The 63,158-nt window shown below is 35.6% G+C and overlaps 1 long non-coding RNA gene and 1 other non-coding gene across 2 annotated transcripts; one reads left to right on the forward strand and one right to left on the reverse strand.

Annotated features, from left to right (window-relative positions):
- Positions 1 to 33,850: 33,850 nt before the first annotated feature.
- TRNAY-GUA (transfer RNA tyrosine (anticodon GUA)) lies at positions 33,851 to 33,923 on the reverse strand. Its single transcript has one exon. It is a non-coding gene; the product is annotated as a tRNA-Tyr (tRNA).
- A 17,811-nt stretch (positions 33,924 to 51,734) lies between these two features.
- On the forward strand, positions 51,735 to 56,117 carry LOC138700540 (uncharacterized). Its single transcript, XR_011332380.1, has 3 exons — positions 51,735 to 52,189; positions 54,315 to 54,444; positions 55,596 to 56,117. It is a non-coding gene; the product is annotated as an uncharacterized lncRNA (long non-coding RNA).
- The last annotated feature ends 7,041 nt before the right edge of the window (positions 56,118 to 63,158 follow it).

The raw sequence follows: 63,158 nt of genomic DNA on the forward strand, positions 1-63,158 counted from the left end.
TACTACTAGGCCTACTATTACCACAAAAATTAAGCCTACTACTACCACTAATACTAGGCCTACTATTACCACTACTACTAGGCCTATTATTACCACTACCACTAGGTCTATTATTACCACTACTACTAGGCCTATTATTACCACTACTACTAGGTCTACTATTACCACTACTACTAGGCCTACTATTGCCACTACTACTAGGCCTAATACTACTACCACCACTACTACAACACCTACTATTACCACTACTACTAGGCCTACTATTACCACTACTAATAGGCCTACTATTACCACTACTAATAGGCCTACTATTACTATTACTACTACGCCTACTATTACCACTACTACTAGGCCTATTATTACCACCACTACTAGGTCCATTATTACTGCTACTGCTAGACCTATTATTATCACTACTACTAGGTCTACTATTACCACTACTACTAGGCCTACTATTAACACTACTACTACGCCTACTAATACTACCACAATTAGCTCTTCTATTACCATTACTACTAGGCCTATTATCAGTACTACTAGGCCTACTATTACAACTACTACTAGGCCTACTAATAGTACCAAAACTAGCCCTATTACCATTACTACTAGGCCTATTATCACTACTACAAGACCTATTATTACCACTACTACTAGGTCTATTATTACCACTACTACTAGGCCTATTATTACCACTACTACTAGGCCTACTATTACCACTACTACTACTAGACCTACTATTACCACTACTACTAGGCCTACTATTACCACTACTCCTAGGCCTACTATTACCGCTACTAATTGTATTAAAAAGTCTGTACTGACCTCTAACTTGGTAATCATCAACTACACAATGAATAGATTGTTTTATGGTAACATTTATTCTCATTATATTTTAAATCAGTTTCCAGAATTTTTATGATCTCATATTTCACCACTAAATATTTTCTAAGCACCATATACCTTCCTCTTCCTTTGCATGAAAGGACTAAAATATAGATCATTTTAAATATTACAGTAAATATCCATTATTATGTCCTTAAAACAATAAAGTAATATTGAAAATTAATGTTGACATTGCCATTATTCAATATTTCACATACTTATCCAGAGCGTACAGTATATGGCGAATTAATTTATTTTTTAGAATATCGCCAAAGATGAATCATTAAAATACTGTAATAAATATAGCGCTCCTCTGCCATTCATGTTTATTTCATCACGACTCATCCTTTGTAAAAGATGTTTAAAACAGTGTCTATCACCAGGCTACATCAATGTATTGTGGTACTGTTTTCGAATTTCGCGACGCAAACACTCCCTTTAATGGCGGATGCTAGTCGATTCAATTTGTGACATTTTTCTTGCCTGCCACTCACGGGTATGTGTCTCTAGTAAGTATTACAAACTCTTTGCTTTCTTACCTTTAACGTTGCGAATTATTTCTTGTTGCAGGAAAGCACCAGTAACTTCTCAATTAACTCTATCTGTTCAAATTTCTTCCTTAAGCAGCCATGTTCGTCCATTCCATAATTTATACAAGATTTAAACAGAATAGGAATGCCAACATCCAACAATTGATCAACTGAACAAATGAGGTTAATAGGTCATACCCTAGATGATATATACTAACAGATAGCTCTTTTATATAGGCTCCTAGATCATATATAAAACAGATCGACCAACCTTATATTAAATTTAGACGCAACTGGAAAATAACGGACGCTATGCGTCGCTAGTGTCGAGGAATGAGCTTGCAATAACCAACACTAGATGGCAGAGTACCTGAAAAGTACATAGAGTAATACGACTGTGGGATGACTTTTTTACGTCATGCCACCTCCAAATTTCTTTCTCATTGTAATGTGAGGTTATGTTACTTTGATGTGTTGCTAAATTGTAGCATACAGAAGCTTGTTTTACCCAAATTCATCAACACACATAGATGACATTTTGGTACATGGCTGATATAATGTTGTTTGCGTTCAATATATAATCTGTCATCATTTGATGTACGATATCTAATTGTTTTTAATTTTCAGTATACAATACCCCACTAGCAACAATTATCACAAAATACTAAAAAGAGCAGATTTGTCTGCGTGTGTTGAATGCACATCATGATGCTCACGAAAAGGCACTAATTTATTTTGTGTTCACAAGATTACAATTTTTGAATATGAAGGAAAAGCAGGTATCCCTCTTCTGAAATTTATCCGAAAGGGGAAGAATTGCAACACCCTCCCCCCAAACATGTTTCCTCTTTGCTAGGCCTACATGTTTTCATTTTACAGATGTATTATATCATGCGATATGGAAGCAGATAAATAATAACTGTACGTTTCTCGTCCACATTAAATTCAACGTGTACATAACGTAGGCCTGATGTATTGCTTCATGTAGGCTACACAGCTGGCAGTGTTCTTTTTACGAATAAGCGGTCGTACTAATCATTTTCTTTTCATCTGAACTATTGCTAGATTATGCGTTTGTGTTTTTATTTGCTCTGTATGTTGTTAAATAACTACGCAACATCGTCTTTGGTTAACAAATTGTTCTAATATTCGTTTCATATCAGTCTTACGGTATTGAATTATGTCCATAACGTGGGCGAGATATTATCAGGCTGGAAAATTCGCTCTGAATGCATTTTTTTACACAATTTTCTAATTTTCGGCAGATTTACGATACCCTGTGCGGTTTCTCTGCCAGTGCAGAGTTAATTGCAATATACGGTAATTCTGTTTTTTTCCTGACACTTTATTATCCGTTCTCATAAACGTACTGATTTAGAATCTTCACCCTACTGTAGGTATTTTTCCCTCTACAAATCATCGTTAGTCAAATGAAATAGTCTATAATAGTTGTTTGTAACGCATTAGTAGACAACCTCAATCCCTCCTGACCGCCTTCCTTACAAATTTCTTTCTCACTTTAATCAAATTTCATTTATACTGGTCCTTAAATTACTTAAACTAGTGCTGAGGTAGTTACGGTGATTTCTGAAGTGAAAATCGTTCAATTTATAAGGATGAAATCAAAAATAATTTTTGTAACCTTTCCTTGTCCTTAATTGGAAATTTGAGTAACTTCATATTACGAAAATATTTCTTACTTATTCTGCAGTTAACATATTGACACTTGAAGTTCTTTATATATATATATATATATATATATATATATATATATATATATATATATATATATATATATATAGTTCATCTATAAGAGTAAAACTAGCGCAGAGGTAGTTTCCTTCATACTCAGCTTCTTCACCTTGCATACATGAGCCTGTAACAGGTTAGGTTTGGTCAGTGCTGTCATGGTAATTTTTTTTTTGGCCATGCAACCCACCCCTTTTTTTCTCCCTTGAAATATATTTTACTCTCCTCTCTCTATCTCTCCAATTGTCATTTAATTATTTTTTTTAATAATAAAGAAGAAGTCAAATTGCTTTGCTTTACAATTTAATTGTACAAGTTTGATTTAAGGAATACACCATGTAGCACCACCATTGATGCACACTTGTCTCGATGAATCTTGGAGAGTATATTTGCAGCACTTCTTGTTTTTCAACCATTATTTTATTTCATTCTGGATTCCAGTGCTGAAGAGGTGGATAAATTTTGTTTATGAACATCAAACAAAATACCGGTAGGTACAGTAGGAACAGCAAGAGATGATCTAAGATCTGTATAGATCTCCACGTATAAACCTTAGGCACCCATATGCCGTATGGCTCCTTACAGACAAAATTTTCATTTCCCCATACGAATAATTAAAAAAAAATTGTAGGTTCCATACGATATATGGTCTCGCGTGGCCTCCATGACAGCACTGGGGTCAGTTAGTTTAGGCACTTTTATCACCTTGCATCCTAGATCATATATACTATATGATCTAGGCTTGCATATACAATCAACTGCATCTCTACAAAAAAATTCCTTATAAATTGAACGGTTTTCACTTCAGAAATCACAGGAACCACTTCAGTGCTACCTTCACCCAGGTAAGTAGTTAGCAGTTAATCATTTCAAAGCTCTTGTTATATTATGAAATAGCATCACACAATGCTGCCAAAATAAATGTTCGCAGTGTTAAAATTACAGAGTGTAAATTTCGCTTAGGACAGTTTTACTCTGGAAAATTAAAGGAAACAAACAGTATATCAAACCAGCAGCTGAGACACAAAGCACCTGAAATTCGAAAGTGGTTAAAAATTTTTATATTTAGTTCTTTCTTATTTACCAGCAACAGAAGTACCGGTATCAGATTTTTTGCAGAGCTAATATCAGAGGCCCCTCCTATTAGAGAATGTTTTGAATATTATTATATTCTGGAAAACTACATTGGCACATCAACCTCCCCTCCCCCCGTCTGAATTCAAGGCTGAAGCACGAACATTTCGAAATGTACAAACTATAGATGCGGCAGAATGTTACCACAATGGTCTTCAGCAAGAATTTTGTAAGACATATCCAAATATCTTCATGGTCATATATGTATTAAAGTGAAACATATACTACATGTGAAGTACCTACTCAAAATGCGAGAAATAGAAATGAGAAGTACAATAAAAAAAAAAGTGGAATGGACAAACACTAAGAAACTATTGATCTTGAATCAGTATGAACAATAGAACACTTTTTTATTGTACCAGTGGTGTAGAATATGAAATTAAGTTGTATCAATAAGTTAATCGAGTTTAGCATTAATTGATTTAAGTATTTATTGTCCCCCTGTTGGAAAGATGGAATTACTTTGCAAATCAAAATTTTCAGGTATAACTCCCTGTAAAGTTGATTTGAATAATTTCGAGGGAAAAATTGTTCCGGAGCCGGGTATCGAACCCGGGACCTTTGGTTTAACGTACCAACGCTCTACCACTGAGCTACTCGGGAACTCTAACCGACACCGATCCAATTACTTTGGAATTACTTTGTTTGAAGATTGATGAAATTTTATTGTACCTTAACTCAAATTTGTAAGGTACAATAAAACTCAAAATAATACCTGCAGGCCATTTTAAAATAAATCTGTTGGATGTACCTAAATTATTTCTTAATTTATTAGGACCATAAAGGTATTGTTAGAAGCGATAGATTGAATCATTTTTATCTTAATCTTAATGTAGGATGATTATTTCGGGAATTGTTATGCTCTAAATTGTGAGGATATTTTAATACTTCTTTAAAATATAAATTTGGAATATGTTTCCAGTTAGTAAAGAGTAATTCAGAGAGACAGAGGTCTCAAGCATATTTATTGACACATGCCAGAATTATTAAATATGAAAAAAAGAGTTCTTGCACTAACATACTGTTTATAAAGTAACCAAATCTTAAGAAATACAACATATGTACTGGTATTGTATATAAAGGCATAGGAGTGAATATAAATCTGTTTTAAGGAATTTCTATTTAATATTTCTGCTATAGGAACATTACAAAATAAATACAACGCAGCATGGAAGCTAATTCAACTCTTTATCGAGTATTGTTGATGAGATGTGTTATGAAGGTAGACCGAATCATTCAATATAAATGTATAAATAGGATGAATAATAATAGATTAATTTCAATGTATTTAGTATCAAAACTGAAAGCGGTAACTAGTCTATGAATGATGTCTTAACAAGTATAAATAAAATGGACTCTTGACAAGAGACACACATTTGGCTTCAGTAATAACTAGGACTTCAAGGAATTTATGGTAGCTCACCTGTCAGGCAAAACTCTGAATAGTCAGCATTGTCAAACTATAGAAGCGCGATTAAAAAGCATTTTTTCCCTACCCATTATATATGATTGTTTTTTTTCAAGTCCCGGTAATAACATTATTAAATTAATTATCCCACATATTTGGGTGGTGCCTTTCTTTGTTTCTGACATAATTTATGAGAGTTTCTCTTTTACACTTCAATAGAAAAATACAACTTTCAGTGGACAATGAACGTGTAACTCTAATGGAACTCTTAAGAACCACAGCATTAATGTTTTCTTCTTTTCTTTCATGCCCTTTAGTTTTTGTTGCAGATAACATCATACTATTGGATAATTATACATGCACCTTTCTAATAAAATTGGCATATATTTCACTGGTCTCAGAAGTAAAATTAAATGTATAATAGCTTCTCGGTGCAAAATATTTACTGAAAATTATTGCTGGATTTGAATAGAAATGCCACTTCTCAGGCAAGGTTATTCGTGGATGACTGTATGATATATAGAAAAAATTAGTGATAAATCTCATATCACTGCCTTGAAAACTAGCTTGACGTTATTGAAAACTGGACTACAACAAATAAAATTAAAATCAATGTGAGCAAAAGTAAATCAATACGTATCCTTCTGTAAAACACAAAATTAAATTCGTCTCATATACCAATTAAATGGATCACCAGTGCCACAAGTAAAGACTTAGGTACTGTATATATTTTAGTAACAAACTGGTTGAAATAAGTCACTAATATTACAAGGATAGCCTGGAAAGCACTAACTTACATTACTTTATGCGTATTCTTAAGAAAGCTAAACAAAAGTCAAAAGAATTTATGTACATAAACCATGTTCGGTCCACTGCTGTGGAGTAATGGTAGGCTCATCTGACCATGAAATGAGTGGGCCCGGTTTCAAATCCTGATTGGGACAAGTTACCAGGTTGAGGTTTTTTCCGAGGTTTTCCCCAATTGTAAGGCGAATGTCATGTAATCTATGGCGAATCCTCAACCTCATCTCGCCAAATATCATTTCACTATCACCAATCCCATCGAGGCTAAATAACCTAGTAGTTGATACAACATTGTTAAATAATCAATTTAAAAAAAGACGTCAGATAAGCAGAGGAAGTTACAAAAGCTTGTGGTGGCGAATTTAAAGTTTCCGTGATGTTCAAGAAAGGTAAGTACTACAAATGGGAGGAAAAGTAGATAGCCTATATTGGTGTATTCATCACATGATATTACACAGGAGATATCACCACATATGGTTGTAAATAACCAAGGACATTTTAAAAATGAATGTGTATTTTAGTGTAATCAAGTGCTGCTTTGTATAATAAGAACTGTAGGCACTGTGTATAAATCTCGATATGCATCTGAAGAAAATAGTAATCAACTTGGCAGAAATGTTCGTGTGTCACAATATAATTCGTACTATTTTATTTGTTAATGGCACTGTTATTTTTATTAAAGTACGTCAGCAGTTACATGTACTACACAAGTGTCTTAATTCTTTGGAAAATAACTATTTATGTCATTCGGCACAATAATGAGAACATTTTCCATTTTGGTAATAAATTAAGTGGCAAGAAAGTGTTCATATGTCACACCATATAATATTTCATATTTTTTACATTATTAATTATTCCTTCTCATTAAGATTTTCTGTTTATATTTTGGAATGCTTACGTTAAAAGACAGTGATGTCTCTTTCATAAACTCCTAAGTATTTAATTAAATATCCTGTGAAGATCATAGTTACTTCGAAAATGTTATGTGTGTCACTATGGAATGACCCATCAGTATTGTTAGTATTGTTACAAATTACAAAACCTGAAACTGTTAGAATGGGATCAGGAGTAGTGACAAAAAATGTAATGTTGTAGGCCTACATCAACATGACTATTTTAATCCAGTGTCTAATAAGGTGTGAAGGCCTTTTGAGGTAAACAGTATTGAAAATATGAGGGAAGGGGTATTTCTTGGTAATGGATTAGGCCTGTATATTTTATAATATTATTAACTATATATTGTTAAAGTACCTAGTAAATATCGTAATATGTATATTATAGAATACTGTAAACGAGACATCACAGGCTGCAAACTAGATTATTCTTGTTTTTGTATAATTATACGCACATGTATGAAATGAACAAGACTACTATTGCTTAGGTTAGGATAGTATTATTTATATATTGTAATCAGGCTATATGCACAAATTTTCCAATATACTACTATCATAACTAAATAGGTAATGTTAACATTAATTTTCATATGTTTTTGTGGTTCAAGTTAAAATAATTCAAAGTAAAGCATAACGAAACTCCGACAACATTATAATTATGAACGTCAAATTCTCTTATTTTATTTATTTTTCAGTGTTTGGTCCCCTATTTCCCATTGTTCTTTGGATTTATCATTAGTAAAATATCAATTAACGGATAAATTATGTTATACACTCAGTTGATAATATAAATAATATTCACGACAAATATATAAAAACAGAAGAGATAACGAATCATAATTTAGCCGACCGATAACTTTATAACATGGTCTACATATTCTATATTCTATATAGGTACATTGGCTTTGCGCCGAGAGACTGTATTGTATTCTATTCAATACAAGGCGTACTTTATCTTATCTCTTCGCTTCGCCCACGTGAGAACTATATTTAGCTCTCTCGTTCCGAACTTGCCAAGGTCATATAGGCCAATAATATTTATCCATGGTCATCAGTTGTCGACAATACATACCGTTGCTTACGAGATTATCTCGTAAGCAAGAAATTATCGATTTAGACCTACCAGACCGGTTCAGAGTTCGTGTCTCGTGATGGTGTTGGTCATTGTGCCATCTGTTAACGATTATTGAACTACATCAAGCCGGCCTCCAACTGCTAACTCGAAAGTCTATATAAAGGAGTTATCTGTTAGTATACATGATCTAGGATAGACTTTAGGGTTTGCAGTCGAGGCCGGCTTGATGTAGTTCAATAATAATAAGAAAGAATTGCGCACAAACGTGCAATTTAGTTTGGTATGAGTTATTTCTCTTTACTATATTCCACCAGTGACTTCGTTCTATTCACACATTTACAAAAATGATATTTTGGACACACTTCGTTGCACAGTTTGCACACGCATTCGGGGGAAGATTCGTGGTACTCTGATCTTCTGCACAGTTTGTGGTGAAAACCGTGTACTGCTAGCCTTGTTATGGCGCTTCGTAATTTGTTGTTCGGCCCTGTCCACTTTCGGTGGCCGGGTAGCTCAGTTGGTAGAGCAGCTGGCTACGGACTGGAAGGTCCGGGGTTCGATCCCAGGTGGTGACAGGATTTTTTCTCGTTGCCAAACTTTCAGAACGGCCCCGAGGTTCACTCAGCCTCCTATAAAATTGAGTACCGGGTCTTTCCCGGGGGTAAAGGCGGTCAGAGCGTGGTGCCGACCACACCACCTCATTCTAGTGCCGAGGTCATGGAAAGCATGGGGCTCTACCTCCATGCCCCCCAAGTGTCTTCATGGCATGTTACGGGGATACCTTTACCTTTTTTTACCCCTGTCCACTTTCTATTTCCGCCTTCTTCTCTTGCATGACCGTGCGTAGTCGAAGTTCTGCTGCGGTAGATGGCAGCATGAGTCTGCTTCGTAGTTCCTCTATCAGGAATGGTTCTCGTGCGAGTTCGTACGCCATTCTAGAGGGTGCATATTTGGAGATTCCCAGTGTTGCTTTTAAGAACCTTGCTTTGGCGTTCTCCATGGTCTTGAGGTCATTGTAGTTTAGCCGGGTCCATGTGATGTCCAGTCCATATGACAGTATAGGGAGTATCTTGGCATAGAAAAGCTGCATGGCTGTTGAGAGTGCTAGTTGGATAATGGATGTAGTTCAATAATCGTCAACAGATGGCACAATGACCAACACCATCACGAGACACGAACTCTAAATCGATTATTTCTTGCTTACGAGATAATCTCGGTATGTACTGTCGACAACTGATGACCATGGATAAATATTATTGGCCTATATGACCTTGGCAACTTGGCAAGTTCGGAACGAGGCAGCTATTTATAGTTGTCATGTGGGCGAAGCGAAGAGATAAGATAAAGTACGCCTTTGTATTGAATATAATTCAGAATCTCTGCCAGTCTGCCAGGCAGAGCCAATGTACCGGTAAACAGAATATGTAAACCACGTTGTAATGGTACCGTATCGGGCGGCAATAATATGATTCGTTATCTCTTCTGTTTTTATATATTTGTCGTGAATATTATTTATATTATCAACTGAGTGTATAACATAATTTATCCGTTAATTGATATTTTATTAATGATAAATCCAAAGAACAATGGAAAATAAGGGACTAAACACTGAAAAATAAATAAAATAAGAGAATTTGACGTTCATGACTATAATGTTGTCGGAGTTTTGTTATACTTTACTGTGAATTATTTTAACTTGTACCACAAAAGCGTATGAAAATTAATGTTAACATTACCTATTTAGTTTTGATAGTAGTATATTGGAAAATTTGTGCATATAGCCTGATTACAATATATAAATAATACTATCCTAACCTAAGAAATAGTAGTCTTGTTTATTTCATACATGTTCGTATAATTATACAAACACAAGAATAATCTAGTTTGCAGCCTGTGATGTCTCGTTTACAGTATTATATAATATACATATTACGATATTTACTAGGTACTTTAACAATATATAGTTAATAATATTATAAAATATACAGGCCTAATCCATTACCAAGGAATACCCCTTCCCTCACATTTTCAATACTGTTTACCTCAAAAGGCCTTCACACCTTATTAGACACTGGATTAAAATAGTCATGTTGATGTAGGCCTACAACATTACATTTTTTGTCACTACTCCTGATCCCATTCTAACAGTTTCAGGTTTTGTAATTTGTAACAATACTAACAATACTGATGGGTCATTCCATAGTGACACACATAACATTTTGGAAGTAACTATGATCGTTTTTATTTTTATTTTAGTAGGTTATTTTACGACGCTTTCTCAACATCTTAGGTTATTTAGCGTCTGAATGATATGGTGATAATGCCGGTGAAATGAGTCCGGAGCCCAGCACCGAAAGTTACCCAGCATTTGCTCATGTTGGGATGAGGGAAAACCCCGGAAAAAACCTCAACCAGATAACTTGTCCCTACCGGGAATCGAACCCGGGCCACCTAGTTTCGCGGCCAGACGCGCTAGCCGTTACTCCACAGGTGTGGACACTATGATCGTCACAGGATATTTAATTAAATACTTAGGAGTTTATGAAAGAGACATCACTGTCTTTTAACGTAAGCATTCCAAAATATAAACAGAAAATCTTAATGAGAAGGAATAATTAATAATGTAAAAAATATGAAATACTATATGGTGTGACATATGAACACTTTCTTGCCACTTAATTTATTACCAAAATGGAAAATGTTCTCATTATTGTGCCGAATGACATAAATAGTTATTTTCCAAAGAATTAAGACACTTGTGTAGTACATGTAACTGCTGACGTACTTTAATAAAAATAACAGTGCCATTAACAAATAAAATAGTACGAATTATATTGTGACACACGAACATTTCTGCCAAGTTGATTACTATTTTCTTCAGATGCATATCGAGATTTATACACAGTGCCTACAGTTCTTATTATACAAAGCAGCACTTGATTACACTAAAATACACATTCATTTTTAAAATGTCCTTGGTTATTTACAACCATATGTGGTGATATCTCTTGTGTAATATCATGTGATGAATACACAATATAGGCTATCTACTTTTCCTCCCATTTGTAGTACTTTCCTTTCTTGAACATCACGGAAACTTTAAATTCGCCACCACAAGCTTTTGTAACTTCCTCTGCTTATCTGACGTCTTTTTTAAATTGATTATTTAACGATGTTGTATCAACTACTAGGTTATTTAGCCTCGATGGTATTGGTGATAGTGAAATGATATTTGGCGACATGAGGTTGAGGATTCGCCATAGATTACATTACATTCGCCTTACAATTGGGGAAAACCTCGGAAAAAACCTCAACCTGGTAACTTGTCCCAATCAGGATTTGAACCCGGGCCCACTCATTTCATGGTCAGATGTGCCTACCATTACTCCACAGCAGTGGACCGAACATGGGTTATGTACAGTTACCCTTAAAAGGAATGAGACGACTCTTGGTCGTCGGAAGTTAAAGTTCTACAGCGCGGTTCACTCGATATCGACGTAACAATAAATACCATGACATATACAACAAGAATTGTTACAAGGACCACAACAAGGACAAGGACCAGAATAAGAATCACGAAGAAGATAGCGATTTAAGGCCACGATTTCACAACATAGCTCGAGTTACAAAATATCATTGCTTCTCTGTACCGAATGGCAAATGCCTGCTAAGGGATCTACATTCTGGACTGCTGCTGTCACTGTCTTGTCTCGGTAGCTCATATAGTAGCATGTCGGTTCTACTATATAACCGAAACGTCTCGTGTTCGATCCCGGGTAAAACTTTTTTTTATTGAGGTGTAATTAATTTCTTCACAGTTCCTCGATTGACTAATTTGTCGAAAAATATGGAATAATTTATGCCCAAATTCTGGGTCTTACAAGTGGGCTGAACCTCGTCAAAAAAAATCTTACTTGGAAGTTAAAAGTATTCTTCCTGAAACAATAATCATAAGAAACAAAACGAGACCTGTTAACTTAAAATCTTGTCCACATGCCATCAGCTTCTATTACAGCTCTAAGTCAATCCGGCATGGATGTCACGAGATTGTGGAAAAGGTTCTGATCCTCGGCGAGATCTTCCCAGGTGTCAACAACTTGATTCCACAATTCGTCTCGATTTCGAGGGCGTCGGTGGGCATAGGTGGCTACTCTGTAGTGACATAAACATAGATTATCTCTCGGAACTTTTCCGTAAAAGTAAATTAAATTCACTCCTTGAAACTGACAACCTTAGTTGTAGCGTAATTTTCCTACCAGCATACAAGCTGAAGTAGCACAGCCATTGATAAAAGTTTTGTACACAGAATTAGACCGAATTTCTATTCGACAGAATCTATAATCAATGACTTTTCTGAACATGATAAACAAATCCTAAGTGTTTCCAATGTCACTGAGCAATTTCAAGTATCTAGTGATTATTTACATTTATGTCTACAATATGAATCTTGGAAAAACGTATATGATACTGGTACTACTGGTATTAAGGGTAAATGTATTGTATCTTTCACTTAATTTCAGAATCACTTCAGTGGATGTTCTCCACTGAATGTTGTGAAAAAAATCAAAATTAAAAAAATGTAGATAACGCAGGGACTTAAAAATCTAATGTATTAAAAAGAAGAATGTCTATGTAATGAGCTGAAATGTAATCATCCTCATGTTCTTAAATACTACAAGAAGTACAGTGTAATTTATCAAAAATAATGAAAGAGGGAAATAGAATACATTTGAATAGAAAAGTACAAAATTCAGATAATGCAATTAAAGCTATTCGGAATATTATTAAAGTTAAACTTGTAGATATTCTAAGAAAGAAAATATTTTTTCATTAAAACAAGTGATTATAAAGTAGAGGATTCCAAATCTATTGCAAATTCTTTTGACGTCTTATAGTATATGGTACAGAAATATTATTGACAACTTAAACATTAAAGATTTTCCAAAAGATACTGCAATTGGTTACTTAACAGTTGCATTTAATAATTAGTATTAATATATGTAATTAGTCAATAACTGCAACATTGCTTTTTCATTCAATCAAAACATGAATAAAATTGAATGCACATTAAATTAAACACTATTGGAAACACGTAGATAAAATAGTTAAAATCAACTGAAGGGGTGAGAGTGAAATAATCCAAAGCCACACTTTTGACAAAAAGTGTTTTGTGCGAGTGCATTTCTTACACATATGGGAAAGCTACTAATAAAATATTGTAATGATTACTCAGCAAATGACATAGCCTAGGACTCTAAACCCTTGTAAAAGTTTGTCTGTGTGGCTTAGGAATATTTTTAAATTTCATTTTAATTGTTAGTTTTTAATATATATGCATTTACATTGTATATGTGTGTATGTAAATGCATTCACTAGATTAAAGTTTATAATATTATAACTTGTAATTTTGTATTGTCTGTGATCAGTTTTAATTTCAGGACATTGTAAAACTCTATTTTAACGTTACTTAACTATTTCAACATTATTTAGACAAAAAAAATCGTTGACGTAGACTAAGAATCGAACTCGCTCTCTTCTACACAACAGGCAGAAGTCTTAGCGTCTGAGCTATTGAAACGACACGAAAGCTTTCCTTTCTTTGCGGAGTGTCGATCTAGTCATGAAGGTCCATTGTCGATTTTACTACACGATTTACGTATATATTTATATTTTATTTACGTAATATTATCATATGTTTTGCAGTATTTGAAGTGAATTTCGGAACGATGGTAGTAACAAACCAAATAGCCTGCATTTAAGTAACTCAATATTCGTTATCTTGTGTATCAGTGCTCTGGTCTCTGATCATGCGCAGTGTGTTACATCTGAGACTTGGGGAATATTCAATCGCCTCATCCTTTTCCAGGGAAACTGTACATTAATTCTTTTGACTTTCGGTAAGCTTTCTTAAGAATACGCATAAAGAAATGTAGTGCTTTCCAGGCTATCCTGGTAATATTAGTGACTTATTTCAACCAGTTTGTTTCGAAAATATATACAGTACCTAAGTGTTTACTTGTGGCACTGGTGATCCATTTAATTGGTATGTGAGACGAATTTAATTTTGTGTTGTACAGAAGGATATGTATTGATTTACTTTTGCTCACATTGATTTTAATTTTATTTGTTGTAGTCCAGTTTTCAATAACGTCAAGCTAGTTTTGCAAGGTGGTGATATAAGATTTATCACTAATTTTTTTCTATATATCATACAGTCATCCACGAATAACCTTGCCTGAGAAGTGGCATTTCTATTCAAATCCAGCAATAATTTTCAGTAAATATTTTTCACCGAGAAGCTATTATACATTTAATTTTACTTCTGAGACCAGTGAAATATATGCCAATTTTATTAGAAAGGTACATGTATAATTATCCAATAGCATGATGTTATCTGCAACAAAAACTAAAGGGCAAGAAAGAAAAGAAGAAAACATTAATGCTGTGGTTCTTAGAGTTCCATTAGAGTTACACGTTCATTGTCCACTGAAAGTTGTATTTCTCTATTGAAGTGTAAAAGAGAAACTCTCATAAATTATGTCAGAAACAAAGAAAGGCACCACCCAAATATGTGGGATAATTAATTTAATAATGTTATTACCGGGACTTGAAAAAAGCAATCATATATAATGGGTAGGGAAAAAATACTTTTTAATCGCGCTACTATAGTTTGACAATGCTGACTATTCAGAGTTTTGCCTGACAGGTGAGCTACCATAAATTCCTTGAAGTCCTAGTTATTACTGAAGCCAAATGTGTGTCTCTTGTCAAGAGTCCATTTTACTTATACTTGTTAAGACATCATTCATAGACTAGTTACCGCTTTCAGTTTTGATACTAAATACATTGAAATTAATCTATTATTATTCATCCTATTTATACATTTATATTGAATGATTCGGTCTACCTTCATAACACATCTCATCAACAATACTCGATAAAGAGTTGAATTAGCTTCCATGCTGCGTTGTATTTATTTTGTAATGTTCCTATAGCAGAAATATTAAATAGAAATTCCTTAAAACAGATTTATATTCACTCCTATGCCTTTATATACAATACCAGTACATATATTGTATTTCTTAAGATTTGGTTACTTTATAAACAGTATGTTAGTGCAAGAACTCTTTTTTTCATATTTAATAATTCTGGCATGTGTCAATAAATATGCTTGAGAACTCTGTCTCTCTGAATTACTCTTTACTAACTGGAAACATATTCCAAATTTATATTTTAAAAAAGTATTAAAATATCCTCACAATTTAGAGCATAACAATTCCCGAAATAATCATCCTACATTAAGATTAAGATAAAAATGATTCAATCAATCGCTTGTAAAAATACCTTTATGGTCCTAATAAATTAAGAAATAATTTACATCCAACAGATTTATTTTAAAATGGCCTGCAGTTATTATTTTGAATTTTATTGTGCCTTAATAAATTGAGTTAATGTACAATAAAATTTCATCAAGTTTCAAACAAAGTAATTCCATCTTTCCAACAGGGGGACAATAAATACTTAAAGTAATGTTAAACTCGAAAAACTTATTGATGCAACTTAATTTCATATTCTATACAACTGGCACCAAAAAAAAAGTGTCCTATTGTTCATACTGATTCAAGATGAATAGTTTCTTAGTGTTTGTCCATTCCAATTTTTTATTGTCCTTTCCATTTCTATTTCTCTCATTTTTAGTAGGCACTTCACATGTAGTATATGTTTTACTTTAATACATATAATGACCATGAAGATATTTGGATATGTCTTACAAAATTCTTGCTGAAGACCACTGTGGTAACATTCTGCCGCATCTGTAGTTTGTACATTTTGAAATTTTCGTGCTTCAGCTCAGAATTCAGGCGGGAGAGTGGAGGTTGATGTGCGAATGTAGTTTTCCAGAATATAATAATATTCAAAACATTCTCTAATAGGAGGGGCCTCTGATATTAGCTCTGCAAAAAATCTGATACTGGTACTTCTGTTGGTGGCGAATAAGAAAGAACGAAATATAAAAATTTTTAACCACTTTCGAATTTTAGGTGCTTTGTGTCTCAGCTGCTGGTTTGATATACTGTTTGTTTCCTTTAATTTTCCAGAGCAAAAACTGTCCTAAGCGAAATTTACACTCTGTAATTTTAACACTGGGAACATTTATTTTGGCAGCATTGTGTGATGCTATTTCATAATATAACAAGAGCTTTGAAATGATTAACTGCTAACTACTACCTGGGTGAAAGTAGCACTGAAGCGGTTCCTGTGATTTCTGAAGTGAAAACCGTTCAATTTATAAGGATTTTTTTTGTAGAGATGCAGTTGATTGTATATGCAAGGTGTAAAAGTGCCTAAACTAACTGACCCCAGTGCTGTCATGGAGGCCACACGAGGCCATATATCGAATGGAACCTACAAATTTTTTTAATTAATCGTATGGGGAAATGAAAATTTTGTCTGTAAGGAGCCATACGGCATATGGGTGCCTAAGGTTTATACGTGGAGATCTATACAGATCTTAGATCATCTCTTGCTGTTCCTACTGTACCTACCGGTATTTTGTTTGATGGTCATAAACAAAAAATTATCCACCTATTTTCAGCACTGGAATCCACAATTATATAAAATAATGGTTGAAAAACGAGAAGTGCTGCAAATATACACTCCAGGATTGATCGAGACAAGTGTGCATCAATGGTGGTGCTACATGGTGTATTCTTTAAATCAAACTTGTACAATTAAATTGTAAAGCAAAACAATTTTACTTCTTCTTTAATATTAAAAAAATAATAATTAAATGACAATTGGAGAGATAGAGAGAGGAGAGTAAAATATATTTCAAGGGAGAAAACAAGGGGTGGGGTGCATGGCCAAGAAAAAAATTACCATGACAGCACTGACCAAATCTAACCAGTTACAGACGTTGTATGCAAGGTGAAGAAGCTGAGTATGAAGGAAACTACCTCAGCGCTAATCAATATTTTCAGGTATAACTCCCTGCAAAAATTTGATTTGAATAATTACTAGGGAAAAATTGTTGCGGGGCCGGGCATCGAACCTGGGACCTTTGGTTTAACGTACCAATGCTCTACCAATTGAGCTACCCGGGAACTCTACACGGCACCGATATATTTCAAGGGAGAAAACAAGGGGTGGGTTGCATGGCATGGTGCAGCGCTAGTTTAATTCTTATAGATGAACTATATATATATAAAGAACTTCAAGTGTCAACATTGTCTCAAAGGTTTCTGTGTAACAAACTTCATTTAGAAATGTCCATCTGCGATTATGTTAACTGCAGAAGAAGGAAGAAATATTGTCGTAATATGAAGTTACTCAAATTTTCAATGAAGGACAAGGAAAGGCTACAAAAATTATTTTTGATTTCACCCTTATAAATTGAACGATTTTCACTTCAGAAATCACCGTAACTACCTCAGCACTAGTTTAAGTAATTTAAGGACCAGTATAAATGAAATTTGATTAAAGTGAGAAAGAAATTTGTAAGGGAGGCGATCAGGAGGGATTGAGGTTGTCTACAAATTCGTTACAAACAACTATTATAGACTATTTAATTTGACTAACGATGATTTGTAGAGAGCAAAATACCTACAGTAGGGTAAAGAATCTAAATCAGTACGTTTATGAGAACGGATATAAAAGTGTCAGGAAAATAACAGAATTACCGTATATTGCAATTAACTCTGCATTGGCAGAGAAACCGCACAGGGTATCGTAAATCTGCCGAAAATTTGAAAATTGTGTAAAAAAAAATGCATTCAGAGCGAATTTTCCAGCCTGGCATCATCTCGCCCACGTTATGGACATAATTGAATACCGTAAGACTGATATGAAACGAATACTAGAACAATTTGTTAACCAAAGACGATGTTCAGTATTTATTTAACAACATACAGAGCAAATAAAAACACAAACGCATATTCTAGCAATAGTGCAGATGAAAAGAAAATGATTAGTACGACCGCTTATTCGTAAAAAGAACACTGCCAGCTGTGTAGCCTACATGAAGCAATATATCAGGCCTACGTTATGAACACGTTGAATTTAATGTGGACGAGAAACGTACAGTTATTATTTATCTGCTTCCATATCGCATCATAAAATACACCTGTAAAATGAAAATATGTAGGCCTAACAAAGAGGAAACATGTTTGGGGGGAGGGAGTTGTAATTCTTCCCCTATCGGATAAATTTCAGGAGAGGAATACCTGCTTTTCCTTCATATTAAAAAATTGTAATCTTGTGTTCACAAAATAAATTAGTGCCTTTTCGTGAGCATCATGATGTGCATTCAACAAACGCAGACAAATCTGCTCTTTTTAGTATTTTGTGATAATTGTTGCTAGTGAGGTATTGTATACTGAAAATTAAAAACAATTAGATATCGTACATCAAATGATGACAGATTATATATTGAACGCAAACAACATTATATCAGCCATGTACCAAAATGTCATCTATGTGTGTTGATGAATTTGGGTAAAACAAGCTTCTGTATGCTACAATTTAGCAACACATCAAAGTAACATAACCTCACATTACAATGAGAAAGAAATTTGGAGGTGGCATGACGTAAAAAAGTCATCCCACAGTCGTATTACTCTATGTACTTTTCAGGTACTCTGCCATCTAGTGTTGGTTATTGCAAGAACATTTCTCGACACTAGCGACGCATAGCGTCCATTATTTTCCAGTTGCGTCCAAATTTAATATAAGTTTGGCTGATCTGTTTTATATATGATCTAGGGTCATACACAGTACACTTATATGGCTACTTCGTCCTCGAATGAAAATGCAAATTAGCTATATAGTAATAGTAATAATAATCCGAATATTATAAAACTGACACATTCTGTAAATAATGGATATTAATAGTATCTGTTTAAAACTGTCATATTGGCAAAACTTATAACCAAAGAACTTTCGAAACCAAAGAGTTTTGTACTGGTAATTTTACAAACTCTGTGATCGAAATACAGCCAGCGCTGTCCTGACCACATGCGGCAAACTATGGAACATCTATGAGCATCCAACATCTATCATTTGAGTTAAACCCCCCTGGACGCGACGGTCGGTTTGCCAACATTATAAGGAAACACATAAGAGTTAGTGGGGATGCTAACTTGTAGGCGCTTCTCTTTAAACTTTATTAAGTTACTTCATAATGAACGCATTTCCTACCCATAGGTCTACACATCGTATAAAACTTTAACTATACAAGGATTGCGAACTCTAGTGCCGTTAAACATTACGAAGGTGATGTTTGTCCTAACCGTTGTATCTGAAGCATATCATTTTTCTTACTGTACCACTGATTCCTTTTGTAGAAATGCTGATAAATGCTGAATATAAAATGAAACGAAGGAATCTACAAGGGAAATGAAATTGTTCAATGTCAAGTCAAAAACAAGATCATTTATGTGACATGTGCAGTATGCCTGTTCAGAATCTGCTTACGTTAGAATATATTTTCTGTGCTTCTTGAGTTTAACTAATTCAGCGAAAATTCCCACTTGTCGAAATAATTTTTGTTACCTTATAGGAGACACCACCTCATTCTAGTGCCGAGGTCATGGAAAGCATGGGGCTCTACCTCTATGCCCCCCAAGTGCCTTCATGGCATGTTACGGGGATACCTTTACCTTTACCTTTTACCTTATAGGAGACCACTAGCGTAGCTCCGGGGCAAAGAGCGGGTCTCATGTTTGGAAGGCTGCGCTTGGACGGGGATCCAAATCCCACTTAGGCTGATTATTTGATGGGATTTTCTGAGGTTTTCTCCAACTGTAAAGCAAATTCAAGTACTCCAATTATTGTACATCCTCAGACTCATGTCACTTTCTTGACGCTTGATAGCCGTACGTACAGCATCATTAAAATAATCGAGTAAAAATGAATCTCACAGAATAGATGTGTTCGTTCAGAAGTATTCACATCTTGTGATCGATGCATAAGAAGTTACTTTAATGCAACTGCTTAAATTAAAAAAAAATGGTAATGCTGAAATTAGTAATTAAATGCGATATTTTAACAAAACTAGATATTATATAATATTATATTCTGTTCAAACATTTTATGTACATAGTTATTTCTCCATTATTTTGGAGATACAGTTTAATAAGTCTAATAATACATTAATCATATAAATTAAGTTAAATATGACATTCTAAACACACAATAATAATTTCAAATTTATTACTATGTTCAATGCTTTCCGGCACTAATCCAATACACTAAATTTGTGCATTCTTAGCAACATTTTAGGTTTTCCATTGTTTTTATTTGGCACTTCATTGTTTTTTTCTGATTTTTACAGTTGATTTAATACGGGTAATCTGATCATGTTCTTTCGGTGTCTGTAAGAGATTAAATACAACGGGCAGACATTTAATAATTATTGTAAACGTGTTTCTATTTGCACATATGTGTTCTCGTAACTTATAGCGTGCACATTTTCATATCTCTGGAAGTCTTGCATTTTTATCTCTTCATTTCTGCTTGCTTGGTAACTGCTGTACTCGCAAACGGGGTTCTGGTGACGAAGGTGGTGACAAAATCACAATGTTAGTACGGACGTAGTAATATTACTAACATCAGGTAGTTCTTCATAAGCTATGAAGTATACACCTTACTCTTCTTGATACGACCTTGTCAAGTTTGCGACGGAGGCGTATACAGTACCTGGCCACATTATTATAATCACTCACATTTTTACTATATTTTACATATTACTTCCTCATTTGAACTCTGGTTTCCTTTCTTAAGCAGAATTCATATTACATATTTAATTTTTAAACAATATTAAGTGTAATTACAATTATAACAATGTTAATTCAAGAAATATTGATAAATAACCAACCACACCTCATTTTTACAGAAATTTCAGTATTTCGTACGACCTCCTTTGGCTTTAATTACAGCTTCAATTCTCTTTGGCATGCTTACAATACACTTCTGTATTATTTCCTGGATCCTCTCATTGTGATTCCAAACATGTATCAGCCTTTCAATATGTCGAACTCTGGTAGTAATAAATTCTTTTGCCATCTCTCTTTTTACGAGGCTCCAGACGTTCTCAATGGGGTTCAAGTCCGGTGAGTTTCCTGGCCATGGCAAAAGTGGAATGTTTTTGGAAGCCAGAAATGTTTTGACTCTCCTAGCAGTGTGGCAAGGTGCACCATCGTGCATAAAAATATTTTTCTCCCCATTTGGGAACCACTCGTTCAGCTGAAGGATAAACCTGTTTTCCAATACCTGGACATATTGATCTTGTTTCATTGTTCCCTGAACAATGTAGAGTCGTCCTGAACCTTTGCTTGATATCACAGACCATATCATGACTGATATTGGGTGTTTAACTGGTTTAACCAGGCATCCAGGAGCAAAATTTTCTCCCTTTCGTCGACGAACAAAAATAGCTCTGTCCATCAAACACTGAAAGGTTGATTCATCGGAGAAGCAAACCTGAAAATTGTCAAAGAAACTGATAAAAAAAACTCTAAATTTTGTCTTTAAGTATTAAATACAGCATTTAATTTAGAGTTTTTATCAGTTTCTTGACAATTTTCAGGTTTGCTTCTCCGATGAATCAACCTTTCAGTGTTTGATGGACAAAGCTATTTTTGTTCGTCGACAAAAGGGAGAAAATTTTGCTCCTCGATGCCTGGTTAAACGAATTAAACACCCAGTATCAGTCATGATATGGTCTGTGATATCAAGCAAAGGTTCAGGACACTCTACATTGTTCAGGGAACAATGAAACAAGATCAATATATCCAGGTATTGGAAAACAGGCTTATCCTTCAGCTGAACGAATGGTTCCCAAATGGGGAGAAATATATTTTTATTCAAGATGGTGCGCCTTGCCATACTGCTAGGAGAGTCAAAACGTTTCTAGCTTCCAAAAACATTCCACTTTTGCCATGGCCAGGAAACTCACCGGACTTGAACCCCATTGAGAACGTCTGGAAACTCGTGAAAAGAGAGATGGCAAAAGAATTTATTACTACCAGAGTTCGACTTATTGAAAGGCTGATACATGTTTGGAATCACAATGAGAGGTTCCAGGAAATAATACAGAAGTGTATTGTAAGCATGCCAAAGAGAATTGAAGCTGTAATTAAAGCCAAAGGAGGTCGTACGAAATACTGAAATTTCTGTAAAAATGAGGTGTGGTTGGCTATTTATCAATATTTCTTGAATTAACATTGTTATAATTGAAATTATACTTAATATTGTTTAAAAATTAAATATGTAATGTGAATTCTGCTTAAGAAAGGAAACCAGAGTTCAAATGAGGAAGTAATATGTAAAATATAGTAAAAATGTGAGTGATTATAATAATGTGGCCAAGTACTGTATTCTGTTGTGAACCCTTTTCCTTGATGTTTTAACCATAATGTCTCACATATGGAATCAGTTTGCATAATATAACAACAACACAGCGTTTCATGTTTTGTTCTGATCTGACAGGAATTCATACAGATTTACACAGATTTGTCCACCTGGTTGGCGAGTTGGTATAGCGCTGGCCTTCTATGCCCAAGGTTGCGGGTTCGATCCCGGGCCAGATCTATAGCATTTAAGTGTGCTTAAATGCGACAGGCTCATGTCAATAGATTTACTAGCATGTAAAAGAACTCCTGCGGGACAAAATTCCAGCACATCCGGCGACGCTGATATAACCTCTGCTGTTGCGAGCGTCGTTAAATAAAACAACATTGTACACAGATTTAAACCAACGCTCTTATTGCGAAATGTAGATTTGGTCACATTTTTACGAACCTATTCTACTTCTTCAGGTGTGGTTCTAAAAGTATTTTGTTGGTTTGTGTCTACTGTCGATTTCATTATAGTTAATTCTGTGAGAGGTGGTTGAGTTTTAAAGCAAGAAAGCAGAGAATTGTCATTGTTAAACACGTAGGGATGAATAATTGGTGCAACAGGACAAATAACATTATTTTCTGTTGTATGAAAATGAAGATCCTGGTAGTAAAGTACCGGTATATTTGATTCCATAGAATTCGCTTTTGCGATGTAGAAATCACAATTTTCGTTTTCAGTGCTCTTTGGTTCTATAAGTATTGAATTCACTAGTATAGAATCAGGTTTATTCGGAGAATGTTTAACGAATGGGCTATCTTTGATTGATATTTCGTCACACGTAAGAGAATCTGTAACGAGTTCATAATTAACCTGAGAATGCAATAGCCCTTTCATCTCCGATCACATATTTTCATTTCCATTCGCTTTAACTGCAGAAGTTAGTGTACCGCATGTAACTGTTGCATTTTTAAGCTGTGTCCATGCAAGTTAGACATTTGGGATGTATAACAATAAGGCACATGAGCATTCCAATTCTTGGCGTGTCTTTATGAAAAGCCAAATTGAATACATTTGTGTCTTTTTCAATGAAGTTCTTGTAGTATTGTTTTCCGAAATAATTGAATTCCTACGATTTTTGGCGAAAGTTTTTATAGAACTCGGTTTGCTTATATGTTGAAATTGGCTTGTAATATCTGAAGATAAAATATGGCGACGTTTTTCATCATAAAATTGTAAAGTATTCTGACTAGGTTTCTGCGATGTCAAATTTTTTGATAATATAGATTTTAACATTGAATCATATAATATGTCTTTGTGGGAGGGACTCTTGGCAAAAGTCAAACGAGAGGTACAGTGTGTAGGATGTCATACATAAATTTTGTATGAGGCTTATGTTCCCAATGCGGTCTCATATTCATGCAAGGAAAAGCATAATTTTTCGTATTCTCAGTCTTTTGTGTGTTTTGATCAAAATTACCTAACCCATTCTGTAACTGTGTCAACATAGAATATGATATGATTAATTAATATTACTTACTTACTTGCTTTTAAGGAACCCGGAGGTTCATTGCCGCCCTCACATAACCCCGCCATTGCTCCCTATCCTGAGCAAGATTAATCCAGTCTCTATCATCATATCCCACCTCCTTCAAATCCAATTTAATATTATCTTCCCATCTACGTCTCGGCTTCCCCAAAGGTCTTTTTCCTTCCGGCCTCCTAACTAACACTCTATACGCATTTCTGGATTCGCCCATACGTGCTACTTGCCCATCTCAAACCTCTGGATTTAACGTTCCTAATTATGTCAGGTGAAGAATACAATTCGTGCAGTTCTGTGTTATGTAACTTTCTCCATTCTCCTGTAACTTCATCCCTCTTAGCCCCAAATATTTTCCGAAGCACCTTATTCTCAAACACCCTTAACCTATGTTCCTCTCTCAAAGTGGGAGTCCAAGTTTCACAACCATAAAGAACAACCGGTAATATAACTGTTTTATAAATTCTAACTTTCACATTTTTTTGACAGCAGACTGGATGATAAAAGCTTCTCAGCCGAATAATAACAAGCATTTCCCATATTTATTCTGTGTTTAATTTCCTCTCGAGGGTCATTTATATTTGTTACTGTTGCTCCCAGGTATTTCAATTTTTCCACGTCTTCAAAAGATAAATTTCCAATTTTTATATTTCCATTTCGTACAATATTCTGGCCACGAGACATAATCATATACTTTGTCTTTTCGGGATTTACTTCTAAACCTATCTCTTTACTTGCTTCAAGTAAAATTCTCGTGTTTTCCCTAATCGATTTTGGATTTTTCTACTAACATATTCACGTCATACGCATAGACAAGCGGCTGATGTAACCCGTTCAATTCCAAACCCTCTCTGTTATCCTGGACTTTCCTAATGGCATACTCTATAGCAAAGTAAAAAGCAAAGGTGATAGTGCATCTCCTTGCTTTAGCCCACAGTGACTTGGAAACGCATCTGACAGAATCTGACCTATACGGACTCTGCTATACGTTTCACTGAGACACATTTTAATTAATCGAACTAGTTTCTTGGGAATAACAAATTCAATAAGAATATCATATAAAACTTCTCTCTTTACCGAGTCATATGTCTTTTTTAAATCTATGAATAACTGATGCAATGTACCTTTATACTCCCATTATTTTTCTCTATTACCTGTCGAATACAAAATATCTGCTCAATAGTTGATCTATTACGCCTAAAACCACACTGATGATCCCCAATAATTTCATCTACATACGGAGTTAATCTTCTCAAAAGGATATTGGACAAAATTTTGTACGACGTCAACAAAAGTGATATTCCTCGAAATGATTTATTGATATTAGTTCACAAAGAGTACACACTTAGTAAATTAAAAATGATCTCTATACAAAATTAGTTAGACATAATAAATATGCAATTTCCTAAACTAATTAATTTATCGCAAATCTCCGTAATTTATTGTTCAAACTTGCATTTACGTCTGTTTTTAGTGCGTGTTTAAACCAATCGTGATAACCATTAAAACTTTAAAACTTATTTATCTGCTCCTTTTCGCAATTTTCTACCATAAACATTTTAAATCATTTTTTTACTTTAAACATCTAGAATTATTCTATAACTTTATATTTATGTTTAGTTATAGGTTCACTTATGCATGTTAACTAATTATTCCGTGTCATCATACTGCATCCAGGTTAGCAGTTGTTGACACTGACACATAGCCAGCACACTGCAATAGCTGAATCAGTCTTTTTCAGTGAGTACAGTAGGTCAGTCTAATTTCCTGCTACCTGCATGTCAGCAAGTTATTTGCTTATTTTCACATCTTGCAGCAATATCAATTACAGTTACAACATTCTATTCCATGCTCACATTTTCGTTTAATTCTATTATACTTTTATTAAATTTATTTTATGTGTAATCTCACTGAAATTTAAAATAATGAATATACAAATCAGTTTGATGTTGTCTTTATAAACAAAGAATTTTACTACTAAATACATCTTTCTTGTTCAGATTAATGTTGTTAGGTCAAGATAGAATATGAGATTTTATCGTCCACATACTGTAGCTTTTTTTGTTATGTGTAGAACTACGTAGACAAATGCTTTCGTTCTCTATTGTCATATTCCGTATGTCCGGACTTTGTCTTGTAAGTTCACATCTCATCTGATCAGAAATTTGACTTGTATTTTCATGAAAGTGTCATATGAATTCACAGTGACTGGATGATAGTCTATTAATATCGTTATCGTTGATCACTTTTTAATTAATGAAGTCAGAAGTTTGTGAAAGAAAACGTTGTCGTTTTGATGTACATGGAATTTCGAGTTCATCAGTTTCTTCTGCAGTGGCTGATATGTTGAAAGTTCCTCGTAATCTCCTTCTTTTTCCAAATATTCCTGTTCGATAGCGAATTCTAGACGTCTTGTAAAGGGGACTGGTATAGCGACATGACACAGTATTGTGCGATGTTTTTGGTTTGTTCCTACTATACAGTGGCGAAAATAGGGAAACAGTTTGATGTGTTGTTCGATACTTCAGATCTATTTAGAGAGCAGCTAACATTCATGACTCGCGAGTTGTAATATACGAGGATCACTTCAAAAATAATGCACATTTTTTAAATTCAATTTTTATTCTACGCCATTGTAACTTATGGAGGCCATAGATATATCTTTCCCGCATATTTCAAATTTAATTTACGTCGTTTCCATAAGTGGCACCATGATAGCATTCCTTCAAGGTGGTTGGTGTTGTTTTTATTGACAAAGCTGGCTTTGAGCCAGAGGCCGTTTTAGGATATTTTACGCGCAGGACGCCCTCTCCAGCCATTGTACATAAATAACAATAAAAATATATTTACACATACCGGTATGAGACTATTTCTGGCACAAGTGCCAGTAAGTGTGTGAGTGCAGTGATTGATTCCTTTTATCTTGGTGTAGGCCTAATTTGTTAATTTGCCATATTTGTAGGGAACTAGTTAGTAGGAATATAATATACATATACATAAGGAATGGTGAACGGGAGAAGATTTCGATGCAAAAGATATCAGCTGATAGACAACGTTAAGATATTATATGGGGAGATTAAGAGGAAAGCAAGAAATTGGGAAGAATGAAAAATGCTGGGTTTGCAGTTAGAGACCTGCTCTTGGGCAGAACACTACATACATACATACATACATACATACATACATACATACATACATACATACATACATACATACATACATACATACATACATATTTTTTGTTGAGATTTTTAAGTTTCCCCTTCCGGTGGCAGAAGCGTCGGAATGGTTATGGAGACTTTCATGTGTAGAGTTATTTTTATTGATCTGCCTCTCTGTGCTATCGTGTGTCTTCTCAGACAGTATTCAAATTTCCAACATGTGTTTGCGGTTTTGTTTGTGTGTTTTAGTTTGGTGGTTGGGGCTGGTGGTAATTGTAGAGAAGTGTCTCCAGTGTTGTTCTGTTGTTTGTGTTCGGCGGATTTGTGAAGATGTGTTGTGTATATACGCGATTTACTGCCTAATGTGTGTACTTCCTATTTATGTTGTTTAGATGTGTGAAGAGTGGCTTCGTTTTTGTCGTAGTATAAACTGTGTTGTTTCTGGTGCGTCTGTGCAAGTCGAAGATTTGGAGGAGAATTCTTCTTTCTCGGGCTTCGAATTTTGAAGGGGTCGTTGGAGGGGATTGTGTGAGGAAAATGGAGAGATGTATGCATAGGGAACGAACCAATGCTTTGTATAGGTTGAGGAGTGTTTCGGTTATACAGCCAGGTCGATTGATGCCACTTAGGTAGGTTATTGCTCTGGTGGCTGCGTTATATTTCATCCAGATTTCTTTAGCTACTTCGGTCCAGGAGAGTTTGGAGGTGAAGGGTATTCCTAGATATATGATATTTCGCTGGAGTGGAAGTTGAGTGTTGGCTATTGTGATTGGGTTGTTCTGGAGGACCCGAGTTTGGAGTTTTGGGCGGAAGACGCATATCTGTGTTTTGTCTGTGTTGACTGTGATCCGCCACGTATTGGTCCAATTTAAATACTGCCTGAGTGTTGCGTTTAGCAACTTCCTAGCGGAGGGGAGTCGGAGGTGTGTAGCCCAATATGAGACGTCGTCTGCATATTGTGCCAGTCCTACTAGCGGATTATTGGGGAGGGGAATCTCAGCCACATAGATGTTATACAGAATGGGAGATATGACACTGCCTTGGGGGACTCCAGCTTCTATTCGGAAGGTCCGAGAAAGTTCGTTCCTTCCGAGTCTTATCTGTCGTGTTCGGTTGGATATGAAGCTGGAGAGCCAGCATGTGATTTCGTGTGGCAGGTTAAGGATGTGAGTTTGTATTTTAGGGCGTCTATCCAAACAGTGTCAAAGGCTCTCTTAGCGTCTAAGGCAATAAGGACGCTGTAATGTCTACGTGTATAAGCCTCTTCAATGGGAGTAAGTACTCTTATCAGCTGGTCGTGTAGCTGCGCTCCCGGTCGGATTCCGACTTGAGTGGTCGGAATTAAATTGTGGTTGCGCATATAGGCGTGTAGTCGTAACAGTAGAACTTTATCCATTAATTTGGCTAAGTTGTTGTCAAACTGACATTTAACAGAAGGAACGTGCTGTTATCGAGTTCGTGTTCTGTGAGAAAGACACAGTGGGAAACATTCACAAGAGGTTAAAAAAGGTGTATAGATATGCTGCTGGTCGATCATAGTACGATTCATCGATTGGCAAGCAGATTATCTAGTGAAATAGAACACATAATTATTCGGGATATTCCTCGCAGCGGCAGACCCTGCACTGCATGAAGACCTGACAATGTGCAGCGCGTTAATGACATGGTTGTGGCTGACAAACGCGTAACAATGAAAGAATTATCACTCCAAATTGGAATAGGAGAAGCAAGCGTGTGCAGAATTTTGAAACAGTTGGGGTTAAAAAAGGTTTTTGCCATGTGGGTTCCGAGGATGTTGAAAGAAGCACATAAAGAAACCCGAAAACAGTGTGTAGCGAATTTTTTAGTGGAGATGACTTTCTTGCAAGAGAATGGTGGAGATGACTTTCTTGCAAGAGAATGGTGGAGATGACTTTCTTGCAAGAATTGTGACAGGAGATGAAACATAGCTCCACCATTTTGAGTCGGAGACAAAGAAGCAGACAATGGAGTGGCATCATGCAAATTCATAAAGAGGAAGAAATTCAAAACTGCGCTTTCGGCAGGAAAAGTTAGGCTGCTGTGTGGACATCATATCACATGGAACCACCATTAATTCTGACGCGTATGTGGCAACTCTCAAGAAACTTCAAGCTCGACTGAGTCTGGTAGAGTTTTCGGGTAGCTCACAAGGAAGTATCACACCCTGCATGTCGAAACTTCCCTCGAAACTTTGGTGACATAACCGATGTGCTACGAGACGACCACGTGCAAAATATTAGCTGTCTGTTTTCATTGCAAAGCCCCGAAATAAACCCCGGAATTATGCATTTAAGCATTAGGGAAGTAGATACTAGTCGCTACAGGTTGGAATGGACAGCACTTCCTGTGTGCAAGCCAGTGGAGCTGTGGCAACCAACAGCGAACAGAAGCACATGAGTCAAGGTCAGTAACACAACGGGGTTAATGTTGAATGAATCCAGTATGATGTTGAGGATTGTGTAAGAAAGGAGTACTGTTGCAATTAGTTCCACGGAGCAAGACGTAAATTCGACTAATGTACTTGAGTTCACCACGAGTTATTTCCGTAACAATATTGTTTCGTCTTCGGGAAACATAAACGCGAAAGAAAAGGAAATGGCCCAGTTCAGTATTGAACTGACTGAAAGTAGTTGTAAAGGAGTGGACCGGTATGAAGGGGACAACTCTCGATATATGTGAAGGAAGTGATTATGATTCAAGTAATAGCAATACCGATCGCAAGATTCTTGCTCCTGCCACAGGTAATGTTGCAGGCCCGAGTTCGATATTCGAGTCAGACAGAAATCCCCAGAAGCCAGTGATACGAACAATCAGCCCCCTGCAAATCGTCCAGTTCAAGCTATGTCGTAAGTCCTGAAAAAAATGTAAATGTGGGTGTCAGCATTGACTACAAATGGAAAGCTGTGAAATTCTGGCTGAATGAATGTGGTAAAAAGCGTCATTCAATATCATACGTTCGCAGGAACTTCTGTCGAATTACATCAGAGCGACAACTACTGTATATTTATGGAAGAAACAGGTGAAACATATAACGACACATCCCATAGAACATAAAAAACTTATGTATGAGAAACTATTTGCTTGTTTTGAACATGCTAGAAGATCGTCGAAATGGTCCAGATTCCTCTTGGTACTATGGGAAAAACCCAACCGCTTTATTAGTTCTTCTTCCGGCGGTGGAAAGTCCTTTACCGCCGCTTATCAGAAAAAAATAGCGAAGCGCGAAGATATTCACGCCGAAGTTTTTCATAGTGACACCATAATTAAATTGCAATCCTTTATCTATTTTCAATTTTCATCTCCACGATTCCGGGATATAATAAGGTATTCTTGGTTTGCAAGCAGGTACACCACAGAAGGACCTCCTGAATTTGTAGTACCCGTCAAATATTGTCTTGAAACGATGAGAAAAACAATGTGAAGAATAGTGTCACAATGAAGTGATTTTTCATTGTGCATAGTGCCGAAAAGAATTGAGTTTTCAACATTCAATTAATACGAGTCACTTCTATCTCTTGTTTATGCTTCATTGACACCATGGGATGCGAGAGGGTTTACTCCATTTCACACGCGCACTCCACTCCGCTCGCCACTGAGACAGGATGTCCAACTGCGTTGCGTTATCGTCTGACCACAGAAGGATTCCAGCTTCGATTTCGGGGCCTTGCAGTGAAAACAGGGAGCTAATATTTTGCACGTGGTGTTCTCTTAGCACATCGGTTATGTCACTAACGTTTCGAGGCAAGTTTCATCATGAAAGGTATGATACTTCCCTTGTCAATTGGTAGAGCGTTGGTACGTTTAACCAAAGGCCCTGGGTTTGATATCCGGCTCCGGAACAATTTTTCCTTCGAAATTATTCAAATCAACTTTACAGGGAGTTATACCTGAAAGCTTGATTTGCATAATACACGTCACTGTTGGTTAGCAATTTAAGTCACACAGAGTCAGTGTGCACTCATTGTTGGTTTCTTGACGGTTGTCAGCCCACTTTGAGTCTGTGGATATAGAGGGAAAAATTGGATCGGAGTCTGGTAGAATTCCCGGGTATCTCAGTTGGTAGAGCGTTGGTACGTTTAACCAAAGGTCCCGGGTTCAATTCTCGGCTCCGGAACAATTTTTCCCTCGAAATTATTCAAATCAACTTTACAGGGAGTTATACCTGAAAGCTTAATTTGCACAAATGTATTCAATTTGGCTTTTCATAAAGAAACGCCAAGGATTGAAATGCTCATGTGTCTTATTGATATAGGCTACATCCCAAATGTCTAACTTGCTTGGACACAGCTAAAAAATGCAACAGTTACATAGGGTACACTAACTTCTGCAGTAAAAGCGAATGGAAATGAAAATATATGATCTGAAATGAAAGGGGTATCGTGTTCTCAGGATAATTATGATATTGTCGCCAATCGTTAAAAGGTAGTTACGTATAATGGTTTGGGAAGTTACAAGTGCATATGGCTTTTAAATACATGCAATGAAAACATTGCCATTTTAAAAGAAAAGTAGATGTTAAAATATGTGAAATAAAAGTAAGCATACCTTAAAGAAAAAATTTAAGGTGGTACTGCTCCTTCCTCCTTTTCTTTATTGAGTAAGACTGGTCTGCCGAATGATGTCCGGAGGTGACCCATCTATCTGCGACGGTAAAGGCATCCCACAAATTCAATGGCAGCCCATTAAGTTTAATTGTCATTAGAGACTGTAAAGTTTTCACCAACAAACGATTTCTTTGGCAGTTTTGATGCTAAGAGCAACGCTGAAACCTCGTTCACACGCGGCAGTTGACAGAGGCACTGAACGGACTTTCCGTATTAAGTTTTCCAGAATAGGCACAGCATTGAAGGTTAGAGAGCCTAACATGTAATCTCTCCATTGTGACACAGCAGTGTCACCATCCAAACCAAGCCAACTAGCTGCTTTATATACGTCAGAATTAGCGTACAAACTGCTTTTGCCGCCAATTTTATTTTCTTGAAAAACTGAGAAACACTTTATCACTTCACCTGAAGGAAACCTTCTTTCAAGTTCATTTATTAAACATTGAATTATTTGTCCTCTTATTTTGTTAAACTCTCTGTTTTCACCTTCCTCTTCAGGTTGAAGGTTACAGTATGTTAAGTAATTTTCTTTGCAAAGACTCAAATAATGATAATTTCTTTAAGAGTTTCTTTAAGAGTTTGTGTTGCGGAATTATGGTAATTTTATTTTCTATTTCAATGTAAGAAAGAGACTCTTTTTGTATTGTTGTACTAATTAGAGACAGAACACATGATATATCTAATAAGAAACCCAGCAATAGAATATTTTTTCTCAGTGAAAGCTTTTTATAAAGCCCTCTACTTAATAATTCACGTCTTTCAGATTCTATTCTAAGTTTAGGAACTGCATGATACAACGAAAACCTTTGAACACTGCCAACAAAGCATCCTTCTCACTAGAAATCCAACGAATATAAGACAGCTTTTTCACTTGCAGATAACTCGTGATGCCTATAGCCGCCGCAATATTTTTAAGTTTTTCAGAAGTTCATCTAGCAAGCTTTCAAAGTTATGAACAGCATTGACGTCACTAAAATCTGTTCAGAAACAAGGACCATCCAATGACTCATACAACGTACACTAATCAGGTGTGGAGATATGTTTCTCCTAATTCTAGCTACAACACCTTCTTTCCTACCAGTAAACAATGCCACTCGGACTTAACCAAATCCTACAATTAATATTAGAGGAGAAATATTCGCTCCGACGCCGGGGATCGAACCCGGGTCCTTGGTTTTACGTACCAAGCTCTCTGACCACTGAGCTACGCCGAATTCAATCCACAGCACCGGATCGAATTCCTCTCCTTCAATGTTTCCCTTTGTGGCCTTACTCCTAGTTAGGCATATATATTGACAATGTTATGGATTCATTAATTTGTCCTACAGAATAATCTCTGTAATGTTAACAATTAATATTTGAGGAGAAAAATTCTCTCCGGCGCCGGGGATCGAACCCAGGTCCTTGGTTCTACGTACCAAGCGCTCTGACCACTGAGCTACGCCGAATTCAATCCAAAGCACCGCATCGAATCTTCCTCCTTCAGTGTTTCCCTTTGTGGCCTGACTCCAAGTTGGACATCTATGTTGACGTATATGTCTAGTATCAACTGTCATTATACTAGGACCGCACTCAGTTGAGTGATTTATTTGGCCGGGATTCCGCAGTTATGATGCACTGCTAGCTATGAGAATATTATGGATTTATTAATTTGTCCTACAGAATAATCTCTGTAAAGTTGACAATTAATATTTGAGGAGAAAAATTCGCTTCGGCGCCGGGGATCGAACCCGGGTCCTTGGTTCTACGTACCAAGCGCTCTGACCACTGAGCTACGCCGAATTCAATCCACAGCACCGCATCGAATCTTCCTCCTTCAGTGTTTCCCTTTGTGGCCTAACTCCAAGTTAGGCATATATTTTGACGTATATGTCTAGTGTCAACTGTCATTATACTAGGAGTGCACTCAGTTGAGTGACTTATTTGGCCGGGATTCCGCAGTTATGATGCACTGAAGGAGGAAGATTCGATACGGTGCTGTGGATTGAATTCGGCGTAGCTCAGTGACCAGAGCGCTTGGTACGTAGAACCAAGGACTCGGGTTCTATCCCCGGCGCCGGAGCGAATTTTTCTCCTCAAATATTAATTGTCAACATTACAGAGATTATTCTGTAGGACAAATTAATAAATCCATAATATTCTCATAGCTAGCAGTGCATCATAACTGCGGAATCCCGGCCAAATAAGTCACTCAACTGAGTGCGCTCCTAGTATAATGACAGTTGACACTAGACATATATGTCAAAATATAAGCCTAACTTGGAGTTAGGCCACAAAGGGAAACACTGAAGGAGGAAGATTCGATGCGGTGCTTTGGATTGAATTCGGCGTAGCTCAGTGGTCAGAGCACTTAACTCGTAGAACCAAGGGGTTCGATCCCCGGCGCCGGAGCGAATTTTTCTCCTCAAATATTAATATATGTTGACGTTTATGTCCAATGTCAACTGCAATTATACTAGGGTCGCACTCAGCTCAGTGACTTGTTTGGCCGGGATTCCGCAATTATATGCACTGCTAACTATGAGAATATTACAAGTTTTTTTCCTTCCCACCCCTACAGAACAATATCTGTGATATTGACAATTAATATTAGAGGAGAAAAATTAATTGTCAATATCACAGATATTGTTCTGTAGGATAAATTAATAAAAAAAAAAGTCTGTAATATTCTCATAGTTAGCAGTGCATATAACTGCGGAATCCCAGCCAAACAAATCACTCAGCAGAGTGCGCCCCTAGTATAATGGCAGTTGACATTGGACATAAACGTCAACATTATCCCTAACTAGGAGTAAGGCCACAAAGGGGAACATTGAAGGAGAGGAATTCGATCCGGTGCTGTGGATTGGATTCGGCGTAGCTCAGTGGTCAGAGCGCTTGGTACGTAGAACCAAGGACCCGGGCTCGATCCTCGGCGCCAGAGCGAATTTTTCTCCTATAATATTAGTAGTAGTGGTAATAGTAGACCTAGTAGTAGTGGTAATAATAGGCCTAGTAGTAGTGGTAATAGTAGGCCTAGTTTTGGTGGTATTAGTAGGCCTAGTAGTAGTGAAACCTAGTCAGTGGTAGTAGTAATAATAGACCTAGTAGTAGTGGTAATAGTTGGCCTAGTAGTAGTGGTCACAGTAGACCGAGTAGCAGTGGTGATAATAGGCCTAGCTAGGCCATCAGCTATATTTTCACTAATTTCTTTGCATTTAATACAACCAAAAACTAGAAGTACATGCTGTACAAAACGGAAATTACATGATTAATTAATTTATTGTGAAACAAAACAGTTGTAGACAGATATAGTCTGCGGATTTTCTTATGCACTCTGCTATTATAATCCACTGTAAAGTAATGGCACCTAACCCTCACATACATAGTTGAAATCAACCTTATAAACCTGATTAATGTGTTTCTGGAAAAACTTTATCCAAGAAATATTCCGACATTCTGTAAACACAAGCAAAGGAGGAACTCCATTTGGAACATTCTTCCAAATATTAAGATATGCATGCTTTCCTGGGCATCCTACAATAGTAGCTATGTTCGAACAAATATTTGCGGCGCAGTATTTCACTATTTTCTTATTATTTCCCTTCAAGTGTACTTACATTTATTCGTACTCCTCAATAAGCATGAACTGCTTGCACTCCCGGCGAAGCATCAACTCCCATTAATGGCGGCCGAACAGCGGTTCAATTTTGCACGCGAAACTAGCGCCGTTGGTGTCTCTAGTTATATATTACAAACTCTTTGAGCGTATTCCGAATCTCACCGGTGAGCAATACGATGGCATCACGGTGTTCCGAATTCCACCGATGACGTCATTGATGCTCCACCGGTGTCGCACCGGTGCCATCAACTTGCAGAGGTGGTGGCAGTCTCCATCAGCCGCCATCAGTGAATCTGATTGGTTCTTGTATAGGGCGGGAATTAGCAGACGAATAACATCGTGCACTGTTGTGTCATGGCGGTGTGTTCTGCTTTAGTTCTGCTGTATTGTTTGTAATGTGCACAACGTAAAAGCAATATGTTAATGGCTTATGAGCGAACATGTCAACGGACCAGTTATTACTACTGGTTCAAGAAATAAATTGTTTATGCTATCTTTTCTTTGAACGAGATGGAAGTACGAAAATTTCGCAAAATTTTGCTAGCGTTGCACAGAAAACAACATGTACAGTCGCCATGACAGCATTGATTCTTCCAGCAGTTTTGTTCCTTATTTCGCTGCAACGTGACGTCATTGATGCCACCGGTCCGGTGAGATTCGGAATACGCAGTTTGGTTTCTACCTTCGAGCATTAGTCCCTATCGAGCCGCTACCACGCCGTAGGGGAGAAAGGAGAAATATGTTCCCAAATAGAAGCAGCAGAAAGCCGCCATTTGTTAGGTAGAAAACGCGCGGGATTTCAAAACCGCTATTTGAATACGTGTTGTATTGCGTATCCGGAAGCTAAATGTTTTTGTTTAAAGGAACAATACTTCCTTTGCGAGATACCTTTAATAACGTGTCTCTACTGTCAGCAGAGCTGATATATTTTCTGCGAGGGAAGTCGGGATATCAGAAGCTCACCTAAGACATTAGACTTGTCAACAATTTAGCCTATCATACGATTTATAACAGTTTTATGTAAAGTAGTGTTCGCGTGCTTTTTAATGTAATAGGCCTATTCGCCTCCGTGAGAAACACTAAAATACGAAGGACACACAGTACAGTGAACACTACAATAATTTTTTTCTTTTAGTAACCGCGAATAGCCTATGTTTTAATAATTTGCTAATAAATTAATTTTGGAACCGGTACTGCAACAGTTTCACTATCTGACTATGATTCCATGTTTAAACATAGTTCACTAAACTATAGAATGTAGCAATTGTAGGTCTCTGTTATTAGTGTAAAGTACAATATCAAAACGCTATCTTTCTTGCCAGTTAACGCACTCGAAATACATAATGTTTACTAATTGCGAGAACAGCGACTATGGACTGGAACGGAATAATCAACAATGCGGTACAACTAGAAGAAGTAGGCCTATTATTTTGCGAGTTTAGTTGTCTTACGGCAATCAGCTGGGCTACCTCATACACTTACTAAATATCCGCAGGTTATCTCTGTGCTTACAATGTTACCATTTGAGTCAATATATAAATAAAAATATCGGATAATAGGAAATACAGACTAATTTGTTTAAATATGTTCAAGGCTAATATCTGTAAAATCGAGATTTTTGTCAATTCCGACTCCCTTTAATCGGGACTCAACCAGGAAATTGGAAGAATCCCGCCTAAATTGGAATACCCGGCAACCCTGGCTGTCAGACATAGGTACTGTGGTCAGACTTGCATCATTTTCATAGGAACTCTGAATGTGAACATTTATAACCACGGTTATTAAAAGAATTAATATGTCAACTTTTTAATTCAATCTGTAGGTTAAACCGCTGTATGAAGTCAAAAAAGTAGTAGCAACAGTAGCAGGAATAGTAGTAGTAATAATCAGACATCGGATTCTAGGGCAAATGCCTATTTTGTTTCTTTAGGAGAAAAGTAAAAATTATTATTAATATTTGTGTTTCATGGAAATTGAAAGGTATTCAAAGAGTTTTATAGTGCCCTAAAATGCCCTAAAACGGTTATTAGAGCCTAATTTGTTAAAATTCGCCTAAAAATGCCTAACTCACTGTAAAGTTTCGCATTTTACTCTTACTTTTTATAATTTATACATGCATTCACTGCGAAATTTAAGGCATTTAAAAAGTGAAAAGTTTGCTCACACCGGCCATGAAACCATTGATAAAGGAAACAAAATGTTTTGAATCTCACGACACTCGCAATAAATTTCACCGAATTTAACATGTTTGGAGGCATAAATGCCGACAAAGAACCAACCTTAGTTTTGAAGCAGGCAACAATCACAACATGTGCTGCTACCGATTCAGAGATATACTATACTATAAAAATGACTGTTTTCGATCTGAAACCGATTAGCTGTACTGCCCTTCAGAGTGTCATAAAATCACAATTTTTGGAGAAAGAGTGTTTTTGAAATATTTATGAAAAGTCGTAAAACTTCGAATTAGTAGGGTAAACCGTTACAAAATATTTAAAAGAATGGCCCTCCTAGTGTTAACACTACCAGGAAATGCAACAATAAGTGGAACTTTGTATTTTTGTCCAATTGAATCTCAATAACAACGGTTCATTTGAATGCTCGTTAACAGTTGCTCTTTCCCTCACCATATTTGTGTTGAGAAGTTTTGAGCGGTAGGACGTTTTCCTGTGAAGTTTAACCCGATAATGCCGAAAAATATAAGTGCAAAATCTACATTGATCCGGCAATGGCTAACAGAATATTCAGAATTCACTTATGATGGAAAAATAATATTCTGCAAGATTTGTAGCAAACAGGTATGTAACAATAGTTGAAATATATCAATTCTATTAATTTTAATGAGTAGACCTATAATATTTATACATTGACTGAGCTATCCCGAGGTATAATTCTTTTTAAGACCACTACACTTTAACCTTTTAAATTTCTATAGTTAAAGTATTTGCAGGTCATTAAAATTTTGATTGTTCGAACCCACTAACTTTGTAATAGAAATACGGCAATACAACAATTAGGATTTTATTTTAATTCAGTTTACTTTACATTTTTAGATTTCGCAAGAAAAGAAGTGCCACCTAAAGCAGCATGTGCAAGGAGCGGCTCATAAGGCTAAAGCTCAGCAGAAAAATCAACTGCAACAAACTTTACTAACACAGCCTACTTCATCCAATCTCAGCAGCAATTTCTATGCTGATTTAACCAGAGCGTTTGTTGCTGCTAACATTCCCTGGAATGCAATTGAAAATCCCGTTTTAAGACAGTTTTTACAAAAATACTGCAAACAAAATATCCCATCTGAGTCGACCCTAAGAAAAAATTACTTAGACAGGATATACAATGAAACTTTAGCTTCCATTCGGGAGGATATAGGTGATTCTTACATATGGGTCTCTGTGGATGAAACCTCAGATCCTATGAATAGGTATATAGCAAATATGCTAGTAGGAAAACTTAGTCCTGATGGACCTTCGATTCCACACCTCGTACGTGTTAAGGAACTTTCGAAAGTGAATAGCCAAGCCATTGCTTATTTTGTAAATAAAGGCCTACAGTCTTTATACTCAGGTAATATAGACGATTCTAAAGTTCTGTTGTTTTGTACTGATGCTGCCTCATACATGGTTGCTGCAGCTCCACTTCTTAGAACATTTTATCCTAACCTCACGCATGTAACCTGTCTAGCACATGGCCTTCACAGGGTTTCTGAAACAATCCGGAATGAATTTCCTCTTGTCAATTCGTTTATTTCTAACACAAAAACATGTTTTTGTAAAGCCCCATCCAGGATTTCAATATTCAGAGAGAACTTTCCAGATATCCCACTCCCACCTCAGCCGGTTGTTACACGATGGGGAACCTGGATTCAGTCAGTGGTGTATTATTCTAAGTATTTTAAAGAAGTGGTCACAGTTATTGATAAATTACCTGAAACTGATAGTGCAGCGTGTGTGACAGCAGTGAAAGATTGTCTGAATGACTCACGAGTGAAAAACGATATTGCCTACATAACATCAAACTTTTCTTTCATACCTGCAAGCATTGAACAATTAGAACGCGAAAAACAATCTCTTTGTAGCCAAATAGCAATAGTAAAGGAAGCTCAAGTGAACATACATTCTGCTTTGGGCGAAACTGGGAAAAAAGTTAAAAATAAGTGGGACAACGTATTAAATAAGAATGTAGGATTTTCATTGTTGGAAAAAGTATCAAGAGTGATATCGGGGGAAAGTGTAAATGTTCCAGTAAGTATTGATGTTTCTATTGTACCTAATTTAAAATTTGCGCCTCTCACATCAGTTTCGGTTGAAAGAAGTTTTTCTGCTTTCAAAATGATTCTCAGTGACAAAAGGCAAAGGTTAACTGTGGAGAATTTAGAAAAAATTCTGGTGGTGTACTGTGCAGATAATTATAATAAAGTCTGACAATGGAACTGAATTTCAATAACTTAAAATGAGTAATCTTGATATCAATAATCATTATTTCATTAGTTTCAATATATTAAATTTGTGCAGCTCTGTTTATAAATATAATATAATATTCTTTTTTAATGTTTAAACATACTTTTTTGTGCGTATTTTAGTGTATAACTAAAAATGTCAGTGAAAGAAATAAGTATGATACCTTGATGTGCCTAAAATGCCTATTTTCATTAAAATAGAGCCTAATTTTACAAATTTTGAGCTTATTTTAGGCGCCTAAAACTGCCATTTTAGTGCCTAAAAATCCGATGTCTAGTAATAATAGCAGTAGCAGCATCAATAGCATAAGAAAATATTTCATTAATCCGTAACTAAGACAGGAATTACGTTCAATCAGTTAAATTAAAAAAAAAGACAGGAATTACTTTCAATCAGTTACATTAAAAAAAAATATATATATATATATATATATATATATATATATATATATATATATATATATATAATTTATGCAGTTTCTGTATGTTTAAGTTCGGTGAATAATTTTATTATTCATGTATACACTGAAACAACAGCTGTTTGAAGACAATGAATGATATAGAGTGAGTGAAGGACAATAACAGTGTGTAATAACGTAGTTTGAAAGGTAATTACTATCTTCGAAATGAGTTGAACACATTGAATGATTCATTGTAGGGTAGAAATTATCTCTGCGGATTGCACCTATCCACTTTCGGTTAAGGGAATCTTCACTCAGAGGAAACTTGAAGCATAAAGAGTCACATGGCAAGTATAATAGTTAATCTTCTGTAATATAATATGGAGAAAAAATCGTCGTAGAAATTAAGGATTAACTAACCAGTGAAATATAACATTCCTTCCTTCTTCATCGTTACATCCGCGTGCATTGCTGCAACAAAAAGCAGCACACGAAAGAACCATACGTATTCAGCTCTACCAAACACCTTATTAATAATTTTGTTGATTGGGATAAATTTCAGTTGACTCTAGACTCAATGCTAGTCACAGAATATTATCCACTAACAGCAAAATACATTGACAATGATGTTCAACATTTTACGGACACAATATGTTCATGTGTAAATTATTCTACAGTGTGCTCCAAGCGGCCATTAACCCGCTACTACTTACCATCTTCCATACTACAATTAATTAAGGAAAAACATCGTATTCGTAGACAATGGCAACGAGAGAGGCAACCATGGCAACGGAAGAAGCTGAATTATCTCATACGATTAGTCAAGACAAATCTTGGACAATATCGTCTGCAGTCGTATCAGTCTTACTTATCATCTCTATCTGAAACTGATAATACTCTTTGGTACGCCACAAAGCGTATTCTGCGCGAACCAACAGCCATCCCGACACTTCGTCTAGGCTCAAATAGCCACAGACACAGAGTCGAAATGTAATTTGCTTGCATCTCATTATCAACATGTATTCACCCCAAACGAGAATAAAAATGAACAGACTACCTCTGAATTTGAAGAACTTATAGAAAATATTAATAAACCGACTGTGCCAGAGAAAATTTCCTATACTACTCCGCAAGAATTATTTCACTTCATTCAAAGGCTTCCAAATAAAAAATCTCCAGATCATGATCTTATACCCAACATTGTACTAAAGAAGCTTACCAGCAAAGCTCTTACTTATTTGACGATAATTTTCAATGTTGCCCTTTTAATTGAGTACTTTCCTAGAGCCTGGAAACTTGCTGAAATCATTGTTTTTCATAAGCCTAACAAACCTAAGCACTTGCTATCTAGTTATCGACCCATTAGCTTACTGCCCACGCTATCGAAATTGTTTCACAAGGTTATTCATCATTTCATTTGTAAATTTACGTTCCAAAACAAGATAATACCAGGTTTTCAGTTTGGCTTTCGTCCGAAACATTCTACAACACACCAACTGCAAAGAGTCACTGAATCTATTATAAAAGGCTTTGAAGAAAAAAGTATACTGCCGCTGTGTTTCTGGATATTGCCCAAGCATTTGATACTGTTTGGCATGATGGTTTACTGCTAAAATTATATCGAATTGGCTTTCCTGACTATCTCACACGCATCGTGAAAAGATTTTTGTCTGAGCGTCAGTTCTCAGTACGTATAGATGGCATTAAATCAACGCTTCGTCCAGTTTTACCCAGAGTACCACAAGGATCCATACTGTCACCACTTCTCTTCAATCCCTTCACATATGACATTCCATGTTTACAACCGTCACACATAGCTAACAGTATGTATGCTGATGATACAGTTCTCTTTTATTCTCATAGTAACCTAAATACTGCAATCAGCACTCTTCAGACATCCTTACAGGAGCTGTCCAAATTGTTATCCGACTGGAGATTACTACTCAACATTACCAAGACAGAAGCTAAAATCTTCTCTTTAAGGCCTATTCATAATCCACCTCCTTTGATTCTTCTAGTCAAGAAGCTGTAAAATATTTGGGACTATTATTAGACACGAAACTTACATGGAATGCCCATATAACTCGCATTGTTACACTAGTCTCTTCCAGAATTCGAAAATTATACCCCTTGGTTAATAGACGTTCACAAATAGGATTGGACTGTGTAATGCTACTCTACACCTCGCTTGTACGACCTCTTTTAACATATGCAGCGCCAGTGTGGGGGACAGCAAATAAGACTCACATGCATCGCCTACAACTTCTCCAGAACAAGTTCCTGCGAACAGCAACAAATGCCCCCAGGTCTGTAAGAAATCAACAACTACATCAAGAATTGCGAATTCTTCCACTAGAACAATAGGTCCACTCAATATCAAAATCCTTCTTCAACAAACTTCCTGACGTTCCTGGAGCTGTGACATATAACATTGGAGCAAGATGTTGTCAGCCATCTAGACTTAAAAGGAAACTTCCTCAAGATATCTTTCTTAGCGATGCTGACGACTCTTCATAAATTTAACACAGAAAATCATTATCATATTTTTATTCTCATAATTCATAAAAATGATTAATTAACTAATTTAAATTACTTAGAGGAGCCTTTAGAGCCAACCTCAACATGATATTCTTCATGCGATATTCCATAATTTAACAGTGGTCTGTATAGCAAGTTTGCTGGTCGACCAATAAATAAATTAAAAAAAAAAAACTCTACCAAACAAATGGCCGCTCGTCGACTGTTCAATTTGGGAACATAACACTACCGCCAGTAAGCGGTCTAGCGGTTATTTAGTAAGTCTATGGGTAGAAGTTGTTTCTATTTCTGTGCGACATTTCCGTAGGTGGGCCAGCCGAATTCACGCGACAGGACCCGAACATGGTTCGGAAAAAGCAGTAGCAGATGACTTTTAATCAGCTGTTTCTCTGTTTCCGCGCGCTTTGTAGCATCATGTCAGAGTGGAACAAAAACCAAGTAATGAAATTAATCGAGCTTTACGAGTAATATCCATGCTTATATGACATCAGAAGTAAGGACTATCACAATAGGATTCGGAGGGAAAATGCACTGAAGTTTATTTGTAAAAATGTGGAGTCTGTTCGTCCCAATACTATTCCCTCCGACATCAAAACAAAAATAAAGAACATCAGGAGAAAATCAGCAAGAAAAAAAATTAAACTTACGATTCATTTTAATACAATAAATATCTATTGGACAATTTTGTTCCAGTTTGAAATCTTTACTGAGAACATGGAATAACACTTTCTCTTGCCTTATGGATATCCATTGCCTTTCCCAGTCTCACTTTGTTATTTGTTTTTTTTTTTTTTTTTTTTTTTGCTTCTCATTAGTGCAAGCTAACAAAACACTTGAAGCTGCAGAAGATAAAACAGCTGCTTTAATGGTGTGTCGATAAGCTTCAGGGCTTCTACCGCGTTGTCTTGGTGTTATTGGCTGTCGTTTCGACCGCTGTGTTGTGGTCATCTTCAGAGCAGTTGTTGGATAAGGAAATAGTATGCCAGCTCGTATATATATATATATATATATATATATATATATATATATATATATAGTAGTCTTGATGGGGGGAATGAATACTTGCGATGATAGGTCGTAGGTTCTCCTTCTGGCATCTGATTGGTCCTACGTTGTCCAATCCGGTTGAGGTCCTTCATTTAGACCTCAACCGGATTGGACAACGTAGGACCAATCAGATGCCAGAAGGAGAACCTACGACCTATCACCGCAAGTACTCCCCCCTCGAGACTACTATATATATATATATATATATATATATATATATATATATATATATATATATCGTGCAAATTAATCCGAACAACGTAATTACTTATGCAAAAACACTCAAACGGGATAAAGAAAGAGGATCTAAGACATACCTCTGTAATCTATGTGGCCTCCCTTGTTCTTAATAACAGCTCTGAGGCGATTTGGCATGGATTCAACTAATTTCCCACAAATATCCTCCATTTCTTCATCGCGAAACCATACACCAATGAGGGCAGAAATCATCTTCTCCTTTGCAGAACAATCCATTTTTTGCATTCTTCTTTTGTAAATTGACCACAAGTTCTCAATGGGGTTGATGTTGGGGGAGTTGCCTGGCCAGGGGAGTACCTGAATATTCTTCTTGTTGAAGAATTCTGTAGTATTTCGAGACGTATGGCATGGTGCCAGGTCTTGTTGGAACACACCTCTGCCATCCGGAAATGATTTTTGCAGCTGGGGCACGATTCTGGTTTCCAATAAGTGAATATATTTGTCAGAATTCATAATTCCCTTGATAGGTACTAATGCTCCAGGCCCTTCATGTGTAAAACAACCCCAAAACATTACTTTAGGGAGATATTTGGGTGCTTGTTGGAGATGAGCTGCTGTTACTTTTTCGGATCCTTTCCGTACGTAAGAAACACGGTGGAAGTGGACCTCGAAATGAGACTCATCGGAAAAAAGTACATCCTTCCAGTCATTCACTGTCCAGTGTTGATGTAAGTTTGCCCACATTAAGCGTTTTTTGCACATAACAGGGGTTAGCAGTTGCTTCTTAATAGGCTTACGAGCCCTTCGTCCAGCTTCCAAAAGCCTTCGCCGCACTGTTGTGACGTGAATATTCGCCCCAGTGGTAGCCATAAGTCGCGCGTTAAGTCGACAGCAGTTAGTCTAAGGTTTAATTTACTTTTCCTGACATTTAAACGCTCATCTGCAGGTGAAGTCTTCCTTTTCCGGCCATAGTTTCCTTTTTTCTGGGGTGTGATGGATCCAGTCTCCCTGTATCGTTTTATGATCGAATTAACAGTAGCCAAACCGATGTGACATTCTGCAGCAATTTGCCTCTGTGTCATAGAAGAATGCTCTGCTATTGTTATAATTTTAGACCGTTTTCGTGGAGTTGTATCCATTTGTGAAGACGACAGAATGTACACAGGATTGCAGTATTAAGTCTTCAACACAACTGAAATGCTTATAAGTACAAAACGACAGGCAAAATGTTGCATATTATAAAAAAATAATAACGACAGACCTTCAACAATGGAATTACACGTACTACAGATGTCAATTAAAGCGGTATGAGAAGCTGTGAGGCCAACAATGACAGAAAATGTAAAAATATGTCGTGTTCGCATTAATTTGCACGGTACTGTGTATATATATATATATATATATATATATATATATATATATATATATATATACGAGCTGGCAGACTATTTCCTTATCCAACAACTGCTCTGAAGATGACCACAACACAGCGGTCGAAACGTCAGCCAATAACACCAAGACAACGCGGTAGAAGCCCTGAAGCTTATCCACACACCATGTACACCAGCCGCGGAAGCCTACGCGAACACTTAGCTGCTTTTATATTGTTCTAATCCATTCTGTTCATTTAAAAGGCTTACCACACCACTCACACGTTGCTCGAGCTCAACAACTAGCCTCGAGTAGCTGATGAGAAATCTGTCAAGAGTGAACGGTGATACTACATTTAGCCGACAGAAAGCGCTTGATATAGGACGTTGCCAGAGTCCGTGGATATCCAGAGTACCGCAATCCTTTGCGCCGGTAAATGCCGACAAATCCGCCATTGTTAGTCCAGCGCGCGCTATTCAATAAACAGTTGTAAGGGGAAAGAATGTAATGTAAGTGCGAAAAAATGCAGTACTGCTATGTTCAGAACTGTTCACAGAGAACTGAAATAAGCGCACATTTGTGTCACTGTGACAAGATGAAATAAATAAGGAAAAAGGAAAGAAGTGACTATAAATATAAAAAGGAACGATCCGCTACCTAAGCGGGCATACATTGTGAGATTAATGACTGACTGTATTTTAATATTTAATTCTTCAAAATTTGGGCCCCAAAATATTTTTCGAAAACTAATCTAGAATTTAAGTTGTTTCAGCAATGATATTTCTACATAAAACAAATGAAAATCAGGTACCAATTATGATCAGTTTCAAATTTTTACCATCTTCTCCTTTTCAAACCAAGCATTTCTGAATTTAGTTCTTATTGCTATTTGCAAGAATGACATAATATATTTCTGAAGGTTCTGAATTAATTCTTGAGATAAGATTGTATTGTTTGGCTCGATTAGAAAATACAAAGACGGTAGAAACCGTATTAAGGTTAGACTGAAGTGAAATATCAATTTTCTAAACTATTTTAGGTAAATCTCTGAAATTTTGTACCTTTAATTTGTAATTTTAAATTGTGTAAATTTAGGTTTTCAAAATTTTCTACTATTTCGTCCAGAATTTTTGTCTACATACGTGTCAGACCTTTAGAAACAAAACTTACTATACAATTTTCCTTTTTATTTTACTAAAAAAAATAATTAAAAATATTTGATGCACTAAAAGTGTAAAAACAGAAAAAATTCATCTAGAGCGTAAAAAATTAATAGTAAAAAAATACCTATTATTCATATTGTAGCTGATATTTGTGTATATGTATATATGTATATACTGTATATATGTATATATATATATATATATATATATATATATATATATATATATATATATATATATCTGATTAATCGGCGAAGTATGCATTGGAGGGGAAAAGGAACTGGTCACCCTACCCCATTATCTAATGGCCTAGTTGTCTCATGAGCGAGTTATTGGTGTTACTTATGAGGTTCAAACCTGTCTTCGGACAGTTGGCTAAACAACAACAACAAAAAATATGAGTTTTAAGTATAATCCTGATAGTAAGTTTTGTTAAGAACGTATTCAAAAACCTCTACAAAAATCATGCATGTAGTACAAAATCTGTAGAAACAGTAGCATTTTTAGCTCTGCAAATTTACAGAAAATTAAAGTGGAGAAAATTCATTTCAAAGTTTGGGATGATAATAATGAACCATGTCTCTGTCTTTTTTATTTTCTAGGCATTTTGAAACATATAGACCAAGCATATTATATACAGAACTTACTTTAATATACACTACCACGCTGTGCACACCTAACCTAAACTAGTAAATAAAGATGACGATTGAATAAAAACTATGTAAACTTATGAAAACACTATGCTAGATAAATGTTATTTACAAATCACTATAGACTGTAGACAGTATTATAACACTAACAATAAAACTGTTAGAAATTTGCAAATACAGTATCTTGCATCACAAACAAAAACCAAGCATGGAAAACACGTTGTTATGGCTACTAGCAACAAGTGGAATTTTCCTCTAGACAAGAGTTGTGCTCTTCTTTGTAACTGAATATCTTTCAAAGGAAAGCAGCCTTTGAAGTAGGCCTAACATCTGTTGGATTCTATGAAGAAATATTTCGAGAAGTCGAGAAGCTACAATGGCTCAATTGGAAATTTAATATAATAAATAAAATATGAAATACAGCGTAATTTCCAAAATGGTAGCAGAATTCAAACTGGAGGGCGTGTACGGAGCATTTAAATTAACAGTCAGAGTGCGCATCCTTTTAAAAATGTGACCCTAAACAGTTGATAGATCGATCTATGGCCATGAAAATTGGCAGAGGGCATTTTTAAACCATGAACAAATTTTTAAAGGTAAAAACAAAGAAACGATTTTTTGACCAAAAATGACAAAATCTCACATCAGTGGCTCCTTGGGGAAATTATACTGAAATTACTAACTCCATATTTTTAAAGCTAAATTCACAAAATTTTTATCACTATATCGCTATATCTGGTTAATAATAACACATGTACAAAATTTCATCCCTCTATGATAAGTGGTTTGCATTTTATTAATAACTTAATAAAATATTATATTGCTTTATACAAAAAAGTCTCTTGCGCCACAATTTACATTATTTTTAATTGGTATTCACTTATATGATTCTTTATATACATTGGAACAAATATTACTATTGAAATTTTCTGTACAGTGAATGGGTAAATTACTAGGAATTTTTATGACTATTAATTTTTTATTTTATAATAAAAATTTCTAGTAATTTAATGATTAATTTTACAGCAAAACACTATAGCAAGCTTTGATTCCATATATGTTAAGTGAATATCATTTAAGAATAATGTCAATTGTTGTGCAAGCGACTTTTTATATAAAGTGGTTCAATATTTTAATAAAATATTAAATAATATTATCGTAGGCGGATGAAATTTTACACATTTGTCACTATTAAGCAGATATACCAGTGATCAAAACTTGGTGAATCTAGCTTCGGAAGTGTGTTTTTTTATTTTAGTTAGTTATTTAAAGACGCTGTACCAACTATTAGGTTACTTAGCGTCGATGAGATTGGTGATAGCGAGATGAGGCCGAGGATTCGCCAGAGATTAGCTTGTATTCACATTATGGTTGGGGAAAACCTCGAAAAAACCCAACCAGGTAATCAGTCCAAGCGGGGATCGAACCCACGCCCGAACGCAACTTCAGACCGGCAGGCAAGTGCCTTAACCGACTGAGCCACGTCGGTGGCTCGGAAGTGTGGTAGTTATTGATTTCGCTATTGTGAACTCTTAAAACTAATTTCAGTAAAGTGTCCTCTTATATGCGAAAGTCGGAGAGTTTGCACGAGGAATGCATTTGGAAATGTTTAGATTTATTGTTTTCTTTATTTTCAACATTGTTGTTTCCATTTGTTACTTGTAATGTATTAAGTCCATATTGCTGTAATATCTGTAACTATGATGTTTATGAAGGAGTGTATTGAAGACTTAAATGCGTATTTATGCTGTAATAATTATTAAATGAAGTTTTTATACATTAGTATGTTGACTGACAATAATGTTCTAAAATGTAAGAAGATCCTTTAGAAGTTTTTCCCTTCAAATTAAAAATATCTGAGTTTTACTTTAAATATTCCTATCCCACGCGTGTTGAAAAGGAATAACATGGCGGCCGACTCAGTGATTGCGCTACTCTGGTACATCCACGGACTCTGGACGTTGCTCGACAACTTGCGTCGACTTGTGGACGAGAAATCTGCCAAGTGTAAATGGTGATGCTACGTATAGCCGACAGAAAGTGCTTGATGTTGCGCGACAAATAAAAGTGTAAATAGGGACTTAAATATTCGAAGGTTTCAACTCTTTACTTCCTCAAATCAACTTGTATATTCAGTCATGGGCAGTAGGGAATAATAATAAGTTATACATAGAAACTCCCAATACTTTGCTCGTAACATAGCCCTACCGCTTCACATCCCTAAATAGAGCGTATTCCGAATCTCACCGGTGAGCAATCCGACGGCATCACGGTGTTCCGAATTCCACCGATGACGTCATTGATGCTCCACCGGTGTCGCACCAGTGCCATCAACTTGCAAAGGTAGTGGCACAAGGCTTCTATACTCTCAATAGGTTATCTCGATTTCAATAGCCAATCAAATAGCTAATTGGCTGATGACGGTTGAAGAGTCCATGCTGATTGGTCCCTTATTTTCAATGATAAGCGTGCATTATAAAAATAATCACCTGAAATAAAAACATTACAAGGAATATAAACCAAGTGTGTACGTATCATGGAATAAAATAAATACGTTGAAAACGTTTATACCTTGTATATAAAAGCTGTACTTGTCACTGCATTATTTTTCTGTATTTCTTAACAATTCGTCTGCTCTCAGTGTATGACGTCCGTTTTCGTCTGCTAGTTTCCAGTCTTGTGTTCACATACTAGAGTCGTATAAAGAACCTAGTTTTGACCGTACAATCAACAATAAAATTTCACGTGGAACGTTATGTACGAACATTGCCACATATTCTTTGGTTCTTTTTATAATATTCCGCCCCTTTTAAATCGTGTTCATGCCATGAAACTCAATGCACAATTTTTCAGTATTATTGAAAGTACTTAGCCATGCTGGTGATGGCATGGTTAAACCTTCAAAAGATAGAATAATGTACTAACATTTAAAGAGGGCCAAGATGGTGGTGTTTTTGTTTTAAATGGATGTTTATAAAAGATCTAACATTCATTCATTTTAATATCTCATTCTAAAGTTTGGAAAAAGGGGCATGTACCGGTAATGAAATGTCAACAACACGTTCATTTACAATAATCATTATAACTCAACAATGAATTGTCATTGGAGGCTATTATGATTAACCCACTGATTATGCCATAATGACAAAACGTCATAAATCCTTAACATAAAATCAATATAATGAGAATTATAGTGAAAAACATCACTGGTATCAGTCGTTAAGCCTCCACCCCTTTGGTATGCAACTGTTAGTATTAGTAGTAGTATTAGTAGTTAGTATTTTTATATAAGTAGCATGATTACAAAAGAAATAAAATAATTTGTAGATTAACATAGATGAACCTAATCTAATTATATAAAGCTGGTATTGACATAGGCTACTTATATAGACCTACGTGATTTATTTAAACTTACCTATAGGTTTTAACATTGTCGGTCGTTTCGGCTTTATTTTCATTAAAGCTGCTCGAAAATCAGGAATAAAATCGTCATCTTTAAAATGATCAGAGCATAATCTGCTTGCATCAGGATTGAATTTATCCTGTCTTTTGCACGCAATTACCCACTTTTTTTTTTTCTAATTTCTAAATCTTTAGAATTGTAGCATTTGAGCTTTGGCGCGCTTAGCTATCTCGTGACGTCAGAATCATTTTCCTTTCCCCGTCGATCCCTCGCCAACAAGCTCAATAATAACGCAACCTGTGAGAAGTTTAAAAGCCTTGGTGGTGGCAGTCAGGGGAGTTTAACTCAAATGAGAGATGTTGGATGCTCATAGATGTTCCTTAGTTTGCCGCATGTGGTCAGGACAGCGCTGGCTGTATTTCGATTACAGAATTTGTAAAATTAGTAGTACAAAACTCTTTGGTTTCGGAAGTTCTTTGGTTATAAGTTTTGCCAATATGACAGTTTTAAACAGATATTATTAATATCCATTATTTACAGAATATGTCAGTTTTATAACATTCGGATTATTGTTACTATTATTACATAGCCAATTTGCATTTTCATTCGAAGACAAAGTAGCCATATTAGTCTACTGTGTATGACCTATTAACCTCATTTGTTCAGTTGATCAATTGTTGGATGTTGGCATTCCTATTCTGTATAAATCTTGTATAAATTACCTTGCGTTTTCTTGCTGCAGCAAAATTAGGGTCGAAAAAAACGTAAGTAGGTCAAATGACTGCAAAATGGTGGACAATTAATATTGGCTTCTATTTCTGCCGTAATAAATTTAACCCTAAAAGACCAAACATGTTAAATAATTTCGACTTCTATGATAATGACATTGGATTATTATTACTAGACGATTTTGACAATAATAAACGTTGCAAAAGACCAAAACACACATTCCGCCATGAAGGATCGTGCAGCAAACTCGTAAAGCGAAGTTTTGATTTGCTGCACGCTTGCTACAGCGCTGCTGCAGCGACGGTGAAGCAAAATAATGCAATAAAAGAACGGTCTTGCTGCAGCGCTTTACGTCTTGCTTTAAAAAAAAAACGCACGGTTATGGAATGGACGAACATGGCTGCTTAAGGAAGAAATTTGAACAGATCGAGTTAATTTAGAAGTTACTGGTGCTTTCCTGCAACAAGAAATAATTCGCAACGTTAAAGGTAAGAAAGAAATACGTTTGAGCTTACAAGACTTCACGTCATCTACACGGTTCAACTTTTCTTTCAACTTCACACATTCAAGCAATGCCTGCAAGATTGGTATTTTAATATGGCGTACCTTAGAGATAGAAAATCTTAATGTATCTTAATTCAACATGCGCTTTATACTTGATTCTTTCAATATTCTTCCCAGACTGCGTGCGTACGAGCATGAAAAACTGAACCGTGTAGATGCAGCTTAACAGCATGGTCATGATTTTTAATTTAAACTGAATTCTTCCATCATATCTTAAACGTTTATTGAACTGAGATCTGTAATTGTTTTAAGGGATAAACTTCAGAACGCGATTACCTTCCATCACTACCACATGATGAACTGACTTCTGTGTTGAATTACAAGAGTGTATTAGGCCTAACTGCAATTACGCCAAGAGCTTTAGGGATTCATTTACTATAGGATATCGCTTAATTTTCGTCAAGTTGGACAAACTATGACGTCACAATATAGCGCCAATGACGTCACAACGCAGTGACGTCACAACATGGCCGACGTAAACCAAAACAATAAATAAATAAATCCAAAAAAAAATTAAAAAACAAATTGACGATGACCCACTTTACAATATAACCCAACCGCTCTTATCCAAAATACTATATCACCAAAACAATTCACGATATCCCATACTGGAACAGAGCCCATCCGCTCTTATCCAAAATACGATATCGCCAAAACAATTCACGATATCCCATTCTGGAACAGAGCCCATCCGCTCTTATCCAAAATAGGATATCAGCAAAACAATATCACAATATCCCATTCTGAAATATAACCCATCCACTGTTATCCAAAATACGATATCACAATACAATTCACGATATCCCATTACGGAATATAACCCATCCACTCTTATTAAAAATACGATATCACCAAAACAATTCACGATATCCCATACTAGAACAGAGCCCATCCGCTCTTATCCAAAATAGGATATCAGCAAACCAATATCACAACATCCCATTCTGAAATATAACCCATCCGCTCTTACCCAAAATACGATATCACCAAATCAATTACAAACATCCCATCCTCGAATATAACGCACCCCCTCTTATCCAGTACAGAATATCAGCAAAACAATTTCGAAACATATATTCATCTCATGTCACTAAAATATCACCTTAACGATCATCATCGGGGCTTGCCGCCCCGATACCCCGCTTTTTGCATCATGTGCTACACGTCGGATCATCATCGGGGCTTCCAGCCCCGATACCCTGCATCTATTGGTGATATCGTATTTTGGATAAGAGCGCAATTTTGAACTCCAAATAAAAACATTAAAAAGAAACAACGAACAGATCCACACACACACACCCATATATACGAAACCAACAAACATAAAAACATATATCTACAATAAATACATTAAACATTATCCTCGATACATAATTACTACCCTAGCAAACGAAAACCCATCCTTATAAAAAAAAAAAAAACAAATAAAACCCTCACCATCCAAACCTTCTTTTTATCCTCTCAGATCCAAACACATCCTTAACCGGTTCGCCATTCGAACCTCATGAATACCAACCACGAACAAAATTTACAAATCTACCAACCTAACCACTTCCATCCAAAAAGTGACGTCATAATGTCACTTCACTCCATTCTACAATCTAGCCAACATAAATTCTCATATAAACAATAACGATATCCTATAATCAAGTAAACCCGTTAAGTTTGTCAGACATCTTAAAATTCGTGGGATAAAATCTGATATGACTAAATATGTTGTTCCCGGTTTAATTCTTTACAGTTGCGTTACCAAAGGATGGCGGCGTACCCTAGCTGCGTAACGCAATAGTAAAGAAGTGTCGTTCCCGAAAAGACATATTTTAGAAAAATTGACTTTACAGTTAACAGTAGTACCTATAATCGAATAATTTTGATAAAATAAAAAGAGTTAAATTGCCGGAGATATTTAGTATTTTTATAGACTCGTGGATAGAATTCTTCCAGGAATATTTCACAAACGTCGATTATACTGCAATTCTTCAATTGTTCTATGAAATGTAGTGTTATTAATGCATTATATGATACTAGCCTACTGCTGGTTTGTTTCAGTTAATAGAAAGACAAATGGCGAAGTTTTACGCTGTGAATTTGCTGCAGTGTACTGACAGAAATCGGATAGTAATGAGAAGACCTGGTTATTCCTGTTTCCTGTGCCAAGTAATGCAGCACAGCTTAAAAGGTAAGCAATGGCGTTGGCATAAACTCAATGCAAAGATATCCTTATATGTATATCTTCAGTAAATAGTCAGGGTTGGTAAACTGTAGTGATTTTTAAATTTAAGTGAGAATTTTTTGTCAAAATCAGATTTGTTTATTAAAATGGGTTTTTGCCTTCTTTTGTAATTCATTTAAACTTAATTTGTGCATTAGTTCCTACATAATTCTGTATTTTTTTATGTGTTATTTTAAGTAATTAACAACATCGCTTCAAAAATAATTTATTATTTTTACACATAGGCCTCATTATTAATACATGAAGAGTTACAGCACTAATAACCTGCACTTAATGATAATAATAATTAGCTTAGACTTAGGCAAGATATTATGCTGAGTTTGTTATTCATTAGAAAAGAATTCAACTATTTAGAGAGATTAATATTTACAAATAAATTTATCAGAAGAGCTTCGCGTTGTGTGTTTTAAAAATAAATACGTAGTCCATTTGGCATTGTGTAACTTTTACTTTGAATATTGTTATGAGCTACAGCTATTCATTTCAATCCTCAGCATCATACTATGCTTTAATTGGGTGTTGATCCCGAAAATAGGCTCTACTCGACTACCTGTACCATGTGTTCTGTTGCTCCTTATTTAGAATTTAGGAAAAGACATATGAGAAGCAAAGTTTCAAAACCTATCCATTTCTTCAGAAAATGCTAGAATTATATGTCTGTAATAAACAAAGATTTTTCTGTGGTGAAATTTTATATGAATTTATAGGAAGAAAAATATATTTCACCATAGGAAATATTTTATTCATTGCAGAGATGCAAGTTTTTGGCATCTGAAGTGTATTTTCTAAAAATGGACATGTCAAGTTTTGCAAGTTTGCTACTCATATATATTGCTAATAGTTTTAAGAAGCAGCAGAACAGTCATATGTAAAAACATTTATATTTTTTTCTTCAGGAAGTTAATTTCTCATCTTAACCATGTTAGGTGCATATAATTTTAATCTGTGATTTAAGTAGTAGGTAACAATTATCTGATGTAAATAAAATGAAAATTAGTTTATTTACATCATGATTAAATCATTAATTTAAATTAATACCAAACCTGGTTTGTGTATTTTTCGAAAATAATAGGCTAATAGAATTTTGATTGTAACAGGTACCAAATGTGGGCAGCTGTGGCAGAAAATCCTCATCCTTACAGAAGGATATATGTGCAAGCCATTTTCGCAGTAATCAGTATAATGGTGACTTCAGGTACAACTTACTAAGAGGGGCCATTCCATCAAGAGATGCTTGGTATCCCACTCAGGAACTACGATCCACTTCATCACCAGCCTACTTACATTAACCTTTTTCACCACCTAACATAATTGCTTCATTCATTGCACTTCACTACATGGCATCAATTTTAAATCTGCAGCTTTCTCAACTGGCGAGTTTTGGGTGCACTATTTACATATTTTTAGAGAATAAATGTGGCACAATACTCCAGCAATGGCGGCATAACCAGTCCAAGCACTGCTAGTATCGAAGCTCAAAATAAGGAAATGTGAAATATCGATTTATCTCTAATAAATTACACTGTACTTTTTTCAAATATAGTGGTGCTTTCAATTAGCTGTGCATGAGAACCTTAAAAGTACCACTTTTTTCTTTGTAGGCCTACGTAATTCTTATTGGTGCTTTTGTAGAAAGCCGAAGATTAATTATTACACTATGTCTGTTGTAGATAAATTGTTTTCATTGTAATCTCTTTCAGTGAGTGATACATTCATTGTCTTTATCTTTTAACAAAAAATGTGTTTAATTTTGTTGGTAATGGACTTCATTCATTATTATTATTATTATTATTATTATTATTATTATTATTATTATTATTATTATTATTATTATAATTATTATTATCTCATTTTGTTTAATGTCTTGATTTCTTCAGTTAATTGAAGGAAAATAAGGGGAATTCATTCATCTGAAAAAAAATAGAGTACTTGACTTCTACATTATGAGCAATATAATTTTTGTAATATATAGGGCAATGATAAATCTAACGATCTTTAAGACCCTAAGTTAACATTACATAATAATATAAATACAAATAATAATTACTAGTACAATGAGCATTTCAGTTATGTCAGCTATAGGGCATAGGAGGGAGTCCAGTGGCAGTGATATGAATATGCAGCTTCTGCAACTGGTGAGGTTTGGGTGCATTATTTAGAATTTTTAGAGAGTAAATATGTTGATGTTTTCTAATGCCAGGCATTTGACAATAAAGTCATTTGATCTCTTGCACTCCAGTATTTTTCAAAATTATTGTCATGGTCAGCCACTGAAGCACAGATTTTGAGGTGTTCCAAATCCACTTCTTGGTTTGAGTAGCACAATGGACAGTTAGGAGACTGATATATTCCAATTCTATGCAGCAAAATAGTCCCCCAATCGGATTTCCGGGCGGGTCTACTTTAATGGTACAGAAGCAACTAAATTTCTTATAATGGACTGCTTGTCGTATAACATCACCTAAGAAGAGAGTAAAATGGTGCAATATTTTGTCTCTTCTCACTTTATAGATCTCTTGGATATGGAACAACAAGTTTTGATGGAGGAATCATTGCAATAAGTGAATGTCTCAGGAATATTCTATGCCACATCAATAAATTTAAGAATGCAGTTATATTGTCAGACTCCAAAGCAGCTATTCTATCAATAGTCTCTAAATACACACCTTTCTCTCAAACAGCAGAAATAACTAAAATGCTTTCTCAACACTTAATAAAAGAAATGTATTTCAATGGATACCATCCCATTGTGCAATCCTCGGAAACGAGAATGCGGATGCTTTAGCAAAGAAGGGCAGTACTGCTACTTACAGACCTGTTACTAACTCTACATATTATTCTGTTAAATCTACATACTTAGACTTCAACAAACAAAATTTGATAACTCAATCTCAAGGGAAAAAATGGAACTCTCTGCATCATAATGCACAGTTAATTCCCGATTTACCACGAAAATCGTCTGTAGCTGCATTTAGATTGGCAACAGGCCATGACTGTCTGGCCAAACACCTGCATAGAACTACCCACTGTGCAACTCAAACCAAGAAATGGATTCGGAACATCTCGAAATCTGTGCTTCAGTGGCTGGCCATGATAATATCTTCGAAAAATATTGGAGTGCAAGAGGTCAAATGACTTTATTGTCAAACCCCTGGCATTAGAATACAACAACAACAACAACAACATATTTTGAGCAATGGGGCCACAACCAAATCAAACACTCTCAGTATCAAAGCTAAAAATTAGGAAATATTGCGAAGTATAGACTTATCTCTAATAAATTGTATTGCATGTTTTCTAATATGTTCAGTGTTTTGAATCAACTATACATCAGAGAATGAAAAATAATTTTTTTATTTGTATTTCTTAATGGTGTTATTATTGAAAGTCTAAGTTAATTTTATGTCTGTTGTAGATAAATAGTTTTCTCTGTATTCTTTATCAGTGGTGATTATTTAGATTTATTTAGATTTTTAATATCCATATATTAAACTATTGGCAGTTATTTCTAAAAATAGATGTTCAGCTCTGACGGTGTAAAACAAATAAAGTGGTGTTTTATAAATGTTTATGAGTGCGCGTTGTATTATGTCACAGCAAAACAACTTATGACTATTTTCAAGCTAATGTTTGACATAAAAAAATTAAGAGCCAATTATAATTATATAACTGACCAATAATAACTTTGAAGTCAATATTCCAAAGTCAATCTTTGTTTTTATCTTCCAATACATGATATATAACATTATTTAAAAATAGTGCTTAAGGTGTTTTGGAGAGAAGTATCCTATCCTATTCGCATCCTGTATCTCAATTACATATTTTATCTAGAAGATGCAAAAACTTTTATTAGTCAAATTTGATAAATTAATTTAATAAAAGGGTTAAATGACGGTGTTAAAAGACGGAGTGTGTTAATTGTTTTCAGTTTAATGTTCAACCATTATATTTATATTCACATGTTAAAACAAAAATGTGATATAAATATTGTGGTTAAACATGTTATTTAAACTGATAAACCATTACACACTCCTTTGGCGATATGAAAAATATTAGTATGTGTTGGTATAATAGGTATCTGCAGTACCGATCGTGCTCTAATGTTGGCATAACGGATACCTGTAATACCGATCGGGCCGTGTAACATGCGATGTAGTTCTGCATTCTGCCGCAATGTGTAACGAGATGTAGTTCCGATGTTTTGCCGCCAAGTGTCTCGATGTCGCGTCAATAGCGTGTCGAAGGTAATGCCACAGTCTAGTATATACAGTCACGAAGCTTAATACTTACTAAATATGCAAACGTAATCAGTTGAAAAATGCATCGATAGATAGTTGCTCACCACCAGGATCGCTATCATCTCATCACAGACTTTTTCCCTAGCAGACCATAAAATGGCCCATGTGAATAAAAACTAGCTTTAGCTTTTTAGTCTTCAGTATTAGCACTAGCTTTAGCTGTCTAGTCTTCAGTATTAGCACTAGCTTTAGCTAGCAATTGTGTGAATAAAATATTGCCCTTGCTAGGAAGCTAAAGCTGGAAAATTCCAGCTTTCGCTTGACATTAGTGAACACCTGTATGCCTGTTAATATAATATTTCATTGCTAGAACAAGTGTTTTATGAATCTTCTCCATAGTTGAATGAAAATGTTATTCTCAACAACTGAATTGATTTCATACCAGATTTGTTGTTTTTTTTTTTTAGTTGGTTATTTAACGATGCTGTATCAACTACTAGGTTATTTAGCGTCGATGAGATTGGTGATAGCGAGATGGTATTTGGCGAGATGAGGCCGAGGATTCGCCATAGATTACCTGGCATTCACCTTACGGTTGGGGAAAATCTCGGAAAAAACCCAACCAGGCAATCAGCCCAAGCGGCGATCGAACCCGCGCCCGAGCGGAACTTCAGACCGACAGGCAAGCGCCTTAACTGACTGAGCCACGCCAGTGGCGATTTGTTGTTGGATGAAAAAGAGCAAGGAAGGAGTTTTAACGTTTGTGAGTGTACTTAAAAAGAAATAAATGCCTGATTCCGATTTCGAACACGGGTCAGATCATGAATGCGATGTGGTAAATGATGTGCAATTTAAATTTGTGTCACTGCTACAAAATTTCAAAATCTTGTTTAATAAATCACAGGGGCCTGACATTAAACATGCAAAAGAAAAATCTGTTGGTTTTGAAGAGAAGTGCTTAAGAAATAAGTGAAAAACTACTGAGGAAAAAAATCCAAAATATGAAAAATGATTTGAAAATGAAGATAGGTAAAAATGTGACAGGTAACAAAAAAAAAATGTGCTCGAGGAGTGGGAAAAACAGTTCATGGAACTTCTATCAGCAGAAGAAAATCCCGTATTCTGTAAAGATCCATGTAATTCAACCGAGTATACTTAGTAGTTACAGTTATAAAAAATCACAAGATAAGGCGAAATTAACCATTTGAAATTAATTACTTTTTCCAAAACAAAAAAATTGACGGAATATTTTCGTAAGTTCCCATTTTAAGCTAGTTCCTCTCTAGAATATATAAAATAGAAATAAAAGTGAAATAGGGACAAACTTACATTTACTTTACTTCACAATACATTTTCTTCATAGGAGCCTTTTGTTGGAACATCAGGCCATCCTACTTTGAGTCCAAATCAGTCACAATTACCACCACCACCAAAAAGAATTAAATCATTACTTCCAGAGAGAGATGAAACCAAAAACCTATCTACTTCTGAACTGCAGAGACTAGTTCTTTTGGAGCAATTAAAATTAACAAGAGTTCAGATTGAGGAGGAAGATCTAATAATAAGACTCCTTCAGTCTAGTTCTGGTGACAAAAATAACCAGGAAAATGGAGAAATGCCAATATATACCGTTTTGTGAACACATTAAAAAGAACACAACTATATATTCAAGTTCAAATAAAGTCTGAAAAAACATCGCTTGGACAATGAAACATTATAATATCTTGCATGAATTATATTCTTCAATTCCTGCCGTCTCTGAAGACCTCTGCGTCTTATTTCTGCTGCATCAATATCCTGTCCATCTTCTACATCCAGGTTACCATCGTCATATCCTTCTCTTCATGTAAGGTTTTTTTTTTTTTTAAGTGTTTGACAACATTATGGAGAACAGCACAACTGATTATCACAGAAGGCACTTTTGTCAAATCCATTCTTAGAGGATTTGAGGCAAGGAAATTTCCGCTTAAGCTGACCGAAACACCTAGCGATTATCACTCGTTTCCTCTTAGGCAAGCATGTTGTAATCTCTTTCCTCAGGGGCATGAGGATTCCTATAAGGAGTGAGTAGCCAGGGAGTAATGCCATGTCCACTGTCTCCAAGTAATACAGCATCACTTCTCTGCCGGTTCGTCTGGACAAATAAATCTGATCTTCTCAAAATTCTGTTCTCATGGACAGACCCTAGCCATTGGGCATCAATGCTTGTAAATTCCTCTTTAGCATTGCAAGCAAATTTACTGAGGACGTGCCTTTTCAGTTGACATATTCATCACCATATAGTTGGGGCTTAGCAATTGGCACATGTGCACAGTCTATGACACCGATTGCACAGAAAAAATTATAGTCCTCATTCCATTGCAATTTTGTTGCTTTTAATTCATCAAAGGACATTGGAAATTTAATCCACAAATGTGGTTCTCAATTATTTCCGCTGATACTGCCTTTATGGTTGCAGACGGTTGAACAATGAGCACCTAAATCTGTTCCAATGCCTGTCTGAAAATCAGGATCACTTCCAAAACGTAAATATAATTCCATTCTTCGTTTAAAACTTAAAGTCACGCCTCTTGTTTCAGTTGTTTCGTCAAGGAAATGTTCAGCTAACCACTCAACGTTTTCTTCTCTGAACCTAAATAAACTGTGATAATCTTCTTCACATGTTGTAATTCGTTCCCGATAACATTTACGAGTACGTACATTAATAAATGCAGCCATCTCATTTGACATTCAGCGATAAACTGAATTTCTAGTGTGGTCAGAAGAACACATGAAAAATTAGAAGCTAAAGCTAGTAACATTTAGCCAAAGCTAGTTTTTATTCACAGAATTTAAAGTAAACACTGGAAAATTTAGCCTTTGGCTAGGGCAAACAGTTAAAGCTCTCCAGTAAAAGCTTAAGCTTAATTTTTATTCACAAAACTACTAGTGTTAGCTTGAAAATTGTTAGCAAAAGCAAAAGCTAGTTTTTATTCACATGGCCCAATGTATTGTACTTTCGCTATCGTGTTCTTTTGAAAAAATTAACACCTTCCTTCCACTATTTAAATATGAAATACATAAGGTTTATATATTATTTTCATAAAATATATATTATATTCTATAAACTCACCTTACTGGATCTTAGGGAATATAACTCTAACCTATTTTTCGTATAATTTATAGTACTACAAACGTCTCCTTGTCCCATATTATTATTCAAATTATTGTATTTTAACCATTTACAGTTATTACAACCGATAACGAACTTTTCACAAAAATGCGAAATATGGCACAGTCAATGCTTTTTCGATCTAGACCAGGCCGTATTGTTTGTTCGGGTTTTCTATTTCAGTGTATGGAGCTCAGTGAAATATTGGGCCATGTGAATAAAAACTAGCTTTTGCTTTTGCTAACAGTTTTCAAGCTAACATTAGTAGTTTTGTGAATAAAAATTAAGCTTAAGCTTTTACTGGAAAGCTTTAGCTGTTTGCCCTAGCCAAAGGCTAAATTTTCCAGTGTTTACTTTAAATTCTGTGAATAAAAACTAGCTTTGGCTAAATGTTACTAGCTTTAGCTTCTAATTTTTCAAGTGTTCTTCTGACCACACTAGAAATCCAGTTTATTGCTGAATGTCAAATGAGATGGCTGCATTTATTAATGTACGTACTCGTAAATGTTATCGGGAACGAATTACAACATGTGAAGAAGATTATCACAGTTTATTTAGGTTGAGAGAAGAAAATGTTGAGTGGTTAGCTGAACATTTTCTTGACGAAACAACTGAAACAAGAGGCGTGACTTTAAGTTTTAAACGAAGAATGGAATTATATTTACGTTTTGGAAGTGATCCTGATTTTCTGACAGGCATTGGAAAAGATTTAGGTGTTCATTGTTCAACCGTCTGCAACCATAAAGGCAGTATCAGCGAAAATAATTTAGAAACCACATTTGTGGATTAAATTTCCAATGTCCTTTGATGAATTAAAAGCAACAAAATTGCAATGGAATGAGGACTATAATTTTTCCTGTGCAATTGGTGTCATGGACTGTGCACATGTGCCAATTGCTAAGCCCCAACTATATGGTGATGAATATGTCAACAGAAAAGGCACGTCCTCAGTAAATGTGCTTGCAATGCTAAAGAGGAAGTTACAAGCATTGATGCTCAATGGCCAGGGTCTGTCCATGACAACAGAATTTTGAGAAGATCAGATTTATTTGTCCAGATGAACCGGCAGAGAAGTGATGCTGTATTACTTGGAGACAGTGGACATGGCATTACTCCCTGGCTACTCACTCCTTATAGGAATCCTCATGCCCCTGAGGAAAGAGATTACAACATGCTTGCCTAAGAGGAAACGAGTGATAATCGCTAGGTGTTTCGGTCAGCTTAAGCGGAAATTTCCTTGCCTCAAATCCTCTAAGAATGGATTTGACAAA

Source organism: Periplaneta americana, chromosome 5 (genome assembly GCF_040183065.1).
Source record: "Periplaneta americana isolate PAMFEO1 chromosome 5, P.americana_PAMFEO1_priV1, whole genome shotgun sequence".
Classification (NCBI taxonomy): Eukaryota; Metazoa; Arthropoda; class Insecta; order Blattodea; family Blattidae; genus Periplaneta; species Periplaneta americana.